Here is a 72,089-nt window from a genome sequence, read left to right as displayed (position 1 = left end):
TGGAGGTCTACAGTTTCTTTTCTGAGGTCTTGGCTGATTTCTTTTGATTTTCCCATGATGTCAAGCAAAGAGGCAGTGAGTTTGAAGGTAGGCCTTAAAATACATCCACAGGTACACCTCCAATTGACTCAAATGATGTCAATTAGCCTATCAGAAGCTTCTAAAGCCATGACATAATTTTCTGTAATTTTCCAAGCTGTTTAAATGCACATTCAACTTAGTGTATGTAAACTTCTGACCCACTGGAATTCTGATACAGTGAAATAATCTGTAAACAATTGTTGGAAAAATTACTTGTGTCATGCACAAAGTAGATGTCCTAACCAACTTGCCAGAACTATAGTTTGTTAACAAGAAATTTGTGGAGTGGTTGAAAAATGAGTATTAATGACTCCAACCTAAGTGTATGTAATCTTCCTACTTCCACTGTATGTAGCTACGGCCCTACTGTGCAGGGGTAGACCTGTTTTACAGTGTATGAGTAATCAGGTTTAGTTGACTAATTGGTGTTATACCACTGTACTATGGGTTTATCTATGAAATGATACGTATATACAGGTCAAAGGTCACATGACTAAGATATGCAAATAACAGGGTTGGGGTGTGCAGAGAATAGCTGGATATACAGGTAACTGAAAAAATAAAGGAAACACATAACAGAGCCGCCAGAACTCTAATTTTATGTGGGTGTTAGGGTTAGGGCATCGGGTTAAGCTGGAGTGTGTGAGTAATTGGGTTTAGGTGTGTGGGTAAGTGGGCTGAAGTACAATGCCAAGCGTCATGTCTGGAAGAAACCTGGCACCATCACAACAGTGAAGCATGGTGGTGGAAGCATCATTCTGTGGGGATGTTTTTCAGCAGCAGGGACTGGGAGACTAGTCTGGATCGATGGAAAGAGGAACGGAGTGCTCAGGACCTCAGACTGGGGCAAAGGTTTATCTTCCAACAGGACCACAACCCTAAGCACACAGCCAAGACAAGCAGAAGTGGCTTCAGGACAAGTTTCTGAATGTCCTTGAGTGGCCAAGCCAGAGCCCAGACTTGAACCTGATCAAATGTCTCTGGAGAGACCTGAAAATAGCTGTGCAACGACGCTCCCCATCCAACCTGACAAAGCTTGAGTGGATCTGCAGAAAAGAATGGGAGAAACTCCCCAAATACAGGTGTGCCAAGCTTGTAGCGTCATACCCAAGAAGACTCAAGGCTGTAATCGCTGCCAAAGGTGTCATGATCGTCTTCGTGAGAGAGAGTGGACCAAGGCGCAGCGTGTGCAAAATACATCTCTTTATTTAGAAGAGGGAAAAACACGCAACGAACACTATTACAAAACGAAACAAACCAACAAACGATCGTGAAGCTAAAGACGTAAGTGCAATCACAAGCTACAAACGTACAACATAGACAACTACCCACAAAAGCCTACTGCCTATGGCTGCCTTAAATATGGCTCCCAATCAGAGACAATGAATGACAGCTGTCACTGGGCTGGATACACGCACCACAGGGAGAGTGCGTGGAGGAGGAACAGGGCTCTGGAGACACACTGGAAGCCTGGTGCGTGGTGTAGGCACTGGTGGTACTGGGCTGGAGCGGGGAGATGGCGCCGGAAATACCGGACCGTGCAGGCGTACTGGCTCCCTTGAGCACTGAGCCTGCCCAACCTTACCTGGTTGTATGCTCCCCGTCGCCCGACCAGTACGGGGAGGTGGAATAACCCGCACCGGGCTATGTAGGCGAACCGGGGACACCATGCGTAAGGCTGGTGCCATGTAAGCCGGCCCGAGGAGACGCACTGGTGGCCAGATGCGTTGGGCCGGCTTCATGACATCCGGCTCAACGCTCAATCTAGCCCGGCCGATACGTGGAGCTGGAATGTACCGAACCGGGCTATGCACGCGTACAGGACACACCATGCGCTCTACTGCGTAACACGGTGTCTGCCCGTACTCTCGCTCTCCACGGTAAGTACAGGGAGTAGGCGCAGGTCTCCTACCTGACTTCGCCACTCTCCCTTTAAGCCTCCCCCAAGAAATTTTTGGGGTTTACTCACAGGCTTCCTTGCTAGTCGCCTACCCTCATAACTCCAGTTCCTCTCTCCGGTTGCCTCTGCTCTCCTAATCGCATCCAGCTGTTCCCATGGGAGGCGATCTCTTCCAGCCAGGATCTCCTCCCATGTGTAGCAACCCTTGCCATCCAAAACATCCTCCCATGTCCACGAGTCCTGGTTTCTTTTCCGCTGTTGCTGGTTCCTCTCACGCTGCTTGATCCATGGTTGGTGGGTAGTTCTGTCACGATCATCTTCGTGAGAGAGAGTTGACCAAGGCGCAGCGTGTGCAAAATACATCTCTTTATTTAGAAGAGGGAAAAACACGCAACAAACACTATTACAAAACGAAACAAACCAACAAACGATCGTGAAGCTAAAGACGTAAGTGCAATCACAAGCTACAAACGTACAACATAGACAACTACCCACAAAAGCCTACTGCCTATGGCTGCCTTAAATATGGCTCCCAATCAGAGACAATGAATGACAGCTGTCTCTGATTGAGAACCAATCTAGGCAGTCATAGACATAACTAGACAACTACACTCTACTCTGCCCCATACACATACAACACCCCTAGACACCACAAAACACATACATTCCCCATGTCACACCCTGACCTAACTAAAAAACATAAAGAAAACAAAGAATACTAAGGCCAGGGCGTGACAAAAGGTGCTTCAACAAAGTACTGAGTAAAGGCTCTTAATATTTATGTAAATGTGATATTTAATTTTTTTATGTCAATTTTTTTTTTTTGTCATTATGGGCTATTGTGTGTAGATTGATGAGGGGAAACAACAATGTAATACATTTTAGAATAAGGCTGTAACGTAACAAAATGTGGGGGTCAAGGGGTCTGAATACTTTCCAAATGGACTGTATATAGATATTGCGGCTTAGGCGTAGGGGTAAATGTTTGGTTCAGATTTGGTACTGTCCCGACCGGCCTTGATTTAGCCCAAACACAGATGTGTATGATTGGTTTATATTTGGTCCGGACTATATTTGTCCCAAACATAAATGTACATAATTGGTTTAGATTTTGTCCGGTCCGGACTGGACAGTACAATGCAGGAGAGTGCAGTACAATACAGTAGAGTACAGTACAATACAGTAGAGTACAGTACAATACAGTAGAGTACAGTACAATACAATACAGTAGAGCACAGTACAGTAAATAAAACAAGTATAGTTCAGTACATTAGAGTACAGCACAGTAGAGTATAGTTCAGTATAATGTATTGTTCAATAATTTACTCTAATATACTCTGCTGAACTAAACTGTACTATACTGTACTCTACTGATTTAAACTCTACTGTACACCTTACTGTACTGTACTGTGGTACTCTACTTTACTCTACTCTACGAAACCCTGATCCAATCTTGTAACATTTTTTTTTTCAGAATACAGAATTCTTTGGTAAAATTCTTCTTCCTATTTTGCGAGTAAATGTTCCTGGAAGAACCTTTTGGGTTGCCACACTAGCGGAACCTTTCCGGTTGAAAAAGGTTCCTTGAGGAACCGCTCTGAAAAGGGTCATCGAGGGTCTTTGAGGAACCCCTGTGTAAAGGTCAATGATGTGTATAAACTCTGGATGACAAAGTGGGTGCTGTATTGAAGCCACCGTGCAGCCATCTTGGTATTCTTCCATTGTAAAAAATACATACATTTTTTGACGAGTTTATGTGAGCTAAACATAAGATAAATATAAAAACATTTTCCTTAAACTATTTGGTTTTTGAGTATTAATGTTACTGTCTCCACTACAACAAAAAATACTTAAATACATTTCATTTTGTCCTGAAATACTGTATTACTGTATAGTAATTCCATTAATTCCTCTGGAGGACTGCTGTAAATCTCTCACGGAGAAGGTGACTTTTATCAATATATTCGGCTCTATTTACGCTCAGATTTGAAAGTTCTAATTAGCATCAAAGTAGACATCCTGCAAGACTACAAATCCTTGCAAGCTCCTGCATGTCATTTCTAGCTGACACCTTTGCTAACAGGTATTGTGTCAATTTTAAACTTGCACAATACACTTCACAGAATTGTCAATTTAAAGAAATGTAGATAATTTATTCATGACTACATTTAGCTAACATTAGATAGTTAATCCAGAGATTCTTACCTTTGCCTCGATTCAGCAGTCTCGTCCAGATCATCATGGCATTTGTTGTTCTTTATGATAACTACATTAGCAGCTAAATAGCGTTTCATTTATGGGGGGGTAAATACAGGCGAATATATTGATAAAAGTTACCTTGTCCTAGAGAGATTTACACGGTTATCAAAACATCAAGCCTACATGAAACACATCCCTTATTTTAAGTGTTTAAAAAAAAACGATGGGATAAACGATTGTAACCATTTCCCGGCTTGACTGCTAGAGGTTCCTTGAGGATCTCCGGGGTTCATCGGGTCAACACTAATTGTAAGAGTGTTCTGTGTACACTAAGACCATTCACTGTCCTATTACTAGCTAGGTACAAACGATATAAATAACAGGTCTTTGAATGTTATTGTAAGAGTGGACTTTGGAGTTGATGATCATTGATTAGTAATGCCTGACGTGTGTCCATGAATTTCTGTCTGTAAAAAGGAACTGATTGGGATGGCAGTTGCTTCTAGAGAATCACATCTAGAATCTACTCCAGTCACAAATTGTTAACCCCCACAAATTGGACCATGGTGTTGTATTTGACCCCTCCTGCAGAAGCTGATTCGGTGTAGGAGTAAGGAGGTGAGGGAGAAGGGTGTGTACCAGGTGTTGGACTGGGTGGAGGCAGAGAGGCCCGACAGCATCAAGGTGTTCTGGAACTGTGTGTTCAGGGACCACCTCCTGCAGCAGTACCCCACGTTACGCCTGCTACGAAACCGCCTGCTGGACGGTCAGTTCTGGAGTCTTCACTCTTATTATTGTATTATTATGGCATTTGTATGGATAGGTTAATATCTATAAATAATTCTAACTCCTAGTATAGTATAAATGTAGTCACAATGGTGGATTCTTTGAAGTTGAGGTTCAAAGCCCTGTCTAATTTGTAATAATAATAATTTTTTATTAGGTGTACATGAATTAGGTTGCATGGTTGGCTCAATTTTGCCTCCAATCCCTTGTAGGGTCGTTCACATTTTATGAGAAACTGCCAGAGAAGGTGGAGAAGGAAGAGGAGGAGGATAAGAAGAATAAGGGTTCAGTGGAAGGAGAAGAGGAAGACGAGGAGGAAAAGGAGACACGAAGGAAAAAGAGGAACCAGAAAAAGAGAAGTGAGAGTGCGGAGGAGCAGCCCAGCACGTCCACCCAGTCCAACCCCAGTCAGAAGAGGAAAGTTCAGAGGCCCAAATACTGTGAGTTCCAGGCTTCGTGTTCCCTGGGGGAAAGAGGAGGCCTTGAGTAGGGAAGTCTAAAGGACCTCTAACTTCAAACAGACATTTTCTTGAGTAAATATTGACTCCTGAATTCATAGCGTAGGTAGTAGGTTTGTTTTTTGGGGGGGTGAAATATATTTTTTATTTCAAGTCACATCTTAATGACTGTCCCCAATGTGTCCCCATGCAGCTTCTCCTTTCAGTAAGAAGGAGAAAGCTGACATCTGGACCTGGCCCATCTACAAGACCCATCTCCCAGTCACCTGTGGGGACAAAGAAGGCACGCTCAACAGGGACAAGCTGGCCAAAGGTAGGTCATAACAAGGACTTTATGTGATGTGTTTGTGTGTAATGGTGGATGTGTTTTGGTCGAATAGCCTTGCCTGAGACCTTAAAAGTGGCAATCTGCAGTTGCTACATACATTTTGGGATTTATACATTTATGATATATACCCATTAATTCTCGAAGAATATAACTTATAAATACCTCATGAGCTTAGTTCAACTGTCGTACCCCATCAGAACAAAATGCTGTATACGCTTGTTTAACTCCAATGTTTGTAAACAAAGTAAATGTAAACACACACTCTATACCCTCAAAACGTGGTTAAAACTAGAATGTTAATAGAATGGATGGTCGGTCCTTGCCTCCATAGCTCTTTTTTTCCACCACCATCCCTGAGCTTTTAACGAAACAGTGGTGTGGAATGGTTTGTTATTGTTCAAATTGCTGATTGCCCCTTTAAAAACTCCTCAAAACCAGGGCCCGTATCCACAAACATCTCAGAAAAGGTCCTAGGAATTTTTTACGACAGTTTTAAGACAAAAACAAAAACTCCCAGCCCAGAGTTGGTTTTAGGATGATGTTAAGACACTGATCAGACAAACTCTGACCCAGGAGTAAAATCAACTCATAAGAGTTTATCTCAGCGGGTAATCACGACATTTTGAGCTACCGCAAAGGAAAGATCGTGATGAGGCTCATTGACATTGTTGCAAATTATGGGGAATAACCAATCGCGATGAGGCATTACCAGCTGTAAACTCGATAGGTAACACGCAACCATGGTGAATGTGACTGTAGCCTACATCAAATGTTGCAATGATAAAAAGTTTAATATTATTTTCACCTGGCACGATCACTTTGCCAACCACAGGAGGCTGGTGGCACCTTAATTGGGGAGAACTGGCTCTTGGTAATGGCTGGAGTGGAATGGAATCAAATATATCAAACGCATGGTTTCCATCTGATGCCATTCCATTCGTGCCATTCAGCCATTATTATGAGCCGTCCTCCCTTCAGCAGCCCCCACTGTTGCCTACTCTAATATGTTGGCATGCATATTTTTCTTTAATTCTGATGGTTGTTTAAAGTGGAATTTTTAACTGGTTAGGACAGCTCATGAGGTGTCCTAAATATATGTCGACTAGGTGTGACTTATGACTAAAGGCTTCAAGGATAGCTTTTATTTTTTACCCATCAGCACTTACAATAAATGTTCTCTACAGGAAACCCAGGTTTCAATCACAGTCAGGCACATGTGTACAATGGTCTATTTGACTTTGCATGGTTTGCACCAATTTGTGGTGGTGTGTATGATGTCTGACTTCCTCATTGGTTTGTCCCAGGGGAGAGGTGCATTGTGGTTCAGATTTGCTGGTTGATGTCTGACTTCCTCATTGGTTTGTCCCCGGGGAGAGGAGAATTGTGGCCCAGGGTTGCTGGTTGACGTCTGACTTACTCATTGGTTTGTTACAGGGGAGAGGTGCATTGTGGTCCAGGGTCGATGGTTCATCCCAAGTGGCTTTGAGGAGTTTGGGGGGAAGAAGAGCAGTAAGAACTGGAAGTACAGTATCCGCTGTAGAAACACCACTCTGGGAAAACTGATCCAGGTACAGCATATATTTTTATTTAATTTATTTGACCATTTAAAAACACAATTTCAACCAGACGTGATAGCACAGAAAAGTTGACCAGCTTAGTCACTTTTTTATACCCCCTTTTCTCTCCAATTTTCGTGGTATCCAATCGCTAGTAATTACTATCTTGTCTCATCGCTACAACTCCCGTATGGGCTCGGGAGAGACGAAGGTCGAAAGCCATGTGTCCTCCGAAGCACAACCCAACTAAGCCGCACTGCTTCTTAACACAGCGCGCCTCCAACCCGGAAACCAGCCGCACCAATGTGTCGGAGGAAACACCGTGCACCTGGCCCCCTTGGCTAGCACGCAGTGCGCCCAGCCGGCCACAGGAGTCGCTGGATCGCGATGAGACAAGGATATCCCTACCGGCCAAACCCTCCCTAACCCGGACGAAGCTAGGCCAATTGTGCGTCGCCCCACGGACCTCCCGGTCGCGGCCGGCTGCGACAGAGCCTGGGCGCGAACCCAGAGACTCTGGTGGCGCAGCTAGCGCTGCGATGCAGTGCCCTGGACCACTGCGCCACCCGGGAGGCCCAGCTTAGTCACTTTTCATACTCTAATCAGGCCTATGTCATTTGGACAATGTTTCCATACACTACACTGGGATATATATAAAAAGGTCTGTATCATATACAATATCATATAGGGGAGACTGCCGTTGGTTGTCACACATTTTACTCTTGTGTGTATTTCTCAGCACCGGTATATCTTACAACACTCTTTTCAAATTTAGGAGAAACACCAAGGTCTTGGGTTGAAATGGGGGCTGACTCTTTTTATCTTCATATCTAATTACAAGATGGAGTCATTGTAAGACCTTTAAACAAGTTAACATTCACAAGGCTGCAGACCCAGATGGATTACCAGGATGCGTACTCAGAGCATGCACTGACCAGCTGGCAAGTGTCTTCACTGACATTTTCAACCTCTCCCTGACCCGTCATCCACAGATGACGCAATCTCTATTGCACTCCACACTGCTCTTTCCCACTTGGACAAACGGAACACCTACTTGAGAATGCTATTCATTGACTACAGCTTAGAGTTTAGCACCATAGTACCCTCAAAGCTCATCACTAAGCTAAGTGCCCTGGGACTGAACACCTCCCTCTGCAACTAGATGTTGGACTTCCTGACGGACGCACCCTGGTGGTGAGGGTAGGCAACAACACATCAGCCACGCTGACCCTCAAGACCAGGGCACGTAAGGGGTGTGTGCTTATTCCCCTCCTGTACTCCCTGTTCACCCACGACTGCGTGGCCACGCACGACTCCAACACCATCATTAAGTTTGCCGACGACACGACAGTAGTAGGCCTGATCACCGACGACGTTGAGAACCTAACGGGAGGAGGTCAGAGACCTGGCAGTGTAGTGCTAGGACAACAACCTCTCCTTCAACGTCAGCAACACAAAATAACTGATCGTGGACTACAGGAAACGGAGGGCCGAGCACACCCCCATTCACATCGACAGGGCGGTAGTGGAGCCGGTCCTGAGCTTCAAGTTCCTCGGTGTCCACATCACTAAGGATCTATCATGGTCCAAACACACCAAACACACAAACATCTTCCCCCTGAGGAGGCTGAAAAGATTTGTCATGGGCCCTCAGATCCTCAAAAAGATTTACAGCTGCACCACTGAGAGCATCTTGACTGGCTGCATCACTGCTTGGTATGGCAACTGCTTGGCATCCAACAGCAAGGCGCTACAGGGGGTAGTGCGAATGGCCCAGTACATCACCGGGGCCAAGCTCCCTGCCATCCAGGACCTCTATACCAGGCAGTGTCAGAGGCCCAAAAAATCGCACCAACTGTTGTCACCTTCTCACCAAGATGCTTGGTGATGGTCTTGTAGCCCATTCCAGCCTTGTGTAGGTCTACAATCTTGTCCCTTACATCCTTGGAGATCTCTTTGGTCTTGGCCATGGTGGAGAGTTTGGAATCGGATTGATTAATATCTTCTGTGGACAGGTGTCTTTTATACAGGTAACAAACTGAGATTAGGAGCACTCCCTTTAAGAGTGTGCTACTAATCTCAGCTCGTTACCTGTATAAAAGACACCTGGGAGCCAGAAATCTTTCTGATTGAGAGGGGGTCAAATACTTATTTCCCTCATTAAAATGCAAATCAATTGATAAAAATGTTTACATGCGTTCTTCATGATTTTTTTGTTATTCTCTCTCACTGTTCAAACAAATCTACCATTAAAATTATAGACTGATCATTTCTTTGTCAGTGGGCAAACGTACAAAATCAGCAGGGGATCAAATACTTTTTTCCCTCACTGTATGTATATATTTATATATATATATATTATATTTGTTTCCTTTATCTTTATAATTTTACCCTAATCCTTCCACCCCTCCCCTAGTTGGAGTAAAATAATGGACAACAATACTTAGGCTTATACTTTCAGCTTATACATACTATATACATTTTACAGACACAGTGTAATTTACATTACTTATATTTTGTATTCGTTTTTAGTCCGACACTTCAGCTACCCTCAACCCTTTCCATCTATCTCTAATTTCCATACATTTTTCAATCGTTTCAATCTGTAATGTTTTACAAAAATTCTGAACCTTTCTATTCTCATAGTTTCTACAGATGGTAAATTAAAGATTCAAATTGTTCCTAAAATTATTATAATATTATTGATCAATTGACTATGGCTTTTCAAGTCACCCAGCAGTGCTATTTGCAGAGTTAGTTCCAGGTAAATGTTGTAATTCTTCAGCCATTCCTACATTTACGTCATTTAACTGATGCTCTAATTCAGAGCGATTTACAGGAGCAATTAGGGTTAAGTGCCTTGCTCACGGGCACATCAAAAAGGGCTCTTAACCTCTAGGCTATCTATCTCTTCGCAGCATAATCTGCAGAACTGAGATTGGTTGTATCCCTCATATACGTAACATTCTACTGGTTGCAAGAATTTTGTATAATAATTGAATGGAAAAACTGAAACGTTTTAACCCAGTGTTGTTTTGTGTATCAGTTCATCGGCACATCGAAAATCTCTTCCAAACTATTTTGCGGCCTGCATGGCACAGCTTTCAATTTTTTGGTCCTTAAATGTGTCACGATCGTCGTAAGGAATGGACCAAGGTGCAGCGTGGTAGGCGTACATATTCCTTTTAATAAATGAACACCGAACAAAAAACAACAAAATTAACAAACGAAACGTGAAGCTATACAAATACACTACTCAAAAAAAATAACGGGAACACTTAAACAACACAATGTAACTCCAAGTCAATCACACGTCTGTGAAATCAAACTGTCCACTTAGGAAGCAACACTGATTGACAATAAATGTCACATGCTGTTGTGCAAATGGAATAGACAACAGGTGGAAATTATAGGCAATTAGCAAGACACCCCCAATAAATGAGTGGTTCTGCAGGTGGTGACCACAGACCACTTCTCAGTTCCTATGCTTCCTGGCTGATGTTTTGGTCACTTTTGAATGCTGGCGGTGCTTTCACTCTAGTGGTAGCATGAGGCGGAGTCTACAACCCACACAAATGGCTCAGGTAGTGCAGCTCATCCAGGATGGCACATCAATGCGAGCTGTGGCAAGAAGGTTTGCTGTGTCTGTCAGCGTAGTGTCCAGAGCATGGAGGCGCTACCAGGCGACAGGCCAGTACATCAATAGACGTGGAGGAGGCCGTAGGAGGGCAACAACCCAGCAGCAGGACCGCTACCTCCGCCTTTGTGCAAGGAGGAGCAGGAGGAGCACTGCCAGAGCCCTGCAAAATGACCTCCAGCAGGCCACAAATGTGCATGTGTCTGCTCAAACAGTCAGAAACAGACTCCATGAGGGTGGTATGAGGGCCCGACGTCCACAGGGGGGGGGGGTTGTGCTTACAGCCCAACACCGTGCAGGACGTTTGGCATTTGCCAGAGAACACCAAGATTGGCAAATTCACCACTGGCGCCCTGTGCTCTTCACAGATGAAAGCAGGTTCACACTGAGCACATGCTTTTCTTCAACAAATGTTGGTCTTTAATGTAGGGCCAACAGACAAGTTCCTTACCTTCTTCCCCTTCCACTTTTGTGGTAATGTGGCAATCAGTTGGTTGTAATTTTGGATATAGCAGACATTTCCATATATTTTTGTTATCTACATGTGTGACGTAACTCCAACAGTCATATTTCTGATATCATTAACAAAGATTATATATATTTTTTAAATCAATTAGTATATTTGAGTTTAACCATAATATTTGTTCTAATATTTGTTCTGTCTTTTCTGAATCATAAAACTGAAATTGCAACCGGCTTTCTATAGTCTGTTTTTAAAAAATAGTGATATTCTGGGGATTATTTTATTTTCAAATAACTGAAAGTGAGAAGTTGTAATCTGAATTTGCACATGCTGTATATAGATTTTTCTACTGTACTATTGATTGTATGTTTGTTTATTCCATGTGTAACTCTGTGCTACATGTGTTGAACTGCTTTGCTTTATCTTGGCCAGGTCGCAGTTGTAAATGAGAACTTGTTCTCAACTGGTTAAATAAAGGTGAAATAATGTATTATTTTTTTAAATAAAGGGGAAAAGGACATTTTTTTAACATGGGGTGAGCAATTCTTACTAATCTGCTGGAAAACCAGTTCGGATTTCAGTTCAACTTTTGTATGACTGAAGCCTTTAGTGAGATGTTCAAGGCTTTAATATTTAATCATGTCCATCCTCCGAATTCATATTCATTATATAAATTGACCTGTTTAATTTTACCTGGCTTGCCATTCCAAATAAAGTGGAATATTTTTTGTTCATATAATACTTTTTTTAAAAGTCGTTTGGTGTAGGCAGGGCAACAAGTAAATAGGTGAAATGGAATATGACTCAATAATTTAAGATGCTAGTTAACTCGTGGCTTGACCTAGGGACTCAGAAATAGGTTTGAAATATAGCTCTCCCTTTCTTCTTTTCAACAAACGTACGTGTTCATGGATACTCCCATAATTCAAACATCTACAAAGAAAATATCACACGTTTTTTTTAAACTTGTACTTATGAAGGAAAAAGGAAACCGCACACTGCTCTTGATAGTATCACTGATATTTAATAAGCTTACATATCGGCCTCACGGCCTTCGTCAGAGCTTTTGTCAATTTTTTGAAAATTGTTGAAATTTGCACCCTTATGTAGACCTAGCCCCACCCACATCCGTTCCAACCATCGAAGGGGGTTGGAGGCAAAGGAAAAACAAATAAGTGCTACCAAATATAACAATATGCATTTCATAAATATTACAAAAATGTATAAATAAGACGTGTTAAACACATCTGTAAAACCACAATGAGGAGACCACTTGCTCGGTAGGTCTTTCATTAATCATTGGGTACATCGTACGAAAAACATCAGAGTAATCTTAAATAGGGGCATAATTCATGTTCAAATTCACAACATAACATACATTGGCATTTCATCATTAAAGTCCTTTAGGAAATAATGTCTGGAGGGTCAAAATCCAAAAACATTCACTTTTACTCAGAGTATTATTAATATCACCTCCCCTGTCTGATATGTTAACTTTGTCTATGCCACAAAATCTAAAGGTAGAAATGTCATGCTTCAGGTCATTAAAATGTACTGCGACTGGATAATCCTTGTCGTTTCTCCTGATTGAACTTTTATGTTCACTAATTCTCTGTTGAGAGAGCGGGACTTGTACTTATAAAAAAACATACATTCTCCTCACCTTAATGTTTTGTCATGCTGACATGAACTGACCAGGTGGATGAGTTATTTCGAAGAATTCACACAGCTCCATTTCGGTTGGTAGTAATTAGCACTGTGACAACCAACCCGTGAGGCAACCAACCCCGGTCTCCCCTACTCTTACCACAGCATATCGGTTTATCATTACATATACCAGAAAATTGGGCCAGACAGAGCAACGAACTATAGCTACACATTATACCCTTTTTGTTTTTCTGTAAAGAAACAAACTGTACAGTTATTTCACTGATGTTCCATTCAGTCACTCAACACTCAAAAGCAATGTCTGTCCCCCTTTCTCTAACCCCTCCCATCATCATCCCACCAACCTCAGGAAGGTCATTTAACTTCACCAAACTTTAAAAGAAGAAAGAGCGCACAGGTAGGAGACCAAACTTTCAATATACCACATCCTCTGGATTAACAGTCAAACGTTGACTATTTAGTTGTACAAATGCCCTCAAATGCTTAGTACATCCACATCATACTGTATATCTAGATAACAGTTCACCCACATCATTCTATGTAAAAATGACTTTGTAATAACTGAATAACTGTTCGGAGGTCCCTTATGAATGAATAAAACGGTAACACATCATGGTAATTCAGCTTCTGTAAGTACAACCTTATACCATACTGGGCATAGGAACATGTGGGACCATTGAAAATGCATAGAAAGTGCTGCATCGTCATAGCATCTGAGTACATGTTGTTTATGATTGTTAGTCATGAATCAGTTTTATTGCGACATCTAAACTTGACAACAGCTTAGCCGTTGATATTGTGATGTTTATACGGGCATGAATTTATATTTCTTGTGCGTGATCATACTTTGACCAGTGATCATTTTGTTTGTCCATGTTCTTACCATATTGGATAAAGAAGAGTCTTATGTGACTGATATATGTAAAAGTGGTCTGTCCCTTTTCTCCTATCTAGGCAAAGAAAGCACTGTTTCCCTCCAACCAATCAACGGGCTCAATCACAGGTATGTGCACTAATCACAACTCAATGGAATCTTTCTGAATCCTTTAGACATGACTATCTGGTAAAGGGGATGGTGTTGTCTCTCTAACTATGTGTTTTTGTTGTTATAAGGTTTTGTGACACAGGCCTGACCCTTCACACTTATATAATAAACCATCTTTCCCTAAACCTCTTTGTTTGTCTTTACTTCAGAATCTAAGGAGGATGACGATGATGAGGAGGAAGAAGAAGCTGAGCAGGAAAAAGAGGAAGTCTTCAAAGTCACCTGTGGAGCCATCAATGGAATGCTACATAAGGATCGGTTTGCATCAGGTACACATTTTATTCTCTCAAGGTTTAGTAAACAACATTCTATAGCTATCGCCATGTCTTTGAAACTATTGAAGGTACTGGAGACACTTTTACATGTTGGCAACCCTCTTTCTCTGGCTGTACCTCAAATACTGCCCCCACTTAGTGCTTTTATCAAGCAGAAAACCCATTTCAGCAGATCCAGAAGGTCTGCCATGAGAGGTGACTGTATAGTTCCCTTCAGGAAAAGCACCTTCAGTCAGACGGCTTTCACTGTGAGAGCTTCCCATGTCTGGAACTCATTGGCGTCAGACACACGTAACTGTGGAACACACAACCTGTCTGTAGTTTCTGAGGTGTGTAGATATTGTTTGTTAATTTTCTGTCTTTTGTTTGGTTGCTTATTGTGTTATTGCTCTTCCTGTCTGCATACTAACTGTTAGTTGTCATATGTTGCTGCTCTCTGTTCTGTATGTGCTCATTGTCTGTACTGCCCAGGGACTACGGTAGAAAGTTTGCCGACTGGCTAAAACCGGCACTTGTACTGAAAATGTCCCTGCAAAAATAAACGTAATAAAGTAAAGTAAATGACACACTTTTAGCTATTATCGATAATACGCTACAAGTTATTTTACCATAGCCCCATGTCACTATGGTCAGCTGTAATGCTCCATATTGGATTTATACTAGGGTTATAATAGGGTTTCATTTGAGCTTGTCCTTCTGCCCCTATATTTTTTTCCACACAGGGTCGTGTGGAAAGAGCATCCGTACGGAGCTGTGCTGGATGACCCCGGTGGAGTTTGTGACGGGGCGGTCAGCTCTGGAAGATCCTTCCTGGAAGAAAGACATCCAGTGGGACGGGAAACCACTCAACGTCCTCATCGAGGTACTGACGGAAAGAGAACACAGAGAGAGAGATGAAGAGAGATGAGAGAGAAAAAATGTGTGTTTGGCACTTACCAACGTACTGTACAAGGAATGGTTTAAGATAGTATGCAAGGTCTTTAAGGACCTGTGATGAAAACATTTCCCTTCTTCAAAAACGTTTTACTAGTACTACTAATGTCTTTGTTTATTTCTCATTTTCAGAGCAAGATCTTGGTCATCCACTCTCTCCTGTGTAAGTGCAAGCTGTGCAGCTCCACGGCCAAAGACAGGGTACGTTTCTCCCTCGACCCTCGGGAACATGGTGGCACCCACTTACCAATCAGCCAATCACATTGGTTAAACGAATGCTTCAGTTTTAATAATGAAATTCCAAGATGTTTCTTAACATCACTGTAAAGGGAATGAATGAATGAATGACATTTTCATGTCAAATCAGCAGTTGGCAACCCATCCCTTACAGGATTAATTGACACAAACAAATTACAATGATTCACAGTGATAATTATTCTGGTGTCCAGTGTGCACCGCATAAATAATGAAAAAGAAATCAGTACATAATAGTAGATAAGGTTATCCAAGCAATAATAATAATAACTCTAGAACAGTAAAAATAATAACAAATAAATACAGAAAAATTCAACAGAAGGTGTTTCAACCTGATCTTGTACAAAGAGAAGATTCAAGTGTGAGATCAGAGAGAAGATTGTAAGACATCCCTACAGACAATCTATACACATACGTGCACTTTGCTATATAGGAGCTAAATACTTTTAGAATGTAATTATAGGTTGCCCTTTTTCTTTTATTCCAGGCTTTATCAAAAAATTCAGCAAACAGAAATACACAATGTACAAAAAAACATTTCAGTTTCTCCTCATCACTCAGCCACATATTGCCAGGGTAAATCTGGTGGGCTTTCTGGAATAAGGAAAATATATCTGTCACGGCCGTCAAAGGAAGTGGACCAAAGCGCAGCGTGGTGAGCGTACATATTCCTTTTTATTTGAAATGACGCCGACAAAAACAATAGAAAACAACCGTGAAGCTTAAGGGGGCTATGTGCCACAAACAAAGTAAACTTCCCACCACGAAAGGAGGGAAGAAGGGCTACCTAAGCATGGTTCCCAATCAGAGACAACGATAGACAGCTGTCCCTGATTGAGAACCATACCCGGCCAAAACATAGAAATGCAAAAACATAGAAAAATGAACATAGAATGCCCACCCAAATCACACCCTGACCAAACCTAAAATAGAGACATAAAAAGCTCTCTAAGGTCAGGGCGTGACAATATCACGGTAGGAAGTGCAATAGATGATCAAATTAATGTTATTCTCTATTTCTTCAAGGTCACAATAGTTACATCGTTTTTCCTCATCCATTTTACCATTATACCGACCTGTTTCAATACGCAGGGGCAATATCCCTGATCTTACACATGGCGATCTCTTGCTTTTAGGTAGGTACATAATATACTGTATCTCTCACACACAAATTCACACTTAATCAAATAAAAGGTGTATGGGTTTATGAAACTTCTTAAGGCTAGGCGTCCCGCTAGCGGGACAACTTCCGGTGAAACTGGAGGGAGCGCAATTCAAATACATAATCATAAAAATTATGAATATTAAACATTTAGGAACATACAAGTGTCTTATATCAGTTAAAAGCTTAAATTTGTGTTAATCTAACTGCACTGTCCGATTTACAATAGGCTTTACAGCGAAGGACGGCGCCCCACAAAATATTTTTCCACCAGCACAGGTTTCATAAATTCACAAATAGCGATTAAATATTCACTTACTTTTTAAAAATGTTCCTCTGATTTGTGATCCAAAGGGTCCCAGCTACAATATGTAGTGTCGTTTTGTTAGATAAAATCCTTCTTTATATCCCAAAAGTCTGTTTAGTTGGCGCCATCGATTTGAGTAATCCACTCGTTCAACATGCAGAGAAAGGAATCAAAAAAGCTACCGCTAAACTTGGTTAAAACAAGTCAAAATACGTTTCTATATAATCCTCAGATACCCTAAAATGTAATTAAACTATAATATTTCAAACAGAAAGAAGTATGTTTAATAGGAATATGATATTAGCAGGTGCGCGTCCTCTTCATCGCGTGCGCAAAGACGGATTTCCAACTCTGAGTCCCTGTATCATAACTCATAATTCTTCTTCGTTTGGGAAGAAACAAGCCTGAAACCTTGAACAAAGACTACTGATATCCAGTGGAAGCCATAGGAATTGCATACTGGAAGCTAGATTTCAAAAATTCTGGAAGAGCATGGGCTCTCTCAAAAAAGAAAAATCCAGTTGGTTTTCTTTGGATTTTCTCCTACCATATCTATTGTGTTATAGTCTCCTACATTAGTTTAACATTTCTACAAAAGTCAGTGTGTTTTATTTCCAATGTTACCAATTATATGCATGTTCTGGCTTCAGGGCCTGAGCAGCAGGCAGTATATTTTGGGCAAGTCAGTCAGGCGGAAATGGAGAATAATAGACCCTAGCCTGAATCTCCCCCACCCATTTATTTTCATATTGCGTTATCAGTTGTTTTTAGTGACTATATCTCCCTTAATTTGGTCTTTGTATAAATGTTAAAAGTCAAACTGCTGGAAAAGGTCTGACATTTTGGTTGCCCAGGCTCCTCCTGTGAAGAGATCCCATTGAAAAACATTCCCGGCAAGTCTATTCCAAAGTCTCACCATGCACGCCTTCCATCTCACTTAACAGGGTTCCCAGTCCAGTTATTGCCAGTGTAGGTGCAAACATGTGGAAACCTAAAGAATAAGTACTGCTTTGAGATACCTCTTAGCAACTCACACTCCTGCTGAATAGTCCACAACAGGACACACACGTCTGATAAGGTTTGGAATATGTGGCATAACCAACATCTTTGAGTGTTCTTGTTTTTCCTATAAATCTCCCAAAAGCTCTACATGCTGAATCAACCAGGGCAGATGTGCTGTATTGAAAGTTCATATGTTCATCAAAATAAAGACCCAAATATTTATAATTGCCAGTAAACTCAAGAATGTCTTCACCACAAAGTTGAAAACCAATTGACTGCACGTAATAACATTTTCCTCAGGATTTGTGCAGTTTCTGCTGTCAAAATAATATAATCAGTATTTCATCATCATTTCTTACGCCAGTATTTAACTGTTTAATTTATTTGGCCAAATCATTAATAAACATAGCAAACAGAATTGGTGATAAGGCATGTCCTTGTTTTACACCCGAGGGTGTGGGAAATCAATCTGTACGATATTCGTTAACACACAAACAGACAGTTGGTGCTTGATTGTTAACCATTTCCTTCTCACCTTCCTCTCTTCTCTGTCTTGGCAGGATGATCAGGATAACGATGACGACTGCTTCATCTGTAGAAGCCAGGGCAGCTTGATATGCTGTGATAAGTGTCCTCGCTCCTTCCATCAGAGATGTCATCTTCCTAATGTGGATGGCGCCATGATGGGGTGAGAAGAGTTGAGGGTTGATGAGAGACAAGAGTGAGAGAAAGAGATTGATACAAGAGAGGTCTAATTGTTCTGTGTACTGTAGGTAAATGTAGCTGTCAGCTTATTTGTGCACTATTGAAGTGTGTGTGTGTGTGTGTGTGTGTGTGTGTGTGTGTGTGTGTGTGTGTGTGTGTGTGTGTGTGTGTGTGTGTGTGTGTGTGTGTGTGTGTGTGTGTGTGTGTGTGTTTATGTGTGTGTGTAATCACAGGGATGATTGTCAATGGATGTGTACATTCTGTGTACTGAGGGCCAGTCAGTCGTGCCACTACCCCAAACAAATGACCTACCAGGAAGCCTTAACCTGCCGAATCTCTGACCACCTACTGGTGAGGAGCCTGAATGAATGACTTCTACCATTGGGCCAATTGCCTCAAATTGCCTGTCCATTATAACCATCATCATATACTTCACATGAAATAATTATTCAGAATTAAATGTAAGCAATATTTGACCAGTCACATAAAGGTGTGTTTACTCTGACAGGAATGCCAGTACCTCCTGCTGTGTCTATACCAAGCGGACAAGGACCACATCTTTGTGGCAGATCCTTGCATCCACGTAAGTTTGCTTGGTTCTCTCTCTCTCTCTCTGTGTGTGTGTTTCAGTTCACATACACAGTTGAAGTCGGACGTTTACATACACCTTAGCCAAATACATTTAAACTCAGTTTTTCACAATTCTTGACATTTAGTCCTAGTAAAAATTCCCTGTCTTAGGTCAGTTAGGATCACCACTTTATTTTAAGAATGTGAAATGTCAGAATAATAGTAGAGAGAATGATTTATTTCAGCTTTTATTTCTTTCATCACATTCCCAGTGGGTCAGAAGTTTACATACACTCAATTAGTATTTGGTAGCATTGTCTTTAAATTGTTTAACTTGGCTCAAACTTTTTTGGTAGCCTTCCACAAGCTTTCAACAATAAGTTGGGTGAATTTTGTCCCTTTCCTCCTGACAGAGCTGGTGTAACTGAGTCAGGTTTGTAAGTCTCCTTGCTCAAACACGCTTTTTCAATTATTCTATGGGATTAAGGTCAGGGCTTTGTGATGGCCACTCCAATACCTTGACTTTGTTGTCCTTAAGCCATTTTGCCACAACTTTGGAAGTATGCTTGGGGTCATTATCCATTTGGAAGACCCAATGGCAACCAAGCTTTATCTTCCTGACTGATGTCTTGAGAAGTTGCTTCAATATATCCACATAATTTTCCTACCTCATGATGCCATCTATTTTGTGAAGTGCACTAGTCCCTCCTGCAGCAAAGCACCCCCACAACATGATCCTGCCACCCCGTGCTTCACAGTTGGGATGGTCTCCAAACATAACGATGGTCATTATGACCAAACAGTTCTATTTTTGTTTCTTTAGACCAGAGGACATTTCTCCAAGAAGTACAATCTTTGTCCCCATGTGCAGTTGCAAACCGTAGTCTTGGCTATTTTATGGCGGTTTTGGAGCAGTGGCTTCTTCCTTGCTGAGCGGCCTTTCAGGTTATGTCGATATAGGACTCGTTTTACTGTGGATATAGATACTTTTGTACCTGTTTCCGCCAGCATCTTCACAAGGTCTTTTGCTGTTCTGGGATTGATTTGCACTTTTCGCACCAAAGTACGTTCATCTCTTGGAGGCAGAACGCGTCTCCTTGCTGAGAGTTATGACGGCTGCGTGGGCCTATGGTGTTTATACTTGCGTACTATTGTTTGTACAGATGAACGTGTTACCTTCAGGCGTTTGGAAATTTGCTCCCAAGGATGAACCAGACTTGGAGGTCTACAATTTTTTTTCAGATTTCTTTAGATTTTCCTATTATGTCAAGCAAAGAGGCACTGATTTTTAAGGTAGGCCTTGAAATACATCCACAGGTACACCTCCAATTGACTCAAATGATGTCATTTAGCCTATCAGAAGCTTCTAAAGCCATGACATATTTTTCTGAAATTTTCCAAGCTGTTTAAATGCACAGTCAACTTAGTGTATGTAAACTTCTGACCCACTGGAATTGTGATACAGTGAAATAATCTGTAAACAATTGTTGGAAAAATTACTTGTGTCATGCACAAAGTAGATGCACTAACTGACTTGCCAAAACTATAGTCTGTTAACAAGAAATTTGTGGAGTGGTTGAAAAACGAGTATTAATGACTCCAACCTAAGTGTATGTAAACTTCCAACTTCATCTGTATGTTCAATTGCCAGGTGAGAAACTACACCAGTGTGATAAAGACCCCTATATGGCTGGACAGGGTTGTGGAGAAGCTGCAGCAGAATCTCTACCAAACAGTTCAACACTTTGTGTCTGATGTGTGGCTTATCTTCACCAACTGTGCCACATTTAACAGGGTGAGACTGCACTACTGCAGTATCCAATGTGAAGACTCAGGGCAACATTTTTTTAAACAAATCTTGGAATTGTGCTAATGCATGAATAACACTTTAACAATGTGTCTTTGTTTAATCCATAACAAATATGAATTAGGCTAAATGAGTTGTGTTTTATGCATTTCTAGTTTATTATGTTTTCTATACAAATGTGTGTGTCTTTTTTTAATGAAGGATAATGCAGAGTTCCGTGGAATGGGCGAAAGATTGAAGGATCTATTTGAGAGAGAGTTCAAGAGTACATTCAGCATCCAACTTCAGCATCCAACTGCATCCAACAGCCAGTAGAGCCTTCATCAAGTCTGTACTGTTATCTCACTATGAGACAACAGGGAATATTCACCATGCCCTGGTCTTTCTATACAGCCTTCATACAGACTTGCATGTACATTATTATCCATCTAGTCCTTTCATTAATTTCTTTCATTCGTTCTAGCAATCAAAATGGGTGTGTGATAATAATTTAAATAGAATGGTGGTGATAACATTGCATTTCACATAGTAAATGTTGCTTTGCTAACTTCTCATGCAAGAGCCTTAGAATTCCTCACCTTCCAGGTTCTTACTTCTGGTTAGGCCTCACTAGATTCATGTCCAGGGATTCTGTCGAAAATAAACTCATGAATTCCGAAAATATTGTACAACATAGTTGTTTGACTGTGTAGCCTACCAGAATGTGGTTCTGTTGAGGAGAATATCACCAGACAGAGCAGCAGCGCCCTCTTCAGGGCAGTTAGGTCAGCATCTGCTTTGGGTCTCTGCCCTCATGCAGGACCTGCGCACGCTGCTAATGTCACCACAATTGCCAGCATCGAATCCCTGCCCAGGAGCGTTGCGCATACATGCTTGGTAAAGAATGCTGCCATTTCTTTTCAGATTGTTGTAAAGTCACAGATCCGAGAATGCAAATACTGCAATAGTGGCTTATTTTGGGCTGTAGACACATTTGTTTATATCTAATTGAAAGACGAAAACTTTTTAATGATAGAGAGAATTTAGACGGGGTCGAGCGATTCCATAACCAAGACAGTGCGCTTAGTAGACGCGGTAATGTCGTTGAATATCACTGTGAAAAGTGAAGACTCCGGGTCCTTTGACGAAGAAGACGAATCATCTTCGCTGCTTTCAGGTAAAAGAGCCTCGGAGTCTGCAGCTCGTGTAATAAATACCATTTTAAATAACACAAGCATATTGCTATTACATTGTTATAACTAACTTCTTTCTAAAAAACAAGGTTCTCACATACTCATAAACAGAAACTGAAGACCCACACACACCCAGAGACAGATGGCTGACACAGAACATTCATAAACACTGATAAGGCAGGAAAGGCCTTGAGCAAGAGTGCTTGGGTCTGCATTTCACGATATAATGAGACACACACATAACCAAGGACAAAGGGCTGACGTAAACCTTTCATAAACACCGATTAGATAGGAACATCTGCGCACACACCTAAATCTCCTGTTTTAGCTGAACATTTGGTAACAAAGAACTTTTGATACAAGACTCAGAAGGATGACGCACAGCTCATCCGGACCAATCTGAGAAGACAACAACCTGATCAGGACCAACCAGAAAACCAGATCTACCAGACTCTACCTACTTTCTGTGCTGTATAAAATGACTATGTATTTCTGTTATCTGGGCTCTGTCTGCAGGTTCCTTACGAGCTGAATGAACGAGTCCAAGCATGCTTGTATCAGATATCTTTACCTCTGAATAAAACTGCTTTTTATTATACGAATATCCACCCTGTCCAGAGTCTCTACTTCGTCTCAGTTCTCCAGTAAACTTGTGTCATCAACACTCGTCATGATATTTCTCCGGGAGAAGGCGGTCCAATAGAAGACCATGCAGAATATTCAACACAGCATGGGCGGCTAGCAACTAAAACGACCAGCAAACCCATCGTACTGTGTAAATTGTTGGTACTGTATGATCAGACAGAGAGAGCATATTTTTCAGTCTTGTCTCACAGGAACTTTAAAAATACTAGTAGAAAATAGCAGAATCTACCGCACACTCAGAGCTGATTAGCTAGTGAAGGTGATGTAGGCATAAGGCAGAACTGGAGAAACAGGAAAATACTATTACAATCTATAATGAAAGAGCACACTTTTCCAGCGTTCCAGTGGCCATCAAAGCTGAGAATTTGCCCGCTAAAGTCGGTTACAACGACAAACGACAAGACCCTGGTGAGGACTACGCGCACGCAGAGACGGTTTCTGACCGTTTCTGCAGAAATTCTTCAGTTGTGCAAATCCACAGTTTCATCAGCTGTCCGGGTGGCTTGTCTCAGACCATCCCGCAGGTGAAGAAGCCAGATGTGGAGGTCCTCAGCTGGCGTGGTTACACGTGGTCTGCGGTTGTGAGGTCGGTTGGACGTACTACAACATTTTCTGGAACGAAAACCTACTCATGGTAGAGAAATTAGCATTCAATTCTCTGGCATCAACTCTGGTGGACATTCCTGCAGTCAGCGTGCAAATGCACGCTCCCTGAAAACTTGAGACATCTGTGACATTGTGTTGTGACAAAACTGCACATTTTAGAGTGGCCTTTTATTGTTCCCAGGACAAGGATGGATTGTCTTGGCAAAGGAGAAATGCTCACTATCAGGGATGTAAAGAAAGTTGTGCACACAATTTCAGAGAAATAAGCTTTTTGTGCATATGGAACATTTCTGGGATCTTTCATTTCAGCTCATGAAACAATGGAACCAGCACTTTACATGTTGCATTTATATTTATGTTCAGTATATTATCACACACTCACAAACTGAAATCATGTGTGTGCAAGTCTACATTGTACAATTAATCAGTGAGAGAGCGCCTCATAACATTCATGCATTTGGTCTCGTTTGCATGGTCAAACAAGAACACCTTAATGATGATAGAATATAGATCCTTCCACAATGCAGGCGATGGCTGAAGTTGGTGCAACTGTTTTAAGGGATAGACCTTAGGTTAGGGTTAAGGGTTAGTGTTTTTTCTGCAAAAAAACTTGCTCTCTCGCTCCTCGCCGTGGCCATCTGAAGGTACTGCATACCTCTTTCAATACACTCGCTGGGCTCACAATCTGAGGTAGCAACTGCGTCAGATCTACAAATCACCATTAGCTGCTAAGCAATGAGCTAGACCCATCCACTTGGTTTGCAACTCAGTGGACCTGTGCACCATACGCTCTATTTTATGCCTACGAACAAACAGATGTTGACCCATATCAAATTACAACTAAAATGTTATTTGCTAAAAAAATGCCTTCAGCCTGTTTAAATGTGTCATATCTTGGGGAAAAATAGGGACATGCATTTTGATGACGCTTTGCACCTTTTTTCTGAGAATAATATTGATAATCATGACCAGAAAATGTTGCATTTTTGATGGGTAGGCGCCAGCCATTTCAGTCACCACGATGTGTAGGCAGGCGAGCAATGCTAGTGCTCACCAAGTAGCCATAACCTGGTGATATCACATTATCTGGTAGAGCACCCTGAATTAAATGTTTATGGTTCAAATAAATTATTTAATGGGCAGAAAACCAAATTCATCTCCATCGTTCATTGAAGTTGATGGGTAATTTATAACAAAATCTAAGGTTATAGCCAATCATTTCAATGACTTTCACCAGTAAAGTGGACAAACTTATTAGTGAAATGACAACATTGACCAGTGAACCATGATATTTGTGTATGTCAGATTAATAATGAAAGAGAAGGATTGCTGTTTTGAATTTGGTCAAGTTAGTGTGGAAGAGGGGGAAGCACGGTTGTTATTCATTAATAATGATATTGAGAATGCTAGCAGACTGTATTGCCACCCCTATTTGCCACGTCTTTAGTTAAAGGAGTGTGTGTCCACAGGCATGGAAGAAGCTAAAGTTATTCAACTACCTAAAAATAGTAAAGCACCCTTTGCTGGCTCTAACAGCAGTCCAATCAGTTTTCTACCTGTTCTTAGTAAACTGATGGAGAGAATTGTGTTTGAACAAATACAAATCTATTTTTAAAGATCAAGTTAACTACTGCCTTACAGCATGCATATAGCGGCTCCTGTTTTCTTTGCAACTTGTGGTAACTCTCAGCGGTTCTAAATCAATAGTTGTTTAGTAGTCCGAAAATGTCCGAAACATTTTGTTTGTTGCATGCATTATGTTTTGTGGACTTCACTGAACAGATTCTGCTCTCCGATTTTGTAATGAAACAAATGTGTGGTTGAGTTTATTCTGCCACTGTGTCTTCTTATTGTCCCGGGCTTAGGCCTTTATCTCACTGTGTCTTCTTATTGTCCCGGGCTTAGGCCTTTATCTCACTGTGTCTTCTTATTGTCCCGGGCTTAGGCCTTTATCTCACTGTGTCTTCTTATTGTCCCGGGCTTAGGCCTTTATCTCACTGTGTCTTCTTATTGTCCCGGGCTTAGGCCTTTATCTCACTGTGTCTTCTTATTGTCCCGGGCTTAGGCCTTTATCTCACTGTGTCGAGGCATATGAACTAGTTTATATTTTACCCAAGCACTGCTACTGGTAGGCCTACCTCTTTTTAGTTTAGTTTTTATACGTTCATCCACTATCAACATATTTACAGCCTCCAAAAAGTGGTGAAAGGAAAGAGACATCTGTTACACAAAAACAACAAAAAGTTTAATGACATTTGGCGATTGTCATTAGGGCAGAATTAATGTCTCCACTGCTGTTGGCCACTCATCTCTGGCTTGGCAAAATGTCAGTTTTCTCCTTGAACCACGTGCCATTTTGGAGCATAGGCTATAGAGCCCCACAGTGAAGGTATCACAATACCCATAAAACCTAGCGGTCAAACAGGGAAAGGGGTCGAATCGTTTTTCCACCATTCATTTTTTTTTTTTCATTGGGGATTTTTGAAACACTTAAAATAAGGCTTGTGTTTCGTGTAGGCTTAACCTGGCATGACGTTTTGATAACCATGTAAATCTCTCTCGGACAAGGTGACTTATCAATATATTTGTCTCTATTTTCTCTGATTCAAAAATGCCAATTAGCATCAAAGTAGACATTATGCAAAACTACAAATCCCTGCACGCTCCTGCATGTCATCTCTAGCTGACACCTTTGCTAACAGGTATTGTGTCAATTTAAAACTACATTTAGCAAACATTAGATAGTTAATCCAGAGATTCTTACCTTTGCCTCGGTTCGGCAGTCACATCCAGATCATCATGGCATTTGTAGTTCTTAATGATAGCCACATTAGCAGCGAATTAGCATTTCATTTTGGGGGGAGGAAAATACATGCGAATATATTGATAGAAGACACCTTCTCCTAGAGAGATTTAGAAGGTTATCAAAAGGACAGGATAAACTTATATGAAACACAGTCCTTATTTTAAGCGTTTCTAAAATCCCCTATGGGAGAAATGTATGGTGTAAAAACAATTGGAGCCATTTCCGTTTCACCGCTAGGTTTTATGGGTATTATGACTCATACTGTCAACTTTTCAGGGAGGTTAGGAACCAATATGCACAGGCAGTTAGGAAAGTGAAGGCTAGCTTTTTCAAGCAGAAATTTGCATCCTGTAGCACAAACTCAAAAAAGTTCTGGGACACTGTAAAGTCCATGGAGAATAAGAGCATCCCCTACCAGCTGCCCACTGCATTGAGGCTAGGAAACACCGTCACCACCGATAAATCCACTATAATTGAGAATTTCAATAAGTACTTTTCTACGACTGGCCATGCTTTCCACCTGGCTACCCCTACCCCGGTTAACAGCCCTGCAACCCCCACAGCAACTCGCCCAAGCCTCCCCCATTTCTCCTTCACCCAAATCCAGATAGCTGATGTTCTGAAAGAGCTACAAAATCTGGACCCCTACAAATCAGCCGGGCTAGACAATCTGGACCCTCTCTTTCTAAAATTATCTGCCGAAATTGTTGCCACCCCTATTACTAGCCTGTTTAACCTCTATTTCGTATCGTCTGAGATTCCCAAAGATTGGAAAGCAGCCGCGGTCATCCCCCTCTTCAAAGGGGGAGACACTCTACCCAAACTGCAACAGACCTATATCTATCCTACCCTGCCTTTCTAAGGTTTTCGAAAGCCAAGTTAACAAACAGATTCCCGATCATTTAGAATCCCACCATACCTTCTCCGCTATGCAATCTGGTTTCAGAGCTGGTCATGGGTGCACCTCAGCCACGCTCAAGGTCCTAAACGATATCATAACAGCCATCGATAAGAGACAATACTGTGCAGCTGTATTCATCGACCTGGCCAAGGCTTCGACTCTGTCAATCACCACATTCTTATTGGCAGACTCAACAGCCTTGGTTTCTCAAATGATTGCCCTGCCTGGTTCCCCAACTACTTCTCTGATAGAGTTCAGTGTGTCAAATCGGAGGGCCTGTTGTCCGGACCTCTGGCAGTCTCTATGGGGGTGCCACAGGGTTCAATTCTCGGGCCGACTCTTCTCTGTATACATCAATGATTTTGCTCTGGCTGCTGGTGATTCTCTGATTCACCTCTACGCAGACGACACCGTTCTGTATACTTCTGGCCCTTCTTTGGACACTGTGTTAACTAACCTCCAGACGAGCTTCAATGCCATAAAACTGTCCTTCCGTGGCCTCCAACTGCTCTTAAATCCAAGTAAAACTAAATGCATGCTCTTCAACCGATTGCTGCCCGCACCTGCCCGCCCGTCCAGCATCACTACTCTGGTTGGTTCTGACTTAGAATATGTGGACAACTACAAATACCTAGGTGTCTGGTTAGACTGTAAACTCTCCTTCCAGACTCACATCAAGCATCTCCAATCCACAATTAAATCTAGAATCGGCTTCCTATTTGGCAACAAAGCATCCTTCACTCATGCTGCCAAACATACCCTCGTAAAACTGACCATCCTACCGATCCTCGACTTCGGTGATGTAATTTACAAAATAGCCTCCAACACTCTACTCAAGAAATTGGAAGCAGTCTATCACAGTGCCATCTGTTTTGTCATCAAAACCCCATATTATTATTGAGTCAGCACTGTAGGTTAATTGATTTAATAATTAATGTATGCACAAATAATTGTGAGCGGACCAAGTAATTGGGCGTCACTCAAAAGCAGGAAGGTGGAACAAACGAGTCAGGAGTAGGTTTTCTTGATTGAACATAGTTCTATATTGAGGGCATTTGGACAACACAAACACTCCAAAGTAATCAACGAAAATCTCTCAAAGGAAAAAGAAAGCATATCTTCTTCTCCAGATCAAAAACAGGAACACAATATGATTGTCTTTAAACTACAACAAAAAGTCAAGGCATTGTCACCGTCTTAATGGTTCTTCATAGATAGATCCTCTGTCTCGGTGGCCATCTTCCAGAGATAGTCCCCTTTCTGCTGGTTCCATACTCTCTCTTATAGGGGAAGGAGAATATCTCATTAGTAGTGTCAGCTGTGCTTAATTGCCTCTGGTTACCTTGTCTCCCATGCCTTGTTGGGCTACCATCCGTGAGCCCAGCCTGCCCTCTGGTGGTCCTTCCACATAATACATAAACATCAATAAATATATCATTCAACATTTCAGTATCCTGCTCTCTCAATTCTCACACTACTTAAATCTTGAAAAAGATACTTTAGCAGCAATTCCTAGATGTCCACTTTTGGCCTTCCATCTTAGTCTTGGTAGCATCCCCTTTGTAGCAGCCCAAAAACTGCAAATGGATCAGACTCTGTGGGTGCTGGTTCTCGTAGGCAAGAAATCATTTTGGCGTAGACCTCCTTTGCCTGATCATTCACACTGGGATGGACTCTCCTTCTGTCTCTCCATTGGGACTTGACCCACTGTGTGCTTGCTCCACTGGGGCTTGGGCTGTTGCTTGCACTGCGGGTGTCTTCTGAGTTCATTGTGCGTTTTATCATCTTCCTGAAAAGCAAACAAATGAGGTTTGTGTGAAACATTTTTTCCCCCCAAAGGCGTCTTATTACAGTAGCTAACAGTAGTAGTGTAATCACATGATTTAAATCAATGCTTCTCAAATTCCTAGAGTACTTCAAGAGTTGGATTTGAATAAGTATTATAACGACAAAGACATTACTTTAAACAAAGAAACAATGTCGTCGCCCCCCCCCCCCCCGGACATCATTGCACAATCGATAGAACAGTTGTTTCACCTTTTGCAGATCTCAGCTTTAATGAAATCATTGGGAAGCCTGCTGTTGATGAATCCTATGATGCAGAATTTGTCCTTTATATCTGCAGCTGTTGCGAAGAAGGAGAAAAAAATTATAATTATAATACTTTATTATCTGGACAAGACAGAACTATATACACACACACACACAAACATACCACATTAGTTGGAGAGGCTGAATCTGCAGCCAAATGAACATGCAAATGGGGTTGGCTTGGTTAGATACATCTGCCTATTATTTAACAAGCTTTAGCAAGTTTTCAAGGTTATTAGTCTTTACATCTGACCAACTTATGTAGATGTTGGAGGATGTCAAATGTCACTACTTTTGCCCACTTTAAACTGAGTTGGAGTGTGTCTGGCTTCTTTCTTCATCTGCTAAACAAACTCTAGGAGGCAGGGCACAGCCTGGTTGCAAACAAACAACTATAAGACTGGTGGGTAAACTATGGCCGCTTGATGTAAGTATGTTATGTAGCAAAACACAACTATCTTTTTTTTAGGATGCAATCCAGCAAACCATCAATCCTGTTCTGATCTTGGTGTTGGAGGGCCAGTAGGAGGCACTCTTTCCTCTGGTCTAAAAAAATATCCCAATGCCCCAGGGCAGTGATTGGGGACACTGCCCTGTGTAGGGTGCCGTCTTTCGGATGGGACGTTAAACGGGTGTCCTGACTCTCTGAGGTCATTAAAGATCCCATGGCACTTATCGTAAGAGTAGGGGTGTTAACCCCGGTGTCCTGGCTAAATTCCCAATCTGACCCTCAAACCATCATGGTCACCTAATAATCCCCAGTTTACAATTGGCTCATTCATCCCCCTCTCTCCCCTGTAACTATTCCCCAGGTCGTTGCTGCAAATGAGAACGTGTTCTCAGTCAACTTACCTGGTAAAATAACGGTAAAATAAAAAATAAAAAAATAAATAAAAATCTGATGAGATGGCTGTAGGATTTTCTACAGCCTAGAATCAAGGCCTTTCCCAGTCATGAAGGATGAAGCTAGGCCCCTCTTGGTTCTCTTTGGCGAAGACTGAACTCAAGTTAGGGGTTATATGTCAAACTCTCTTACACCACTTTGACCAACATGTTATACCCCTGAGGTTGTAAATAAACCCTTTTTAAGGTGATATAACGTCTATCAATATTATAGGGCTGTGAAACACAAAGCCGAATGGCTTCAGACTGAGCATTTCCCACTGGAAATTGCTGCTGACATTGAACATAGCTTAGGGTTAGGGTATTTACTTCATTTCAGACTCTCCTATGCCAATATTTCCAACATCTTATACCCCATAGGTTGTAAATAAACCGTTTTAAGGGGATATAACTTGTCATTATTGTAGGACTGTGAAACCCACAGCCGAATGGCTTCAGACTGAGCATTTCTCACTATTTATTTCCATTTTATAACAGCTAGTGTCCATTTATTTACAGTAGTGTGTTGATTAATTATTGCTTTCTTCAGTGGAAATGCAGAATATGTATAAAAATGCTAAATATAAGCATGTTAATTAGTAGTGAAACATGCAAACTACAAACATTTAAACAGTTAAAGGTAATGAATACATGACTACTAGATACAAATATTTACATTTTTTTATAATAATACAAAAGTCGAGAGTTGGTTATAACAAACGAAGTGAGTGTGTGTATATGTATGTAAGTGTTTGTGTGCGTGTGTGTGTGTTATAATTTCCCATCATAAAAATATATCCCCAATCAAATACCTTCATCGATACCACACATTTAAAAATAAAAAAATAAAACAGTATTTTTTTCTCCAATCTGGCAAACCTAATAAAATTCGACATAGCCTTGTATAAAATGCATTATGAAACAAATGGTGTAATGTACATGAATAAGTGGAGCCTTGTATTAAATGCATTATGAAGAAAATTGTGTAGACCTACTGTTGCCTACACACACAAAAATGACCTTTCTGACCACAAGTGCACCAGTATCCCAAAGTATTAAGAAAAAACAAGCATAGAAAACAGTATTGGCAGCAATAAAATAAAAATAAAAACAACATAAGGCTACTGTTATATTATAATTATTTCAGTGACAACCCAGTTGATTAACAATATTGTGTTGTTAACACGTTTATTTTTAATATAAATACATGTGGTACACAAGAAAAAGGCAGCGTAGAACACCATTGCCCATCATGCATTGCTCTAATAACTAATAATATGTTTGCCCCCCAAAAATGTATTTTCTTAGGAATGAAGTCGCATAAAAATGGGTGTATTTTCCTACTAATTAAGTCGCACAAAAATGTGTCTTTTCAAACGAATTAAGAAATACTTTTTTGTACATATTTTCACAATTTGAGTGTGAGATTGTGATGCCCTGTTTGTGGGAGTGACGGTTTTGTGGTTCACATGAAATCTGCCGACCCGCTCATGGCCTATGGCGGCAGATTGACAAGGGTGGTATTTTCTGTGCTAAACTGACCAAGATGCTACTCCAACAACACATAAAACCTCACATAATTCTGCCCAAAAACAATGACAATTTCTCTCGACCAGTGGCATATGGGCTTTTTAGGGAAGCGCTGATGCCGCACTATGATAAGCAGTGCCCTCTTTGTAAAAGGCAGGGATGCAAAATATTTATTTTATATATTTATCTTGTCCATTCCCAGCCTGCTCCACCAACATTCCATAAAAAAAAACATGTAACATAAATCATGTAGCAGATATGGTAGAATGAGTATGTGGCCTTTGCTGTAGCCTACAGGCCGGAGATAAAATGTATGAAAATGTAATGAGATGGAAACCTTTTACATAAGGGTTCTCCAATCAAATAGCCGAACCTAAATGGCGCCCAATCAAATACAAAATGTGCTGACATGTTAACAAACAACATATCCTGAAAACAGGACAGGTCAAAGTAAAATTTACAATATGGAATGGACAACCAGGCTTCTCACAACTGCTGTCCATGAGTTTCATCCCATACATCAGTGGTTTCAAGTTTGTATCTGTATATATTTGTCCAGGCTAATGGTAGCGAAAAATAAAATACTTCTGCATTTCCCAAACTGTCAACACATTGCATATACGCTCAGGATAACTAAGGATAAAGTTGGTAAGCTGATATTCAGAGCTTAAATAGCCAATCAGGACTAATAAAGCCAATGCCGGTGGGTCTACCATATCGATGGGCATTCATAAAATTCTATTGCGGGCCAACATGGTAGGCTACACCTCAGTAAGCGCGGGCCAATGTCTTTTTGACATATTTTGGGGGGGTCCTGTCTGCACCTGCAGTCTTTGCTTTGTGTTTTACAAATGGTAGGCCTCCCACATAGATGGGCATTCCTAAAATTCTATGTCAGGCGACACTGTAAACTATACCTCAGTAAGCACTGACCGACACTGATGGCTTCTGGATGTCTTTTTTGGTCTTGTCCAATGTCTTTTTTGGTGCCATCTGGACCGGCCTCGATTTCCATATCCACAGATGTTGCTTGTTGGTCCACTCTGGACCACTCATAGGTTTGGTTCAGATTTTGTCTGGTCTGGGCCAGCTTTGATTTGGCCCAAACGTAGACGTCTATAAATTACATATTTTCAACTTTCATTCAGAACCGAAAATGAACCTGATTTCAACATCTGGAAAATACATATTTTCACCTTTCATTCAGAACCTAAATTGAACCTAACTTCAACGTCTTGAAAATTCGTATAGTAGAGGTCTTTTTAACGTAACTTTGCTTACTTGGGACTATTCTCGTAGGGGGCGGCAAATTTTTGTTGTCTCGCCTAGCGCGACCAGGACAGGCTCGTCCCATGAGCACTTTCACTTTTCAAACGTCATTTGAAGTGGACTTCCGTGCTGGCGTTTTGATTGCGTCCATCGTCTAAACTGGAATGTAGACTATTTGCGTCTCGAATGCTTTTGCGCGTCTATCGTCTGAATGAATCTATTCACCCCGGGCCTGTATTGAAATGTAAATAGCCTACAATCATACTTTCATTTCTGAATCTGTATGTGCAACCCAATATGAACCTGATCATTAATTATTAAACCGTTAATAATATTCTGTGACCTGGTAAATATAGCAATTTTTTCAACAAAGAAAACTGAATTGAAGAGGTAAACTGCACTTGCGATCGGCGCCAATGGACCCGTTGGATTTTTTGACAGATAAGCAGTTACTGCAGTTTTTCCGCTGTAGTATGACACAAATGTCGTGCATGGAGCAACCACACACATTTCTTAACCAGCTCCGAGACCACCACTTCATTCCAGAGAAAATGTACAAGGTGAGCAGTAGAGACCGCAACATTTCTATAGACATACCCGCCTGCCCACTCAAAGGTTCAATTTAATCCCATCGGTCACAAAAACATGTAGGCCTGCTTTACAGGCTTTAAATAAATTAAAGTTGTACTTAACAAATTAGTCACATATTATGCATTATTAAGGTGAAGTATGATTCAGAGAAGTTTCATTAGATTTCTCAAAATTGTCACAAGCCAAGGATAAATCTCCAAGATTCAGACCTAGTTTTACACCAGAAGTCTGTATTCAATAGCTTAAAAAACAAATATTGTTGAAATGTTTTAATAGTTTAATGTTTAAAGGGTCTAGTTACATAGGCAATGTGCCTTTATTTTCAATACATTTCCTTTAAAGGTGTCGTCATGAATTTGACAGTAATTTATAGGAAGCTCGGTGGCATTTAAAATTAGGTATTTAATATTAAGGTACACCTACTGTAATATAAATACAGTATCATAGCAAGTACTGTGTAATGACACAGTACATTACTGTAAAATTGACTGTATTAGGCCTATACTGTAAAAAAGTAAATGCTACCATCATCGAAAGGAATGAATGATTGGATGAATGAATTACATTTATTGAGGTGAGGGTTTGTATTTCACAGTATTTTACTGTAATAACAAGGGATTGGTGCAAGATTTGACCAAATATTTAGGAAGAAGTCATCATCTGAGGAAGTCTGTGAAGGAAGAAACCAAATGGAAAAAGTGGTAAGCAAGTTATATCCAGAAAACAGACTTTCACCAAGTCAAATACATTTGTTGTGTAAGAGGTATCATGATACTTGAATTTAAACCAAAGTAGATAATTATAATATTGTTCTATACATCAGTTGGAGTCTCTATAAGCTTAACTATTAGGTCCTAAACCTAGCATAAAAGTGCATTCTTGTAGCTGTGTGGGCTAATATAGTCAAAATATTTCCCATCTGTTAAGTTGAGCCAATGGCAAGTTGAGCAAATTGAAGTGTTTTCTTCCCAGGCGTAATGCAAGGCATTATTGCTGTGATATGAGTCAACAACAGGGCCTGGCCTATGTTAAAAGTGTTTGTTAGGTGTTAAGCCTGTGTTAAAAGATGCTTAAAATGATTAAAAGACAAAAAGTGATTGTGAATTGTGTTTGGGAAATATAGATAGACATGGTTTTTAAAAGGTAGTGGCAATTTCATTCACTACTGACATCTTTAGGCGGCTTAACTTATCCTGTCCCGCAGCTCACCTTACCTCATAAGTTGTGCCAAGAGACCATTTTTTTGTGACTAGCTATGTTTTCAAAATTGTAATGTTATCATGAATTCTGATTATTTACGGGGATACACAACATCCTGAAATATATGTAGATATCTTTGTTAGAAAGAACACTATATTTCCCTTGACGGAGTGATGCTGAATGTAAAAAATGGCTCAACTTACCCCGCTGTCCACTAAAGTGTTTACTTATCACAGCATATTCATTCATATTTGGTGTTTTACAGGGATGTTACGTTTGATAGCTGAGCTCCGAGGCATGTGTTGAAATTGCTGAGCATCTAACATGCTGACCGGACGCGTCGCAAAATAAATGTACACGTACATGCTATTCAATCATTGTACCCACACTGCTCACGCACGTCAGCGAGCTTCTGCGTGGCCAGGCGCTAAAATAGAACTTGGTTCTATTACTGACGCTCAACGCACTGCAAGTCCTGCCTCTCCCATCTTCTCATTGGTTTTTAGGAGCATAAACCCACGTGGGTGATTGACAGATGAACTGATGTAACATTTCAGGTAAAATAACAACCCAATGTTTATATCCCAGGTCAAATTAGCTAGCAACAGCAAGCTAGCTAGCTAAATTGCCATAAATGTTTAATGCGTTTTGACCTGGCCCCAATACATATAATTGATTCAGAGTTTGTTTTGATATTTCAACCTGAGTGTCCTGATCGCATCTGGTGTGTGGGACCCAATTCAACATGCACGCCGATGCGTGTATCACTTCATGAGGAGTACATCATCAATGACATCCAAAGCTTCATTTGATCACGTGCTTTTTCAAATCATGTGTTACAAAATCCCACTGATTTCTCTGTGGTTCCGGTGCTTTCTTCGATTCCAAGCTCCTTTCAAACACCGAACTGTATTGGACACGTTCTTACAAATATAGTTAGGATTTTGTACAAAAAGTTTCACCTGACCGGTAGCTAAGCTGGTAGAGTAGAGAACATTCAGTGACGTGAGGGTATGAAGTAGAATCCTGTTGAAGGCACACTATTTTGAAAATGGTTTTATGTGAAACAACACTTTCTGCACAGTTTAAATATTATAATTTCTTTGGTATAGTATACGCTTCTGTCTTAAGCATCCTAAATAATGCCATAGATTCTGTTTTTGAAAAAGAGTAAACTTGAACGCAAAAAAAGGAAGCATGATGTAAGATGCGAAGCTGGTATTCCAACTGATTATAGGCTACTGAAGCCATCATGCGCTACCCATGCCAGATGTCACTAATGTGCATTGTGAACAGATAATGAAGCTCTGTTTTTTTGTACATTTTGGTGAAAGCAACGAAGCCTTGAGAAAGCATCGGTTTCCCATCACTAGTGTTTTATATCACTTGCACTTCTAGAGACCTTAAGAAAGGCTTCCAAATTGTCAGCAACTACAGGGCAAAACTGACCAAAAGGACATGGCAAATGCCTTTTACTCAACCATTTAAGGTTTAAGACTAGCTGCCACTCCAATCAAATCAAGTCAAATTTTATTTGTCACATGCGCCGAATTAAACTGGTGTAGACCTTACAGTGAAATGCTTACTTACAAGCCATTAACCAACAATGCTGTTTTAAGAAAATACCTAAAAAAAAGTAAGAGATAAGAATAACAAATGATTAAAGAGCAGCAGTAAATAACAATAGCGGGGCTGTTAACAGGCGGTACCGGTACAGAGTCAATGTGCGGGGGGCACTGGTGTTGAGGTAATTGAGGTAATATGTACGTGTAGGTAAATTTATTATAGTGACTATGCATAGATAATAACAGAGAGGGGCAATGCAAATATTCTGGGTAGCCATTTGATTAGCTGTTCAGGAGTCTTATGGCTTGGGGGTAGAAGCTATTTAAAAGCCTCTTGGACCTAGATTTGGCCCCACGGTACCGCTTGCCGTGCGGTAGCAGAGAGAACAGTCTATGACTAGGGTGGCTAGCATCTTTGACAATTTTTAGGGCCTTCCTCTGTAGTGCCTAAATCTTCAACAAAAAGGGTCAGATGACAATTAGGGGAAAGAAAAAATAAATCTATTGAAGCTCCCTCTGAGATCGTAGGCAGAGCGGTTGCCATACCAGGCAGTGATGCAACCCGTCAGGATTCTCTCGATGGTGCAGTTCTAAAACCTTTTGAGGATCTGAGGACCCATGCCAAATCTTTTCAGTCTCCTGAGCGGGAATAGGTTTTGTCGTGCCCTCTTCACAACTGTCTTGGTGTGCTTGTACCATGTTAGTTTATTGGTGATGTGGACGCCAAGGAACTTGAAGCTCTCAACCTGCTCCACTACAGCCCTGTCAATGAGAATGGGGGCATGCTCGGTCCTCCTTTTCCTGTAGTCCACAATCATCTCCTTTGTCTTGATCACGTTGAGGGGGAAGTTGTTGTCCTTGCACCACATGGTCAGGTATCTGAACTCCTCCGAATAGGCTGTCACATCGTTGTCGGTGATCGGGCCTACCACTGTTGTGTCATCAGCAAATTTAATGATGGTGTTGGAGTCGTGCCTGGCCGTGCAGTCATGAGTGAACAGGGAGTACAGGAGGGGGCTGAGCACGCACCCCTGAGGGGCCCCTGTGTTAAGGATCAGCATGGCGGATGTGTTGTTACCTACCCTTACCACCTGGGGGCGGCCCGTCAGGAATTCCAGGATCCAGTTGCAGAGGGAGGTGTTTAGTCCCAGGGTCCTTAGTTTAGTGATGAGCTTTGAGGGCACTATGGTGTTGAATGCTGAGCTGTAGTCAATGAATAGCATTCTCACATAGGTGTTCCTTTTGTCCAGGTGTGAAAGGGCAGTGTGGAGTGCAATAGAGATTGCATCATCTGTGGATCTGTTGGTGCAGTATGCAAAGGTTTCTGGGATAATGGTGTTGATGTGAGTCATGACCAGCCTTTAAAAGCATTTCATGGCTACAGACGTGAGTGCTACAGGTCGGTAGTCATTTAGGCAGGTTACGTTAGTGTTCTTTGGCACAGGGACTATGGTGGTCTGCTTGAAACATGTTGGTATTACAGACTCAGACAGGGAGAGGTTGAAAATGTCAGTGAAGACACTTGCCAGTTGGTCAGCGCATGCTCGGAGTACACGTCCTGATAATCCGTCTGGCCCTGCGGCCTTGTGAATGTTGACCTGTTTAAATGTCTTACTCACATTGGCTGCGGAGAGCGTGATCACACAGTCGTCCGGAACAGCTGATGCTCTCATGCATGTTTCAGTGTTACTTTCCTCGAAGCGAGCATAGTAGTTATTTAGCTCGTCTGGTAGGTTCGTGTCACTGGGCAGCTCTCGGCTGTGCTTCCCTTTGAACTTCCCTTGACTGTAATAGTTTGCAGGCCCTGCCACATCCAACGAGCATCGGCGCCGGTGTAGTACAATTCGATCTTAGTCCTGTATTGACGCTTTGCCTGTTTGATGGTTCATCGGAGGGCATAGCGGGATTTCTTATATGCTTGCGGGTCAGAGTCCTGATCCTTGAAAGCGGCCTGTAATCCATGGCTTCTGGTTGGGGTATGTACTAGAGGTCGACCAATTAATCGGAATGGCCGATTAATTAGGGCCGATTTCAAGTTTTCATAACAATCGGTAATCGGTATTTTTGGACACCGATTTGCCGACTTTTTAAATATATATATATATATATATATTTTTTTACACCTTTATTTAACTAGGCAAGTCAGTTAAGAACACATTCTTATTTTCAATGACGGCCTAGGAACGGTGGGTTAACTGCCTTGTTTAGGGGCAGAACTACAGATTTATACCTTGTCAGCTCGGGGATTCGTTTTTGCAACCTTCCGGTTACTAGTCCAACGCTCTAACCACCTGCCTTACATTGCACTCCACGAGTAGCCTGCGTGGCAGGCTGACTACCTGTTACGCGAGGGCAGCAAGAAGCCAAGGTAAGTTGCGAGCTAGCATTAAACTTATCTTATAAAAAACAATCAATCTTAACATAATCACTAGTTAACTACACATGGTTGATGATATTACTAGTTTATCTAGCGTGTCCTGCGTTGCATATAATTGTTGCGGTGCCTGTTAATTTCTCATCGAATCGCAGCCTACTTCGACAAACGGGTGATGATTTAACGAGCGCATTTGCTAAAAAAGCACTGTCGTTGCACGAATGTACCTAACCATAAACATCAATGCCTTTCTTTAAAATCAATACACAAGTATATATTTTTAAACCTGCATATTTAGTGAATATTGCCTGCTAACATGAATTTCTTATAACTAGGGAAATTGTGTCACTTCTCTTGCGTTCTGTGCAAGCAGTCAGGGTATATGCAGCAGTTTGGGCCGCCTGGCTCATTGCGAACTGTGTGAAGTCCATTTATTCCTAACAACGGCCGTAATTAATTTGCCAGAATTGTACATAATTATGACATAACATTGAAGGTTGTGCAATGTAACAGCAATATTTAGACTTAGGGATGCCACCCGTTAGATAAAATACGGAACGGTTCCGTATTTCACTGAAAGAATAAACGTTTTGTTTTCGAATTGATAGTTTCCGGATTCGACCATATTAATGACCAAAGGCTCGTATTTCTGTGTGTTATTATGTTATAATAAAGTCTATGATTTGATATTTGATAGAGCAGTCTAACTGAGCGATGGTAGGCAGCAGCAGGCTCGTAAGCATTCATTCAAACAGCACTTTCATGCGTTTGCCAGCAGCTCTTCGCAATTCTTCAAGCATTGCGCTGTTTATGACTTTAAGCCTATCAACTCCCGAGATTAGGCTGGTGTAACCGATGTGAAATGGCTAGCTAGTTAGCGGGGTGCGTGCTAATAGCATTTCAAACGTCACTCGCTCTGAGACTTGGAGTGGTTGTTCCCCTTGCTCTGCATGGGTAACGCTGCTTCGAGGGTGGCTTTTGTCGATGTGTTCCTGATTCGAGCCCAGGTAGGAGCGAGGAGAGGGACGGAAGCTATACTGTTACACTGGCAATACTAAAGTGCCTATAAGAACATCCAATAGTCAAAGGTATATGAAATACTGATCGTATAGAGAGAAATAGTTCTATAATTCCTATAATAACTACAACCTAAAAGGAACCACCAGCTTTCATATGTTCTCATGTTCTGAGCAAGGAACTTAAACGTTAGCTTTTTTACATGGCACATATTGCACTTTTACTTTCTTCTCCAACACTTTGTTTTTGCATTATTTAAACCAAATTGAACATGTTTCATTATTTATTTGAGGCTAAATTGATATTATTGATGTATTATATTAAGCTAAAATAAGTGTTCATTCAGTATTGTTGTAATTGTCATTATTAGAAATAAAAAATGTTTTTAGATCGGCCGATTAACCTCTCTGGTACCAGTTCCGCTAGCGTCCCACCTTGACAACAAAATTGCATCTTGTGTATTCTACTATTCAAACTCTCAACAGCAAGTTGAGACCCCGACTGAGTTCCCCCCGCCCCAAAAAAGTATTTATTTTATTTAATTCAAAAACATCAGAGAGGTCCGGACCTCAGTGTCCTCATATGTAGCTACGGCCCTGCTGTGCAGGGGTAGACCTGGTTACAGTTTATGAGTAATCAGGCTTTGCCAACTGGCCCCGTGTGGCTCAGTTGGTAGAGCATGGCGCTTGCAACGCCAGGGTTGTGGGTTCGTTTCCCACGGGGGGCCAGTACAAAAAAAAGTATGAATGTATGTACTTGTAAGTCGCTCTGGATAAGAGCGTCTGCTAAATGACTTAAATGTAAATGTCACATTTAAACCTGGGTTAGTTGACTAGCTGGATATACAGGTAACTGAAACAATAAAATAAACACTTAAAATTAAAGTTCTGGCGGCTCTGTTATGGTGTGTGGTGCATTTTCCTGACATGGTTTAGGTTTACTCAATATCTTAGAGGGCAAAGTAAACACCAATAAATACACAGCCATTCTGAGTGATCACCTTCAATCTATGATGAGTCATTTCTCACCTGATGGGAGTGGTCTCTTCCAGGATGACAATGCCCCCATCCACAGGGCAGGAGTGGTGACTGAATGGTTTGATGAGCATGAAAACATTGAAAACCATATGCCATGACCGTCTCAGTCACCAGATCTCAACCAAGTTGAACACTTATAGGAGATTCTGGAGCGGTGCCTGGGACAGCTTTTTCCACGAGCATCAACAAAACACCAAATGATGGAATTTCTCGTGGAAGAATGGTGTCACATCCCTCCAATAGATTTCCATACACTTGTAAAATCTATGCCAAGGCGCATTGAAGCTGTTCTGACGACTTGTGGTGGCCCAACGCCCTATTAAGACACATTATATTGTTCTTTCCTTTATTTTGTCAGTTATCTGTAGGTTACTGTTGGTGACTTGGGGAATACAGGCCTATGGAAAGTGGGTAACAGGGCTGATATAGGCAAGTAACAGGGATGAGGTGTATTGGCAAAGGAACTGGGGTTTATGATTAGTAAATAGGGCATTTAGGGCTAGGATATCAGTGTATCGGTACTTGATTGTATCAATATTAGGGTATTGGCATGTGGGTGTTAGGGTGTTAGGGTTAGGGCATAGGAGTCACAGGGCTGGGGTGTGTGAGTAATTGGGTTTAGGTGTGTCGGTAAGTGGGCTGCAGTACAATGCTGAGTTTCACGTCTGGAGGAAACCTGGCTCCATCCCTACAGTGAAGGTATGGTGGTGGCAACGTCATGCTGTGGGGATGTTTTTTAGTGGCAGGGACTGGGAGACTAGTCAGGATTGAGGGAAAGAGTAACGGAGTGCTCAGGACCTCCGACTGGGACAAAGGTTCACCTTCCAACAGGACAACGACCCTAAGCACACAGCCAAGACAACGCAGGAGTGGCTTCGGGACAAGTTTATGAATGTCCTTGAGGGGCCCAGCCAGAGCCTGGACTTGAACACAATCGAAACGTCTCTGGAGAGACCTGAAAATAGCTGTGGAACGACGTTCCCTATTCAACCTGACAGAGCTTGAGAGGATCTGCAGAGAAGAATGGAAAAAACTCCCCAAATACAGGTGTGCCAAGCTTGTAGCTTCATACCCAAGAAGACTCGAGGCTGTAATCACTGCCAAAGGTGCTTCAACAAAGTACTGAGTAAAGGGTCTGAATACTTATGTAAATGTGATATTTCTGTGTTTTTTTATTTTATTATTTTACAAAAATATCTTAAACTGTTTTTGCTTTGTCATTATGGGGTATTGTGTGTAGATTGATGAGGGAAAAACAACAATGTAATCAATTTTAGATTAAGGCTGTACCGTAACAAAACCTTGAAAAAGTCTAGGGGTCTGAATACTTTCCGAATGCACTGTATATAGATATTGCGGCTGAGAAATAGGGGTAAATGTGTCTTAATTTCATTATAGTCAGAACACTGCATGTTCCCATCAGTCACAATTGTGACCAGTATTAAAACATACTTTTTTATATGCTATTCAATATAAAATCTAAAAAGTAATATGGATGACATGTTACGATTACTAATGGCATAACATTTGCATAGTGGCATGTCTGGGATTTGTTTTTGGAAAAAATGGGTTTACCAAGCAATGATAAATTAAATCCCACTAAGCACGGCCAATGAATATAATTGGTTCAGATTTGTTTCGATCCGGACTGGCCTTGATTTGGCCCAACATAGACGTACGTCTATGTCTGAAACTTATCAAATCTGAACCAATCATAGACATCTGTGTTCCACAAGTTTGGACAGCACAGCACAGCACAGTACATTACATTACAGTAAAGAAAAGTTGACTACAGTACAGTAGAGGACAGTACAATACAGTAGAGCACAGTACAGTAAATAAAAGCATGTGTAGTTCCATACATTAGAGTACAGCATAGAAGAGTATAGTTCAGTATAATGATCTGTAATGTTTAATACTTTACTCTAATGGACTCTACTGAACTAAACTGTACTGTACTGTACTCTACTGATTTAAACTCTACTGAACACCTTACTATACTGTACTGTAGTATTCTACTTTACTCTACCGAATAAAACCCTGATCCGTCACTGTAACAAAACAAATTGTAGTCTACAAAAATTTTTGGGTAGAATTCGTCCTCCTATTTTGCAAGTGAAGGTTCCTGGAAGAGCATGTTGGGTTGCACCACCAGCTGAACATTTCCGGTTGAAAAAGGTTCCTTGAGGAACCGCTCTGAAAAGGATATTTGAGGGTCTTCGAGAGAACCCCCCGTGTAAAGGTTGTTGTGGCAATTCTTACAAAAGGACACTCGAAGTCAATCTTAAATGAATCATTGTTTATCGTCAGCGCGCTGGAGAGGTTCCAACCAACTCAATGCACCATAGTACCATAATTCATTAATCATTACCGTTTTGTTTCATTCATGTGACCGGCCAATACTGGTTCATAACATGTGACCGACCAACACCTCACAAGGCTTCTCCTCTCTAAGCTGAGACCTTGAGACCTATCTTTTGTTTGTTCTCAAAACAAGGTCTGGGCGTACTGCCAAATTGCAGCTACTGATAAGAGGAGGATTTGTTCAGTCAACCACTTGCATGAACACAGAAATAGGTTTATAGAACAGCGCATGAATAGAACATAGAAATGAGTTATAAGGAAAGCACAAACATTAAAATTCCCATTACAAGGTCAATGATGTGTATAAACCCTGGATGACTGACAGTGGGTGCTGTATTGAAGCCACCGTACATACATTTTTGACGAGTTTATTGTATTGCAGACACATTAATACATACTTTAAATTATAGAATGTGAGCTAAACATAAATAAAAGAAATAAAAACATTTTCCTTAAACTATTTTATTTTTGTACTAATGTTACTTTCCCCAAAACAACAACAAAAAATACTTAAATACATGTAATTTTGTCCTTGAAACATTTTATTTAAATACTGTATTACTGTATAGTAATTCAATTAATTCCTCTGGAGGACTGCACTTAATCTCTCTCGGACAAGGTGACTTTTATCAATCAGCTCTATTTATGCTCAGATTCTAAAATGCCAATTAGCGTCAAAGTAGACATCCTGCAAGACTACAAATCCCTGCAAACTCCTGCACGTCATTTCTAGCTGACACCTTTACTAACAGGCATTGTGTCAATTTTAAACTTGCACAAGACATTTCACAGAATTTTCCATTTAAAGAAATGTAGATCATTTATTAATGACTACATTTAGCTAACGTTAGATAGTTAATCCAGAGATTCTTACCTTTGCCTCGATTCAGCAGTCTCGTCCAGATCATCATGGCATTTGTTGTTCTTTATGATAACCACATTAGTAGCTAATTAGCATTTCATTTTTTGGGGGGGTAAATACAGGCAAATATATTGATAGAAGTCACCTTGTCCTAGAGAGATTTACACGGTTATCAAAACGTCATGCCAGGGTAAGCCTACATGAAACACAGCCCTTATTTTAAGTGTTTTTAAAAAATGATGGGAAAAATGAATGGTGGAAAAAAGATTGTAACCATTTCCCGGTTTGACCGCGAAAGGTTCCTTGAGGATCTCCAGGGTTCATCGGGTCAACAATACTTGTAAGAGTGTTCTGTGTACACTAAGACCATTCACTGTCCTATTACAAGCTGGGTACAAACAATATAAATAACAGGTCTTTGAATGTTATTGTAAGAGTGGACATTGGAGTTGATGATCATTGATTAGTAATACCTGATGTGTGTCCATGAATACCACTCTGTCACATGCACTGATTGGGATGGTAGTTGCTTCTAGAGAATCAAGTATCCCTCTACACCAGCCACAATTTGACCATGGTTTTGTATTTGACCCCTCCTGCAGAAGCTGATTCGGTGTAGGAGTAAGGAGTTGAGGGAGAAGGGTGTGTACCAGGTGTTGGACTGGGTGGAGGCAGAGAGGCCCGACAGCATCAAGGTGTTCTGGAACTGTGTGTTCAGGGACCACCTCCTGCTGCAGTACCCCACGTTACGCCTGCTACGAAACAGCCTGCTGGACGGTCAGTTCTGGAGTCTTCACTCTTATTATTGTATTATTATGGCATTTGTATGGATAGGTTAATATCTATATATAATTCCAACTCCTAGTTTAATATAAATGTAGCCACAATGGTGGATACTTTGAAGTTGAGGTTCAAAGCCTTGTCAAATTTGTATTTAATATAATTTGTTATTAGGTGTACATGAATTAGGTTGCATGGTTGGCTCAATTTTGCCTCCAATCCCTTGTAGGGTCGTTCACATTCTACGAGAAACTGCCAGAGAAGGTGGAGAAGGAAGAGGAGGAGGAGGATAGGAAGAAGAAGGCTTCAGCGGATGGAGAAGAGGAGGAGGAGGAGGAGGAGGAGGAGGAGGAGGAGGAGGAGAAGAAGACAGGAAGGAAAAAGAGTAAAAAGAGAAGTGAGAGTGCAGAGAAGGGCAAGCCCAGCACGCCCACCCAGTCCACCCCCAGTCAGAAGAAGAAAGTCCAGAGGGTCAAATACTGTGAGTCCCAGGCTTCATGTTCCCTGGGGGAAAGAGGAGGCCTTGAATCAGAAAGTCTAAAGTACCTCTGTAACTTCAAACAGACATTTTCTTGAGTAAATATTGACTCCTGAATTCATAGCGTAGGAAGTAGTGGGGGGAGGAAATATTTTCATTTTTATTTTCAAGTCACATCTTAATGACTGTCCCCAACATGTCCCAATGCAGGTTCTCCTTTTTGTAAGGGGGAGAAATCTGACATCTGGAACTGGCCCATCTACAAGACCCAGCTCCCAGTCACCTGTGGGGACAAGGAAGGCATGCTCTTCAGGAACAAGCTGGCCACAGGTACGCCGCAACAATGGACTTAATATGATATGTTTGTGTGTAATGGTGGATGTGGTTCGGCTAGAATAACCATGCCTGAGACATTAAAAGGGTCAATCTGCAGTTGCTACATCCATTTTTGGACACAAATTCTGAACCAGGAGTAAAATCAACTCATAAACCTTTATCTCAGCTGGTAATCATTACAGTTTGAGGTACCGCAAAGGAAAGATAGTGATGAGGCTCATTGACATTGCAAATGGGGAATAACCAATCGCGAGGAGGCATTACCAGCTGTGAACTCTATAGGCAACATGCAACCATGGTGAATGTGACTGTAGCCTACATAAAATGTTGCAATGGTAAAAAGTTGGATATTATTTTCGCCGGCACGATCACTTTGCCTACTCTAATATGTTGACATGCATCTCTTTTTTTAACCAATTCTGATGGTTCTTAAAAGTGGAATTTTGCTAATATTACCGTGATATCAACTCTGAAATTTTTTGGCACATTAGGCATCAATTCACTTGCCAATAACGTTGCATACATCGTTTGAAAGGTCTATCATTTTCATCGAACACAAAGTTAACATAAGCCCTAGATGTCTTCAATTTCCCAATTTATAGGCATACCCAATTTTAACATATTATTTTAACAATGTGATGTTATGTAGGGAAATAAATAATCAAAAGAAAAATGTGTTTATTTATTAGCCTAGTGGTTATAAGTATTCAGGCATATAGTTGTGAAATAGGTCTCATGTGACATCATTGTCAAAAGCTCAAGACATACTGTTACATGTACAGTAGGTCTAGATTATTTATGGACTGATCATATCAAAACATTATTTTAACCACACCTAAGTAATTGCATGTGGCGCAGGAACCACTGACTCTCTGCATTTTTCTATTACCAAGACACCTGCTGATAACCCTTAACTGGTTAGGACAGCTCATGAGGTGTCCTAAATATCTGTCGACTTGGTGTGACTCTTATGACTAAAGGCTTCAAGGATAGCTATAGTTTTTTACCCATCAGCACTCACGATAAATGTTCTACTATGAGACCCTTTGTGAATACGGGCCCAAATCTAATGCATAGACTTTAGTGGGTTAACACAGTATTGTGATGTGCAGGAGACCCAGGTTTCAATCACAGTCAGGCACATGTGTACTACGGTCCATTTTACTTTGCATGGTTTTAATTTGTGGTGGTGTGTATGATGTCTGACTTCCTCATTGGTTTGTCTCAGGGGAGAGGAGAATTGTGGTTCAGGGTTGCTGGTTGATGTCTGACTTCCTCATTGTTTTTTTTTTCAGTGGAGAGGTGCATTGTGGTCCAGGATCGCTGGTTCACCCCAAGTGGCTTTGAGGAGTTTGGGGGGAAGAAGAGCAGAAAGAACTGGAAGTACAGTATACACTGTAGAGGCACCACTCTGGGAGAACTGATCCAGGTACAGCAAATATTTTAATTTAATTTATTTGACCATTTAAAAACACAATTCAACCAGACGTGGATACAATTGATTTAAAATCATCAAATAAAACACAGAAAAGTTAAACAGCTTGGTTACTTTTCATACTCTAATCAGGCCTATGTCATTTGGACAATGTTTCCATACAATACTACACTCTGAGATATATATACAGTACCAGTCAAAAGTTTGGACACACCTACTCATTCCAGGGTTTTTCTTTATTTGTACTATTATTCTACATTGTATTCTACATTGTGGAATAATAGTGAAGACATCAAAACTATGAAATAACACATATGGAATCTTGTAGTAACCAAAAAAGTGTGAAACAAATCCAAATATATTTTATATTTGACATTCTTCAAAGTAGCCACCATTTGCCTTGATGACAGCTTTGCACAATATTGGTATTCTCTCAACCACCTTCATGAATGCATTTCAAACCAACAGATGAGCCTTGTTAATTTGTGGAATTTATTTCCTTCTTAATGCATTTGAGCCAATCAGCTGTGTCGTGACAAGGTACAGAAGATAACCCTATTTGTTATTTTACCAAGTCCATATTATGGCAAGAACAGCTTAAATAAGCAAAGAGAAATGACAGTCCATCATTACTTTAAGACATGAAGACATCAATCCGGAAAATGTTAAGAACTTTGAAAGTTTCTTCAAGTGCATTTGCAAAAACCATCAAGGGCTATGATTAAACTGGTTCTCAAGAGGACCGCCGCAGGAAAGGAAGACCCAGAGTTACCTGTGCTGCAGAGGATAAGTTCATTAGAGTTAACTGCACCTCAGATTGCAGCGCAAATATATGCTTCACAGAGTTCAAGTAACAGACACATCTCAACATCAACTGTTCAGAGGAGACTGCTTGAATCAGGCCTTCATGGTCAAATTGCTGCAAAGAAACCACTGGTAGACAACAACACATCTGCCACACTGACCCTCAAGACCAGGGCCCCTCAGGGATGCGTGCTTAGTCCCCTCCTGTACTCCCTGTTCACCCACGACTGCGTGGCCACGCACGACTCCAACACCATCATTAAGTTTGCCGATGACATTACGGTAGTAGGCCTGATCACCGACAAAGTTGAGAACGTAAATTGAGGAGGTCAGAGACCTCCTAGTCCCACGACAACAACCTCTCCCTCAACGTCAGCAAAACAAAGGAACTGATCGTGGACTACAGGAAACGGAGGGCTGAGCACACCCCCATTCACATCGACAGGGCTGTAGTGGAGCCGGTCGAGAGCTTCAAGTTCCTCGGTGTCCACATCACTAAGGATCTATCATGGTCCAAACACACCAACACGGTCATGAAGAGGGCACGACAACGCCTATTCCTCCTGAGGAAGCTGAAAAGATTTAGCATGATCCTCAAAAAGTTATACATCTGCACCATTGAGAGCATCTTGACTGGCTGCATCATCACTTGGTATGGCAACTGCTTGGCATCCAACCACAAGGCACTACAAAGGGTAGTGCGTATGGCCCAGTACATCACTGGGGCCAAACTCCCTGCCATCCAGGACCTCTATACCAGGCAGTGTCAAAGGAAGTACCAAAAAATGTCAAAGACTCCAGCCACCCAAGCCATAGACTGTTAATTCTGCTACCGCATGGTAAGCGTTACCAATGCACCAAGTCTGGAACCAACAGGACCCTGAACAGCTTCTACCTCCAATCCATAAGACTTCTAAACAAGACTGCTAAAAAGCTAATCAAATGGCTACCCAGACTACCTACATTGACCCTTTTTTGCAATAACTCTTGCACTGACTTTATGCACACAACCTGGACTCTACCCACACATTAACACATACTTACACTGACACCCGACCCACGTACATAAAAACACCCATACCCACTTGGGATTCATATTTTCCAGAGAATCTACCAAGTCTCAATACTAGGAATAATTCATAATTATCCAGAGTCCCGGGAAATTCCACAACAACCGTAAGTGCCCATTTAAAGCGTTTTTAAAGATATGGTCCCTATGCCAGGGTTCTCCCTAAATAAGAGGGGGCTGCACCACCTTGTCGGCTGGGCTGCACCATTACGTAAAGATTTCAGAGCAAATAAAACTGCTTGCTTAACCCGGAAGCCAGCCGCACCAATGTGTCGGAGGAAACACCGTACAGCTGGTGACCTGAAGTCAGCGTGCATGCGCCCGGCCGCCACAAGGAGTCACTAGAGCGCGATGGGACAATGACATCCCAGCCGGCCAAACCCGAACGACGCTGGGCCAATTGTGCGCCGTATCATGGGTCACCCGGTTGCAGCCGGCTGCGACACAGCCCGGGATCGAACCCAGATCTGTGGTGACGCCTTGATAGAATGATCTTTAATCGCCAATGACATTGTTGTGAATTGCAAAACCGTCCGTTCATAAATTCTGAGCGTTATCATGTTCGTCAATTAATTTAGCGCATTTCAGCAGTAGGCTATCTCGACACAGAGCACGTTCAGGACGCACAGAGCACAACCTGACTATAGCATTGTCAAATCATACAAACCGCAGCCAAATGACAATTCAAATGACCAAAGTTGCTAAGCTTGCAAGATAACCTAATAATCAACGAATGTCATAATATTTTGGCAAAGTCTAGTTGATTATTATAAAGATACCAGATCAGCTCATGAATAACGGGAAAGTGAAGAGTGTAAATAGTTTGAATATCAAGGTATCTTAATATCCATATCTACTCTCATATCGTTTGTTGATCACACATTCTCTACCGAAGCTCTCATATGGGCAGCTAGTACGAGACAGCGGGGAAATATTATAGCGGTATTTTGATATGTGTAGGCAAGAGACGTGCTTTCAGAATGCAACCTATATATTACAAAATAAAGTTAGGAATTTTCATGCGTGACAGGAGTCAGGATTTGGGGTTTCAGTGGGATTGGATAGGAAAGTAGCCTAGGTGTAACGGGTGTTGTCGTCGGATGAGGAATAATCGGACCAAAGCGCAGCGTGGTAAGTGTTCATGCTTTTTATTTAAACTGAACACTATAACAAAATAACAAAGAGAATGAACGAAACCGAAACAGTCCTGTCAGGTGCAGAAACAGAAAACAGAAAATAACTACCCACAAAGCATCGGTAGGGAAAAGCTACCTAAGTATGGTTCCCAATCAGAGACAACAATAGTCAGCTGTCCCTGATTGAGAACCATACCCGGCCAAAACAAAGAAATACAAACATAGAAAAAATAACATAGAATGCCCACCCTAATCACACCCTGACCAAACCAAAATAGAGACATAAAAAGCTCTCTAAGGTCAGGGCGTGACACTAGGCTCTAGGACAGGAGAAGATAGCCTTTTCCCTCATGCCTCTCTGAATTGTTAACAGACTTCATGTCTTTGACAGAGATGCATATGTAGTGAATTGTGCATAGACCTATCAAATTTGTGACTGTCTGAAGAGTCACAATGACAGCTCAAAGAGGCACACTTTCTTTTATAGGTCGTACTTAGGGGTTAGACCCTGTAGGGTTTATTACCTGCATTCGGGTCGCGTGTGCAATCCGGCAGTGTCAATTATGCGTGTGCTTTGAATTCATGCTCACTTTGTGTGAAGTAACTACGCTAAGCTAAAGGCTTTCATGCGACACCCTGTTATGATAATTAGATTTTTTGCTAATCTGATGCTGCTCATGTTGTGTATTTTATGGAATTGCATTTGTGCCGACATTGGGGGAAAATGCCATTACATTTCTTAAGGAAATGGGAAGTGTAAGTGTTTCCGGGACAGTCCCGGGATCCCGGTTACCGATGTCAATCCCGAACACCCACACACATAACATGCACACACATGCATACTAACACCGCTCACACACACATTTTCACTCTCACCACATATGCTGCTGCTACTGTTTATTATCTAAAACGTGACAAATAACATTTTATTTAATTTTATAAGCTTTCAAACACACTCTGTCCACTTGTGACAACCAGCCCCATCGTGGGGTTAGATGTCACATAGTATGGGGTTGGTTGTCACAATGCTTGATTGTTGCTTATTGCTTTTGTAACAAGAGGTGAAGAATGTAGCAAACAGATTCTTAGAAATAGCCTTTCTTTGATCAAACAATATTCCTAATAAAATTCTGTATTTTATGCCTTAAGAATAAGAAAACATTTTACTGCCGCCCTACATATGGGCAATACCAAAACAAGTGATCTAATGATTCTGTCTCTTCGCAGCAAAATCTCCAGAGCTGGGATTGGTTGTATCCCTCATATACATAACATTCTATTGGTTGCAATAATTTTGTACAATAATTAAATGAAAAAACGAACTTTTTAATCCAGTGTTGTTTTGTGTATCAGTTCAAAAACCACGTGCTATGGAATCTGCACATCGAAATCTCTTCCTAACTATTTTGCGCAGCTTTCAATTTTTTGGTTCTTAATGAAACTGGTATACTTTTTTGTAATCACAATTTTCTTTAACAAATGTTGGTCTTTAATGTAGGGTCGACAGACAACTTCCTTACCTTCTTCCCCTTCCACATGCCTTTTTATTTGTGTAGTAATGCTGCAATCAGTTGGTTGTAAATTTGGATATAGCATATTTCCATATATTTTTGTTAGCTGCATGTGTGACAACTCCAACAGTCATATTTATGATATCATTAACAAAGATTATATCATTTTTTAGTATATTTGTATATTTTAGTATATTTGAGTTGAACCATAATATTTGTTGTAATATTTGTTCTGTCTTTTCTGATGCATAAAACTGAAATTGCAACCAGCTTTCTATAGCCTGTTTTAAAAATAGCGATATTCTGGAGATCATTTTATTCTCAAATAACCGAAAGTGAGAAGTTGTAATCTGAATAAAGGGAAAAAGGCTATTTTTAACATGGGGTGAGCCATTCTTACTAATCTGCTGGAAAACCAGTTTGGATTTCAGTACAACATTTGTATGGCTGAAGCCTTTAGTGAGAGGTTCAAGGCTTTAATCATGTCCACCCTCCGAATGCATATTCATTATATAATTATGCCTGTTTAATTTTGCCTGGCTTGCCATTCCAAATAAAGTGGAATATTTTTTGCTCATATAAAATATTTTTTGTGTTCTTAACTGACTTGCCTAGTTAAATAAAGGTAAACATTTTTTTTAAATAAAAATAAGTAAATAGGTAGACTGGGATATGACTCAATAGTTTAAGATGCTAGTTAACTCGTGGCTTGACCTAGGGACTCAGAAATAGGTTTGAAATATAGCTCTCCCTTTTTCCTCTTTTCAACAAATGTAGGTGTTCATGGATACTCCCATAATTCAAACATTTACAAAGAAAATAGAAAATATCACACATTGTTTTACTTGTACTTATAAAAAATACATTCCCCTCACCTCAATGTTTTGTCATATTGACATGAACTGACCAGGTGGATGAGTTATTTCGAAGAATTCACACAGCTCCATTTCGGTTGGTAGTAATTAGCACTGTGACAACCAACCCGTGAGACAACCAACCCCGGTCTCCCCTACTCTTACCACAGCATATCGGTTTATCATTACATATACCAGAAAATTGGGCCAGACAGAGCAACGAACTATAGCTACACATTATACCCTTTTTGTTTTTCTGTAAAGAAACAAACTGTACAGTTATTTCACTGATGTTCCATTCAGTCACTCAACACTCAAAAGCAATGTCTGTCCCCCTTTCTCTCCCCCTCCCATCATCATCCCACCAACCTCAGGAAGGTCATTTAACTTCACCAGACTTTAAAAGAAGAAAGAGTGCACAGGTAGGAGACCAAACTTTCAATATACCACATCCTCTGGATTAACAGTCAAACTTTTTTTGACTATTTAGTTGTACAAATGCCCTCAAATGGTTAGTACATCCACATCATACTGTATATCTAGATAACAGTTCACCCACATCATTCTATGTAAAAAAAAATACTTTGTAATAACTGAATAACTGTTCGGAGGTCCCTTATGAATGAATAAAACGGTAACACATCATGGTAATTCAGCTTCTGTAAGTACAACCTTATACCATACTGGGCATAGGAACATGTGGGACCATTGAAAATGCATAGAAAGTGCTGCATCGTCATAGCATCTGAGTACATGTTGTTTATGATTGTTAGTCATGGATCAGTTTTATTGAGACATCTAAACTTGACAACAGCTTAGCTTTATCTGTTGATGTTGTGATGTTTATACGGGCATGAATTTATATTTCTTGTGCGTGATCATACGTTGACCAGTGACCATTTTGTTTGTCCATGTTCTTACCATATTGGATAAAGAAGAGTCTATTATGTGACTGATATATGTAAAAGTGGTCTGTTCCTTTTCTCCTATCTAGGCCAAGAGAGCACTGTTTCCCTTCAACCAATCAGCGGGCTCAAGCACAGGTATGTACACCAATCACAGCTCAATGGAATATTTCTGAATCCTTTAGACATGACTATCTGGTAAAGGGGATGGTGTTGTCTCTCTAACTCTGTGTTTTTGTTGTTATAAGGTTTTGTGAATAACACAGGCCTGACCCTTCACACTTATATAATAAACCATCTTTCCCTAATCCTTTTTGTTTATCTTCACTTTAGAATCTGAGGAGGTTGACGATGATGAGGAGGAAGAGGAGGAGGAAGAAGAAGCTGAGCAGGAAAGAGAGGAAAGAGAGAGAAGAGATCAGGCAAACACTGCTGAAGAGAGCAGTACAGGAGGCAACCATTGTGGTGTGAAAAAGACTGTCTTCAAAGTCACCTGTGGAGCCATCAATGGAATGCTACATAATGATCGGTTTGCATCAGGTACATATTTTATTCTCTCAAGGTTTAATAAACAACATTCTATAGCTATCGCCATGTCTTTGAAACTATTGAAGGTACTGGAGACACTTTTACATGTTGGCAACCCTCTTTCTCTGGCTGCACCTCAAATACTGCCCCCACTTAGTGCTTTTATCAAGCAGAAAACCCATTTCAGCAGATCCACAAGGTCTGCCATGAGAGGTGACTGTATAGTTCCCTTCAGGAAAAGCACCTTCAGTCAGACGGCTTTCACTGTGAGAGCTTCCCATGTCTGGAACTCACTGCTTTCAGCCACACGTAACTATGCAACAATCAACCTGTCTGTAGTTTGTTAGGTGTGTAGATATTGTTTGTTAATTTTCTGTCTTTTGTTTGGTTGCTTTTTGTGTCATTGCTCTGTCTGTCTGTGTACTAAGTGTTAGTTGTCATATGTTGCTCTCTGCTCTGTATGTGCTAATTGTCTGTACTGCCCAGGGACTACGGTAGAAAGTTTGCCGACTGGCTAAAACGGGCCCTTTTACTGAAAATGTTCCTGCGAAAAATAAACGTAATAAAGTAAAGTAAATGACACACTTTTAGCTATTGTTGACAATACACTACATGTTATTTTACAATAGCCCTATGTCCCTCTGGTCAGCTGTAATGCGCCATATAAAATGTATATTAAGGTTATAATAGGGTTTCATTTGAGTTTTTCCTTTTGCCCCTATCTTCTCTGTTGCCCCAGGGTCGTGTGGAAAGAGCATCCGTACGGAGCTGTGCTGGATGACCCCGGTGGAGTTTGTGACGAGGGAGTCAGCTCTGGAAGATCCTTCCTGGAAGAAAGACATCCAGTGGGACGGGAAACCACTCAGCGTCCTCATCGAGGTACAGACGGAAAGAGAACACAGAGAGAGAGAGAGAGAGAGGAAGAGAGATGAGAGAAAAAATGTGTGTTTGGCACTTACCAACCTACTGTACAAGGAATGGTTTAAGATAGTCTGCAAGGTCTTTAAGGACCTGTGATGAAAACATTTCCCTTCTTCAAAACCGTTTTACTAGTACTACTACTCTCTTTGTTTGTTTCTCATTTTCAGAGCAAGATCTTGGTCATCCACTCTCTCCTGTGTAAGTGCAAGCTGTGCAGCTCCACGGCCAAAGACAGGGTACGTTTCTCCCTCGACCCTCGGGAACATGGTGGCACCCACTTACCAATCAGCCAATCACATTGGTTAAACGAATGCTTCAGATGTAATAATGAAATTCCAAGATGTTTCTTAACATCACTGTAAAGGGAATGAATGAATGAATGAATTAATTACATTTTCGTGTCAAATCATCAGTTGGCAATCCATCCCTTACAGGATTAATTGACACAAAGAAATTACAATGATTCACAGTGATAATTCAGTGATAATTCTTCTGGTGTTCTGCGCAGTGTGCACTGCATGAATAATGAAAAATAAATCAGTGCATAATAGTAGATAAGGTTTTTCAACCAATAATAAGAATAACCCTAGATCAGTAAAAATTATACATAAATACAGAAAAATTCAACAGAAGGTGTTTCAACCTGATCTTGCACAAAGAGAAGATTCAAGTGTGAGATCAGAGAGAAGATTGTAAGACATCCCTACAGACAATCTATACACATACGTGCACTTTGCTATATAGGAGCTAAATACTTTTAGAATGTAATTATAGGTTGCCCTTTTTCTTTTATTCCAGGCTTTATCAAGAAATTCAGCAAACAGAAATACAAAATGTACAAAAAAACATTTCAGTTTCTCCTCATCACTCAGCCACATATTGCCAGGGTAAATCTGGTGGGCTTTCTGGAATAAGGAAAAATGTATATATCGCGGTAGAAAGTGCAATAGATGATCAAATTAATGTTATTCTCTATTTCTTCGAGGTCACAATAATTACCTCGTTTTCCCTAATCCATTTAACCGACCTGTTTCAATACGCACGAATGTAACCGATGTGAAAATGGCTAGCTAGTGAAAATGGTGGCTAGCTAGTGAAAATGGTGGTGCGCGCTAGCAGCCTTTCAATCGGTGACGTCACTTGCTCTGAGACTTGAAGTAGTGGTTCCCCTTGCTCTGCAAGGGCCGCGGCCTTTGTGGAGCGATGGGTAACGATGCTTCGTGGGTGACTGCTGTTGATGTGTGCAGAGGATCCCTGGTTCGCGCCCGGGTCGGGGCGAGGGGACGGACGTAAAGTTCAACTGTTACACGGGCAATATCCCTGATCTTACACGTAGCGATCTCTTGCTTTTAGGTAGGTTGCACATAATATACTGTATCTCTCAAACACAAATTCACCCTTAATCAAGCAAAAGGTTCTCAATTTGGGTTTATGATTCATCTCCCCCACCCATTTATTTTCATATCACACCATCAGTTGTTTTTAAATAGTATCTATATCTCCCTTAATTTGGTCTTCGTACAAATGTTAAAAGTCAGGCTGCTGGAAAAGGGCTGACTGACATTTTGGTTTCCCAGGCTTCTCCTGTGAAGAGATCCCATTGAAAAACTTGTCTGGCAATAGGCATATCCAACAGCCTATTCCAAAGTCTCACCATGCACGCCTTCCATCTCACTTCACAGGGTTCCCAGTCCAGTTATTGCCAGTGTAGGTGCAAACTTGTAGAAACCTAAAGAATAAGTACTGCTTTGAGATACCTCTCAGCAACTCACACTCCTGCTGAATAGTCCACAACAGGACACACACGTCTGATAAGGTTTGGAATATGTGGCATAACCAACATCTTTGAGTGTTCTTGTTTTTCCTATAAATCTCCCAAAAGCTCTACATGCTGAGTCAGCCAGGGCAGTTGTGCTGTATTGAAAGTTCATATGTTCATCAAAATAAAGACCCAAATATTTATAATTGCTAGTAAACTCAAGAATGTCTTCACCACAAAATTGAAAACCAATTGACTGCACGTAATAACATTTCCCGCAGGTTTTGTTCAGTTTCTGCCGTCAAAATAATATAAATCAGCATTTCATAACCATATCTTACTCCAGTATTTAACTGTTTAATTTATTTTGCCAAATCATTAATAAACATAGCAAACAGAGTTGGTGATAAGGTATGTCCTTGTTTTACACCCGAGGGTGTGGGAAATCAATCTGTACGATATTCGTTAACACACAAACAGACAGTTGGTGCTTGATTGTTAAACAATTCCTTCTCACCTTCCTCTCTTCTCTGTCTTGGCAGCATGATCACGATAACGATGACGACTGCTTCATCTGTAGAAGCCAGGGCAGCTTGATATGCTGTGATAAGTGTCCTCGCTCCTTCCATCAGAGATGTCATCTTCCTAATGTGGATGATGCTATCCTGGGGTGAGAAGAGTTGAGGGTTGATGAGAGTGAGAGAAAGAGATTGATACAAGAGGTCTGTTAGTTCTATGTAGGTAAACTTAGCTGTCAGCTTATTTGTGCACTATTGAAATGTGTGTGTGTGTGTGTGTGTGTGTGTGTGTGTGTGTGTGTGTGTGTGTGTGTGTGTGTGTGTGTGTGTGTGTGTGTGTGTGTGTGTGTGTGTGTGTGTGTGTGTGTGTGTGTGTAATCACAGGGATGATTGTCCGTGGATGTGTACATTCTGTGTACTGAGGACCAGTCAGCCATGGCGCTACCCCAAACAAATGACCTACCAGGAAGCCTTAGCCTGCCGAATCTCAGACCACCTACTGGTGAGGAGCCTGAATGAATGACTTCTACCATTGGTCCAACTGCCTCCAATTGCATGTCCATTATAAGCGTCACCATATATTTGACATTAAATAATTATTCAGAATTAAATGTAAACAAGCTTTGACCAGTCACATAAATGTGTGTTTACTCTGACAGGAATGCCAGTACCTCCTGCTGTGTCTATACCAAGCGGACGAGGAACACATTGCTGTGGCAGATCCTTGCATCAATGTAAGTTTGCTTGGTTCTCTCTCTGTGTGTGTGTGTGTGTGTGTGTGTGTGTGTGTGTGTGTGTGTGTGTGTGTGTGTGTGTGTGTGTGTGTGTGTGTGTGTGTGTGTGTGTGTGTGTGTGTGTGTGTGTGTGTGTGTGTGTGTGTGTGCCAAAGTTCACATATCTCCGTCTGTATGTTCAATTGTCAGGTGAGAAACTACACCAGTGTGATAAAGACCCCTATATGGCTGGACAGGGTTGTGGAGAAGCTGCAGCAGAATCTCTACCAAACAGTTCAACACTTTGTGTCTGATGTGTGGCTTATCTTCACCAACTGTGCCACATTTAACAGGGTGAGACTGCACTACTGCAGTATCCAATGTGAAGACTCATCAAGACACAAATCTTGGAATTGTGCTAATGCATGAATAACACTTTAACAATGTGTCTTTGTTTAATCCATAACAAATATGAATTAGGCTAAATGAGTTGTGTTTTATGCATTACTAGTTTATTATGTTTTCTACACAAATGTGTGTGTCTTTTTTTAATGAAGGATAATGCAGAGTTGCGTGGAATGGGCGAAAGATTGAAGGATCTATTTGAGAGAGAGTTCAAGAGTACATTCAGCATCCAACTTCAGCATCCAACTGCATCCAACTGCCAGTAAAGCCTTCATCAAGTCTGTACTGTTATCTCACTATGAGACAACAGGGAATATTCACCATGCCCTGGTCTTTCTATACAGCCTTCATACAGACTTGCATGTACATTATTATCCATCTAGGACTTTCATTATTTATTTCATTTGTTCTAGCAATCAAAATGGGTGTGTGATAATAATTGAAATAGAATGATGGTGATAACATTGCATTTCACACAGTAAATGTTGCTTTGCTAACTTGCAAGAGTCTTAGAATTCCTAACCTTCCAGGTTTTTACTTCTGGTTAGGCCTCACTAGATTCATGTCCAGGGATTCTGTAGACAATAAACTCATGAATTTCTAAAACATTATACAACGTAGGTCTACTTCTTTGACTGTGTAGCCTACCAGAATGTGGTTCTGTTGAGGAGAATATCACCAGACAGAACAGCAGCGCCCTCTTCAGGGCAGTTAGGTCAGCGGCTGCTTTGGGTCTCTGCCCTCATGCAGGACCTGCGCACGCTGCTAATGTAACAGTTGTTAAAGTACTGTGTGAATTTCACCAGGTTCATATATTAATATGGCATGTTGATTTGTTTTTATGCATGCCTGCATCCTGGGAGTAGGGGAGTGTGTACTTACACGGAACCCAAACCGGCTGCGCCATCGTGCATAAATGTATTTTGCCCCCCCACACCAAACGCGATCACGACACGCAGGTTAAAATATCAAAACAAACTCTGAACCAATGACATTAATTTGGGGACAGGTCGAAAAGCGTGAAACATGTATGGCAATTTAGCTCGCTAGCTTGCACTTGCTAGCTAACGTTAATTTGTCCTATTTAGCTAGCTTGCTGTTTGCTAGCTAATTTGTCCTGGGATATAAACATTGAGTTGTTATTTTACCTGAAATGCACAAGGACCTCTACTCCGACAATTAATCCACACAAAAAACGGCCAACCGAATCATTTCTAGTCATCTCTCCTCCTTCCAGGCTTTTTCATCTTTGAACTTATATGGTGATCTCATCCAAACTTTCATTGTATTACCACGACAACCGGCAACAAAGTTCGTCTTTCAATCACCCACATGGGTATAACCAATGAGGAGATGGCACTTGGGTACCTGCTTCTATAAACCAATGAGGAGATGAATTTCAACACGATCTGCATCAGAAATAGGAACGACTTCTATTTTAGCCCTTGGGTCACAGACGCTGGTTGGCGTGAGCGAGCAGTGTGGGTGCAATAATTGAATAACATGGATTTGTACATTTATTTTGCGACGCTCGCGCACGCGACGTGTCCGATCTGGTCAACATGTTACGTTTTGCCCTGCGTGCTCAAATCATTTTGATGCACTATGAGAGGTAGGGACGTTTTTTCTGTCGTCTTCAGAAACATTTGATTATTTTAAGCACAAAATCATACACACTGTGTTTTGTTCATGAATAATGTTGTATATTTAGAGGTTACTCATAAGTGGATGGTATTGTTAAGATGCACTTGTAACTGTACTTTTTAGGATTCTGAATTCGACATGTGGTTAATAGCTAGCTACGGTATTAGCAGGCTATTGTATGTGTGAATGATGGCTAGCTCCTCGAATGATCCCAGTCCCTTGTGTTGTGCATCTGTTGTAGAAAGAGGGGACAATTCGCAGAACATATGCTCTACAAATGTTGTATTTTCTTTTGGATGCAGGTATGTGGTTTTATCTATGTAAAATATATGTTATGTGTTGATGCATAATAAGGAGAGGCTGTACTAATGTTTGTATTCTAAAATCATTTTGATGCACTATGAGAGAGAGGCTGATTCACAGAACATACAGTGGGGAGAACAAGTATTTGATAACCTGCTAAATCGTCAGTGTTTCCTACTTACAAAGCATGTAGAGGTCTGTAATTTTTATCATAGGTACACTTCAACTGTGAGAGACGGAATCTAAAACAAAAATCCAGAAAATCACATTGTATGATTTTTAAGTAATTAATTTGCATTTTATTGCATGACATAAGTATTTGAAATACCTACCAACCAGTAAGAATTCCGGCTCTCACAGACCTGTTAGTTTATCTTTAAAAAATAGCATTGTATTTGTTCAAACACAATTCTTTCCATCAGTTTACTAAGAACAGGTAACAAACTAATTGGGCTGCTGTTAGAGCCAACTAAGGGTGCTTTACTATTTTTAGGTAGTTGAATTACTTTAGCTTCTTCCATGCCTGTGGACACACACTCCTTTAGACTTTGGTTAAAGGCGTGGCAAATAGGGGTGGCAATACAGTCTGCTAGCATTCTCAATAGTTTCCCATCTAGGTTGTCTATACCTGCTGGCTCATCATTATTAATGAATAACAACAACCTCTTCCACACAAACTTGACCAAATTCAAACAGCAATCCTTCTCTTTCATTATTAATCTTCAATACACAAACATGATGGTTCACTGGTCAATGTTGTCATTTCACTAACTGTTTTAAGGGATAGACCTTGGGTTAGGGTCAAGGGTTAGTGTTTTTTCTGCAAAAAAAACTTGCTCTCTTGCTCCTCGCTGTGGCCATCTGCAGGTACTGCATACCTCTTTCAATACACTCGCTGGGCTCACAATCTGAGGTAGCAACTGCATCAGATCTACAAATCACCATTAGCTGCTAAGCAATGAGCTAGACCAATCCACTTGGTTTGCAACTCAGTGGACCTTACGCTCTATTTTATGCCTACAAACAAACAGATATTGACCCATATCAAATTACAAAAAAAATCATAAACTAAAATGTTATTTGCTATAAAAAAAATGCCTTCAGCCTGTTTAAATTCGTCATATCTTGAAAAAAAAAAAAATAGGGATATGCGTTTATTACGTTTTGCACCTTTTTTCTGAAAATAATATTGATAACCAGGACCAGAAAATTTTGCATTTTTGATGCCATTTCGGTCACCACAATGTGTAGCCAGGCGAGCAGTGCTAGTGCTCACCAAGTAGCCATAACCTGGTAATATCACATTATCTGGTAGAGCACCCTGAATTAAATGTTTTATTGTTCAAATAAATTATTTTATGGGCAGAACCCAATTCATCTCCATCGTTCATTGAAGTTGATGGGTAATTTATAACAAAACCTTTTGATATAGCCAAACATTTCAATGACTTTCACCAGTAAAGTGGACAAACTTGCTAGATGAAGTGCTTTCGGAAGAGTATTCAGACCCCTTGACTTTTTTCACATTTTGTTACGCTACAGCTGTATTCTAAAATGGATTAAATACATTCACTGCAGCCACCCTGGCCCCCAGCCCCGCTCACCCCGTTATCCACAACCTCCCATTACACCCCAGGTTCCAGGAACTCCACGACCCGGTCCACCCCATCTGCAGCACCCACCCCCAGCCTGATCAGAAGCCCCAAGAAGTGGGCGCGGAGCACCGAAGCGACCAGACAGGACCTCTGCTATCCAGAGAGGTCCAGTCTGCTACTGAGAGGGCTGCTACTCTTCTAAGTAGCCCGACGGGGCCCCTCTGGCTGTGGCTCTCAACACCAGCCCCATACAGAGGTGGTAGTCCAGCAGTCTTGTTGGTGGCAGTGACCCTGCTTCCCCTGGACTCTCCTCCTCTATGTCTTCCAGTCCCAGTACTGACCATGCTCCAAGAGAGAGAAAGAGTGCTCCCAGACTCACCACAACCAGAATGGCCCTTACAAACGCCCTTTAACGTCCCATGATGCTCCAGCATCTAGTCCCCCCCCCCTTTTTTTATCTCCCCTGGATGGAGAACGATATGTCTCTCTCCGTTTCCTCTCCCATTGCTTTTTTTTTTTTTCATTAAACAATGCTTTTTTATTGAATGGCCTAAACTGTACAGTCAATGCGCGAGTTCAAGCGGATCAGTTTTGTCAAGTCGGTCACTACCTTTCAAAGTGTGTTGCATTATGGGGTAAAAAATAACCAGACTTGCACCTACATGTCCACAGCATTAACTTGACAAAACTCATGTGATCTAAGGTCATAAAGTTTGACTGCAAGTTTCTGCAGTTGTATTTTACCAACTTCAGCCATCGCCTGCATTGTGGAAGGATCTATTTTCAACCAATCATGAAGTTGTTTTTGTTTGACCATGCAAACGGGACCAAATACGTGAATGTGATATGAGGCTCTCGCACTGATTAATTGTACAATGTAGACTTACACACACATGATTTCAGTTTGTGAGTGTGTGATAATATACTGAACAAAAATATAAATGCAACATGTAAAGTGTTAATCACATGTTTCATGAGCTGAAATAAAAGATCCCAGAAATGTGCACAAAAAGCTTATTTCTCTCAAATTGTGTTTACATCCCTGTTAGTGAGCATTTCTTCTTCACCAAGATAATCCATCTATCTAAAAGGTGTGGCATATCAAGAAGCTGATTAAACAGCATGATCATTACACAGGTGGACCTTGTGCTGGGAACAATAAAAGCCCACTTTAAAATGTGCAGTTTTGTCACACAACACAATGCCAGATGTCTGCAGTTGGCATGTTGACTGCAGGAATGTCCACCAGAGCTGTTGCCAGAGAATAGAATGTTCATTTCTCTACCATAAGCCACTTCCAATGTCGTTCCAGACAATGTGGTATTACGTCCAACCGGCCTCACAACTGCAGACCACGTGGAACCACGCCAGCCAAGGACCTCCACATCTGGCTTCTTCACCTGCGGGATAGTCTGAGACAAGCCATCCAGACAGCTGATGAAACTGTGGGTTTGTACAACTAAAGGATTTCTGCACAAACTGTCAGAAACCATCTCTGTGTGCTCATCATCCTCACCAGGATCTTGATCTGACTGCAGTTCGGCGTCGTAACCAACTTCAGTGGGCAAATGCTCACCTTCGATGGCCACTGGTACGCTGGAGAAGTGTGCTCTTTCAACTGTAGCGGACAGATGGCAGACAGCGTGTATGGCGTCGTGTGGGCAAGTGTTTTGCTGATGTCAACGTTGTGAATAGAGTGCCCCATGGTGGCGGTGGGGTTATGGTATGGGAAGTCAAAAGCTAGGGACAACGAACACATTAGCATTTTATCGATGGCAGTTTGAATGCACAGAGATACCGTGACGAGATCCTGAGGCCCATTGTCATGCCATTCATCTGCCTCCATCACCTCTTGTTTCAGCATGATAATGCATGGCCCTATGTCGCAAGGATCTGTACACAATTCCTGGAAGTTGAAAATGTCCCAGTTCTTCCACGACCAGTAAACTCAAGTTGGTCTGGATCGACGTGTAAGACAGCGTGTTCCAGTTCCCGCCAATATCCAGCAACTTTGCACAGCCTTTGGTACAACAGTCAACAGCCTGTTCAACTCTATGTGAAGGAGATGTGTCACGCTGCATGAGGCAAATGGTGGTCACACCAGATACTGACTGGTTTTCAAAAAACATGACCCTACCTTTTTTTAAGGTATCTGTGAAATCCATAGATTAGGGCATTATTTATTTCAATTGACTGATTTCCTTATATGAACTGTAAGTCAATAAAATCAGTAAAATATTTTAGTATATAAAGATTTTTTTTATAAACAAATGTCACCGCCATGGGGATCAAATCAAAGTTTATTTGTCACGTGCGCCGAATACAACAGTGAAATGCTTACTAACCAATAGTGCAAAAAAAATGTGTTAGGTGAACAGTAGGTAAGTAAAGAAAGAAAACAACAGTAAAAAGACAGGCTATATACAGTAAAGTAGCGAGGCTACATACAGACACCGGGTTAGTCAGGCTGATTGAGGTAGTATGTACATGTAGATATGGTTAAAGTGACTATGCATATATGATGAACAGAGTAGATATGGTTAAAGTGACTATGCATATATGATGAACAGAGTAGCAGTAGAGTAAAAGAGGGGTTGGCGGGTGGTGGGACACAATGCAGATAGTCCGGTTAGCCAATATGCGCGAGCACTGGTTGGTCGGCCCAATTGAGGTAGTATGTACATGAATGTATAGTTAAAGTGACTATGCATATATGATAAACAGAGAGTAGCAGCAGCATAAAAAGAGGGGTTGGGGGGGGGGGGTACACAATGCAAATAGTCCGGGTAGTCATTTGATTACCTGTTCAGGAGTCTTATGGCTTGGGGGTAAAAACTGTTGAGAAGCCTTTTTGTCCTAGACTTGGCACTCCGGTACCGCTTGCCATGCGGTAGTAGAGAGAACAGTCTATGACTGGGGTGGCTGGGGTCTTTGACAATTTTTAGGGCCTTCCTCTGACACTGCCTGGTGTAGAGGTCCTGGATGTCGGGCAGCTTAGCCCCAGTGATGTACTGGGCCGTACGCACTACCCTCTATGGAGCCTTGCGGTCAGAGGCCGAGCAATTGCCGTACCAGGCAGTGATGCAACCAGTCACGATGCTCTCGATGTTGCAGCTGTAGAACCTTTTGAGGATCTCAGGACGCATGCCAAATCTTTTTCGTTTCCTGAGGGGGAATAGACTTTGTAGTGCCCTCTTCACGACTGTCTTGGTGTGTTTGGACCATTCTAGTTTGTTGTTGATGTGGACACCAAGGAACTTGAAGCTCTCAACCTGCTCCACTACAGCCCCGTCGATGAGAATGGGGGCGTACTCGGTCCTCCTTTTCCTGTAGTCCACAATCATCTCCTTAGTATTGGTTACGTTGAGGGATAGGTTGTTATTCTGGCACCACCCGGCCAGGTCTCTGATCTCCTCCCTATGGGTTGTCTCGTCGTTGTCGGTGATCAGGCCTACCACTGTTGTGTCGTCTGCAAACTTAATGATGGTGTTGGAGTCATGCCTGGCCATGCAGTCGTGGGTGAACAGGAGGGGACTGAGCACGCACCCCTGTGGAGCTCCAGTGTTGAGTATCACCGTGGCAGATGTGCTGCTACCTACCCTCACCCTTTGGGGGCGGCCTGTCAGGAAGTCCAGGATCCAGTTGCAGAGGGAGGTGTTTAGTCCCAGGATCCTTAGCTTAGTGATAAGCTTTGAGGGTACTATGGTGTTGAACGCTGAGCTGTAGTCAATGAATAGCATTCTCACATAAGTGTTCCTTTTGTCCAGGTGGGAAAGGGTAGTGTGGAGTGCAATAGAGATTACATCATCGTGGATCTGTTTGGGCGGTATGCAAATTGGGGTGGGTCTAGGGCTTCTAGGATAATGGTGTTGATGTGAGCCATTACCAACCTTTCAAAGCAATTCATGGCTACAGACGTGAGTGCTACGGGTCTGTGGTCATTTAGGCAGGTTGCCACCATCGTGGTCTGCTTGAAACATGTTGGTATTACACAGGGACATGTTGAAAATGTCAGTGAAGACACCTGCCAGTTGGTCAGCACATGTCCTGGTAATCCTTCTGTCCCCGCAGCCTTGTGTATGTTGACCTGTTTAAAGGTCTTACTCACGTCGGCTTCGGAGAGCGTGATCACACAGTCGTCCGGAACAACTGATGCTCTCATGCATGCCTCAGTGTTGCTTGCCTCGAAGCGAGCATAGAAGTGACTTAGCTCGTCTGGTAGGCTCGTGTCACTGGGCAGCTCGCGGCTGTGCTTCCCTTTGTAGTCTGTAATAGTTTGCAAGCCCTGCCACATAAGACGAGCGTCGGAGCCGGTGTAGTACGATTCAATCTTAGCCCTGTATTGACGCTTTGCCTGTTTGATGGTTTGTCGCAGGGCATAGCAGGATTTCTTGTAAGCTTCCGGGTTAGAGTCCCACACCTTGAAAGCGGTAGCTCTACCCTTTAGCTCAGTGCGAATGTTGCCTGTAATCCATGGCTTCTGGTTAGGGTATATACGTACAGTCACTGTGGTGGGGACGTCGTCGATGCACTTATTGATAAAGCCAGTGACTGATGTGGTGTACTCCTCAATGCCATCGGAATAATCCCGGAACATGTTCCAGTCTGTGCTAGCAAAACAGTCCTGTAGTTTAGCCTCTGCTTCATCTGACCACTTTTTTATAGACCGAGTCACTGGTGCTTCCTGGTTTAATTTTTGCTTGTAAGAAGGAACTAGGGGGATAGAATTATGGTCAGATTTGCCAAATGAAGGGCGAGGGAGAGCTTTGTACGCGTCTCTGTGTGTGGAGTAAAGGTGGTCTAGAATTTTTTCCCCTCTTGTTGCACATTTAACATGCTGATAGAAATGAGGTAGAACTGATTTAAGTTTCCGTGCATTAAAGTCCCCGGCCACTAAGAGCGCCGCCTCTGGATGAGACTTTTCCTGTTCGCTTATGGCAGTATAGAGCTAATTGAGTGCGGTTTTAGTGCCAGCATCTATCTGTGGTGGTAAATAAACAGCCACGAAATGTATAGCTGAAAACTCTCTAGGCAAGTAGTGTGGCCTGCAATTTATCACAATATACTCTACTTCAGGCAAGCAAAATCTAGAGACTTCCTTAAATTTCGTGCATCAGCTGTTGTTTACAAATATGCACAGACCGCCCCCCCTCGTCTTACCGGAGTGTGCTGTTCTGTCTTGCTGGTGCAGTATATATCCCGCTAGCTGAATATCCATGTCGTCATTCAGTCACGATTCCGTGAAACATAGGATATTACAGTTTTTGATGTCCCGTTGGATGGATATTCGTGATCGTACCTCGTCTAATTTATTGTCCAATGATTGCACGTTGGCGAGTAGTATTGACGTCAACGGCAGCTTTCCCAGTCGCCTTCTCCGGGTCCTGACCAGGCATCCGGCTCTTTGTCCGCTGCACCTGCGTCGCTTACTCTTGCAAATAACGGGGATGTCGGCCCTGTAGGGTGTTTGGAGAATGTCTTGTGCGTCGTCCTGAACCTTGCTGTTGGAAAACCACATTAGTGTCCAACTTTCAGCAGTTGAAGATGCACCTCCCCTGACTTCGCTCCTCGACTAGAGTCTGTTGCTTTTGCCATACATACTCAAATGAGCCCTGTGACTTTGTACTATATAAGCTAGTGACAACCCTGCAGCAGAGCGATGACTCTGTCACTTCCTGTCTCTCTTGGAAAGTCTCTGCAGCAGGGTGATGACTGTGTTCTGTTTAGAGGAGAGCAGCTCCAGAGCCGTGGTCATCCTACCCAGGGACTCAGCCATGCGCACCTCTCTCTAGTGCCACCTCTCCTGGGCCTCCACCCTGCCACGCACCTGCTCCTCCTGTCTCCTCAGGAAGTCCTAAAGCAGGGATGTGCTCTCCTTCTCTCGCCTCTGCTGCTGGGCTAGGAAGTTGGTAATGGAGGAGCCCTGGGAGGTGGAGCAGAAGCGATGGCGGATGTGACGGGACCGGAGCAGGGCAGGGGTTAGGCTGTAGAGTGGGAGGGAGGAGCGGACAGGGGTGGGGGGGAGGGATCTGACAAAGGTGTAGAGGGAGGGAACGGGCGGGGGGTAGTGGAAGTGAGGAAAGGAACTGGGGTGAGCTTCGGAATGCAGGCGGTGATGAGAATGCCATGGGGAAGGAGGAGAGGCTTCTGCATGCTGGTTACTAGGGTTGGGCTGGTGGTCTGGTGGTCTTCGTGACAATGCTGTCACCAAGCATGTCATTCATCATCTTATGAGAGACAGACAGATAGAGAGCAAGAGAGTGTTGAGATAAGAGGGTCTTGTATTGAGGTGTTTTGACTATGATAATGTGGTTCAAATTCGCTAGTTAGCTAACTGTCACAAAAAAAATATATATATATATATATATATATATAGTTTTAATAATCCTATGATTCTAATACAACTGTTTGTTTTGCCAGGAAGATGCTCACATCAATACAATTCTGATCTTTCATTATAGATTGTAATAGTATTTCTAAACTGTGCAGACTTTTTCCTGTTTCTCCAGTTTTGCCTTTTGCCTCTAGCACCTTCACTCGCTAATCAGCTCTGGGTGTGCAGTAGATTCTGCTATTATCTACTAGTATTTCTAAAGTTAAGGTTCCTGTGAGACAAGACTGAAATATATGTTATCTCTGTGATTATACAGTACCAACAACTTACACAGAAATAGGCTGCCTATGTGGCTGTTTCTCTCAATGCTTATGAGAAGGAAAAAGTTTAAGTCTTTCAATTAGATATAAAGAAATGTGCATACAAACCCCACAATCAGCCACTGTTGCAGTATTTGCATTCTCTGACCTGTGGCTTTACAACAAGAGAAATGGTTGCATTCTTTACCAAGCATGTCTGTGCAACGCTGCTGTGCAGCTCTGGGCAGGGATTCACTGCTGACAATTGTGGTGACGATACCAGTGTGCGCAGGCCCTGCACGAGGGCAGAGATGCAACGCAGACCCTGATCAAACTGCCCTGAAGAGGGCGCTGCTGCTCTGTCTGATATTCTCCCCAACAGAACCACATTCTGGTAGGTTCGTGGTCGCCAACCTTTTCTGAGTCAAGATCACTTTCGCAGTCAAAAAGCAAGCTGAGATCTACTGCTCATATTATTATATATATTTTTTTTTTACATTAACCTCACACAAACAGTTTTGTAGGTATGAGGTTTGGGCAGTTGGCCTAATACATTATCACAGCATATGATATGATTGGCCTGCCAATATTGTTAATCAGACCATATTATATTTCAGAACACGAGCTTTGATAACAAAATATATCAGTTGGTTTAGCACTTGTGAGGCACTGTAGAGCATGAATTGAAATAATTAGCTTTTTTATTTTACTGAACTGATGGTACCTGCATCGGATGGTCAACGAGGTCAAATCACGATGTCAGTGATCTCCAGGTCGAAAATTCGGAGCTCTAGAAAGATGCCAGAGTTTCCGACTTTGAATTCCGAGTTGGATGACCTTTCAAAACGATTTTTCCCAACCGCTTCTCACGGTCTTTGCGCTCTCCTTCCTTTCCTCCCGTGAAACTGACCAAAGAGAGGGGACACAGTCTTCCACCTGATGGCGAAACACGAGTCGCACCGCATATGCCTCATACACAAATTCATGTTGTTCCTATGACCAGAGAAAGTAAAATATTCCTTAATATTAAAATCGACACGACGAGCTGCTAATAATAATAAAATGCAGGGCTATCGATACTTGGCTACTCATTCTTTGCAGCTGCAGCCCGAGCGGAAGTACAGAGAAGCGCGTTTTGTAATAGTGTTGAATAAAAACAGTGACAGTGCTGAATATCAACTTAAACATGAACTCACTCATGAAAACCGCAGCTCTTTGCTGTATTCGTTGACAGTCTCTCTGTGGTCATGGTTTTAAAAGTTATTAAATCTTACGTAGGCTGGTAGCTTATTAAACGTGGCTGTGGCCAGGGTCATGGAGGCTCTGTAGCCACGGTGATTTGAGCTATCCGATTGGGCAGCAAAGTAGATGCACTTGATTTAGTCACAGATTTGCCGGTCCGACGGGTAGGCAGTTTGTCTCATGAGAACACTTTGCTTACCCGGTGCGCAGGACTTTCTGAATCAAGTGCACCTACAGACAACTGCTCAACACGATTTTTAAAAAAGGAGCGCAAGTCTTCATCGTTCGTTGGCTTTTCTACAGAAATATTTGGTGATCGACTAGAAATGCCTTGAAGATCGACCAGTCGATCAATTGGTTGGCGACCACTGTGGTAGGCTAAACAGTCAAACAAGTAGACCTACATGTTTGTTGCAGAGGTGGGACCAAGTCATTGTTTTACAAGTCACAAGTAAGTCTCAAGTCTTAGCACTCAAGTCCCAAGTCAAGACAGGCAAGTCCGAGTCAAGTCAAGACCGTCAAGTCTCAAGTCCTAAACAAGTCATAATGTGCTCTTCACCAAATGTAATACCATTTCATATTTTTAACAAGAGTAAAAGTATATTACATTTACGCAAATCATGAATGCTTTCAAAAATATCTATATGTATTACTTTCCAAATAAACGTTATTTCCATTGAAATACAGTTGAAGTCAGAAGTTTACATACACCTTAGCCAAAATACATTTAAACTCAGTTTTTCACAGTAAAAAATCCCTGTCTGAAGTCAGTTAGGATCACGACTTTTATTTTAAGAATGTGAAATTTCAGAATAATAGTAGAGAAAATTATTTCAGCTTTTATTTCTTTCATCACATTCCCAGTGGGTCAGAAGTTTACATACACTCAATTAGTATTTGGTAGCATTGCCTTTAAATTGTTTAACTTGTGTCAAACGTTTCGGGTGGCCTGCCACAAGCTTCCCACAATAAGTTGGGTGAATTTTAGCCCATTCCTCCAGACAGAGCTGGTGTAACGGAGTCAGGTTAGTAAGGCATCCTTGCTCGCACACGCTTTTTCAGTTCTGCCCACAAATGTTCTATAGGCTTGAGGTCAGGGCCTTGTGATAGCCACTCCAATACCTTGACTTTGTTGTCCTTAAGCCATTTTGCCACAACTTTGGAAGTATGCTTCGGGTCATTGTTCATTTGGAAGACCCATTTGCGACCAAGCTTTAACTTCCTGACTGATGTCTTGACATGTTGCTTCAATATATCCACATAATTTTCCTCCCTCATGATTCCATCTATTCTGTGAAGTGCACCAGTCCCTCCTGCAGCAAAGCACCCCCACATCATGCTGCTGCCACCCCCGTGCTTCACAGTTGGGATGGTGTTCTTCGGCTTGAAAGCATCCCCCTTTTCCCTCCAAACATAACGATGGTCATTAAGGCCAAACAGTTCTATTTTTGTTTCATCAGACCAGAGGACATTTCTCCAAAATGTACGATCTTTGTCCCCATGTGCAGTTGCAAACCGTAGTCTGGCTTTTTTGGAACTGTGGCTTCTTCCTTGCTGAGCGGTCTTTCAGGTTATGTCGATATAGGACTCGTTTTACTGTGAATATAGATACTTTTATACCTGTTTCCTCCAGCATCTTCACAAGGTCCTTTGCTGTTGTTTTGGGATTGATTTGCACTTTTCACACCAAAGTACGTTAATCTCTAGGAGACAGAACGCGTCTCCTTCCTGAGCGGTATGGCGGCTGGGTGGTCCCATGGTGTTTATACTTGCGATTATTGTTTGTACAGATGAACGTGGTACCTTCAGGCATCTGGAAATTATTCCCAAGGATGAACCAGACTTGTGGAGGTCTACAATTTTTTTCTGCGGTCTTGGCTGATTTCTTTTGATTTTCCCATGATGTCAAGCAAAGAGGCACTGAGTTTGAAGGTAGGCCTTGAAATACATCCACAGGTACACCTCCAATTGACTCAAATTATGTCATTTAGCCTATCAGAATTTTCCCAAGCTGTTTAAAGGCAGTCAACTTAGTGTATGTAAACTTCTGACCCACTAGAGTTGTGATACAGTGAATTATAAGTGAAATAATCTGTCTGTAAACAATTGTTGGAAAAATGACTTGTGTCATGCACAAAGTAGATGTCCTCACCGACTTGCCAAAACTATAGTTTGTTAACAAGAAATTTTTGGAGTGGTTGAAAAACGAGTTTTAATGACTCCAACCTAAGTGTATTTAAACTTCCGACTTCAACTGTACATGGGTAACCATGAGAAAGACACCCCCCCCCCAATAGTGATGACTATCGAGGATCGCTATGGTGCGCAATCAGGCGATGTAGGCTTGTACACAATCGCCCAACCTTAACACACACACACACACACTCTCTCTGTGTGGTTACAGTAGGGTAACGTATGTCAATGGTTTTAAGAACAGCAGTAACATCAGGCAGGATTTAGGCTACCAACTG

At 41.6% G+C, this 72,089-nt stretch overlaps 2 protein-coding genes and 1 long non-coding RNA gene across 5 annotated transcripts in view; 2 read left to right on the top strand and 1 right to left on the bottom strand.

Annotated features, from left to right (window-relative positions):
- Positions 1 to 22,915, top strand: part of LOC129822318 (nuclear body protein SP140-like) — a 26,219-nt gene extending 3,304 nt beyond the window's left edge. Inside the window, exons 2-15 of one of the 3 annotated variants that reach the window (XM_055880507.1) lie at positions 4,772 to 4,946; positions 5,179 to 5,406; positions 5,618 to 5,737; positions 7,187 to 7,320; positions 13,426 to 13,473; positions 14,031 to 14,079; positions 14,271 to 14,390; positions 15,119 to 15,258; positions 15,462 to 15,530; positions 18,616 to 18,743; positions 18,994 to 19,111; positions 19,269 to 19,343; positions 20,982 to 21,125; positions 21,339 to 22,915. In XM_055880507.1, the coding sequence (XP_055736482.1) occupies positions 4,772 to 4,946; positions 5,179 to 5,406; positions 5,618 to 5,737; positions 7,187 to 7,320; positions 13,426 to 13,473; positions 14,031 to 14,079; positions 14,271 to 14,390; positions 15,119 to 15,258; positions 15,462 to 15,530; positions 18,616 to 18,743; positions 18,994 to 19,111; positions 19,269 to 19,343; positions 20,982 to 21,125; positions 21,339 to 21,452 (1,662 nt within the window). In that variant the 3' untranslated portion in view covers positions 21,453 to 22,915. The remainder of the gene's footprint in view (positions 1 to 4,771; positions 4,947 to 5,178; positions 5,407 to 5,617; positions 5,738 to 7,186; positions 7,321 to 13,425; positions 13,474 to 14,030; positions 14,080 to 14,270; positions 14,391 to 15,118; positions 15,259 to 15,461; positions 15,531 to 18,615; positions 18,744 to 18,993; positions 19,112 to 19,268; positions 19,344 to 20,981; positions 21,126 to 21,338) is intronic. The other 2 variants (XM_055880515.1, XM_055880523.1) reach the window with 2 other exon arrangements.
- A 10,236-nt stretch (positions 22,916 to 33,151) lies between these two features.
- Positions 33,152 to 58,809, top strand: LOC129822309 (nuclear body protein SP140-like protein). The gene is made up of 15 exons (XM_055880495.1): positions 33,152 to 33,599; positions 44,652 to 44,826; positions 45,059 to 45,310; positions 45,518 to 45,637; positions 46,939 to 47,072; positions 52,827 to 52,874; positions 53,447 to 53,495; positions 53,691 to 53,897; positions 54,625 to 54,764; positions 54,974 to 55,042; positions 57,108 to 57,235; positions 57,468 to 57,585; positions 57,743 to 57,817; positions 58,007 to 58,150; positions 58,354 to 58,809. Exons 1-15 carry the CDS (start codon positions 33,456 to 33,458, stop codon positions 58,465 to 58,467), a joined length of 1,917 nt encoding a protein of 638 aa, XP_055736470.1. The 5' UTR covers positions 33,152 to 33,455; the 3' UTR covers positions 58,468 to 58,809.
- Positions 50,083 to 59,438, bottom strand: LOC129822341 (uncharacterized). Its single transcript, XR_008754475.1, has 2 exons — positions 59,350 to 59,438; positions 50,083 to 57,230 (listed from the first exon to the last, which is right to left on the bottom strand). It is a non-coding gene; the product is annotated as an uncharacterized LOC129822341 (long non-coding RNA).
- Positions 59,439 to 72,089: the final 12,651 nt, after the last annotated feature.

This window comes from Salvelinus fontinalis, chromosome 2, assembly GCF_029448725.1.
Source record: "Salvelinus fontinalis isolate EN_2023a chromosome 2, ASM2944872v1, whole genome shotgun sequence".
Lineage (NCBI taxonomy): Eukaryota > Metazoa > Chordata > Actinopteri > Salmoniformes > Salmonidae > Salvelinus > Salvelinus fontinalis.
Note: the sequence above shows the minus strand (reverse complement) of the source record. Positions and strands in the feature narration are given on the sequence as shown.

Coding starts and splice junctions, on each gene's coding strand:
- LOC129822309 (XM_055880495.1), top strand. CDS start 33,456: ATGGACCCGTTGGATTTTTTGACAGATAAGCAGTTACTGCAGTTTTTC. Junction 44,827..45,058: donor ACGAAACAGCCTGCTGGACG/GTCAGTTCTGGA, acceptor AATCCCTTGTAG/GGTCGTTCACATTCTACGAG. Junction 52,875..53,446: donor AAAGAAGAAAGAGTGCACAG/GTAGGAGACCAA, acceptor TCTCCTATCTAG/GCCAAGAGAGCACTGTTTCC.